The 67,233-nt window shown below is 51.1% G+C and overlaps 3 protein-coding genes and 1 pseudogene across 3 annotated transcripts; 3 read left to right on the top strand and 1 right to left on the bottom strand.

Annotated features, from left to right (window-relative positions):
* The first annotated feature begins 14,085 nt into the window (after positions 1-14,085).
* On the top strand, positions 14,086-15,018 carry LOC135441412 (olfactory receptor 14J1-like). The gene has a single exon (XM_064700958.1). The coding sequence runs from the start codon at positions 14,086-14,088 to the stop codon at positions 15,016-15,018; it is 933 nt and encodes a 310-aa protein (XP_064557028.1).
* Positions 15,019-32,855: 17,837 nt separating this feature from the next.
* Positions 32,856-33,620, bottom strand: LOC135441410 (olfactory receptor 14A16-like; the record flags this gene model as incomplete). Its single annotated transcript, XM_064700957.1, has 1 exon — positions 32,856-33,620. A coding segment is annotated over one exon (765 nt), but the record flags the coding sequence as incomplete, so codon positions are not given.
* Positions 33,621-50,019: 16,399 nt separating this feature from the next.
* On the top strand, positions 50,020-50,788 carry LOC135441409 (olfactory receptor 14J1-like; annotated as a pseudogene).
* Positions 50,789-52,581: 1,793 nt separating this feature from the next.
* On the top strand, positions 52,582-63,773 carry LOC135441408 (olfactory receptor 14J1-like). The gene is made up of 2 exons (XM_064700956.1): positions 52,582-52,678; positions 63,166-63,773. Exons 1-2 carry the CDS (start codon positions 52,582-52,584, stop codon positions 63,771-63,773), a joined length of 705 nt encoding a protein of 234 aa, XP_064557026.1.
* Positions 63,774-67,233: the final 3,460 nt, after the last annotated feature.

Genomic DNA, 67,233 nt, shown 5'->3' with positions numbered 1-67,233 from the left:
AATGAGACCATGCGGCTTCATTCTGTTACCAGCAGTGGCCCAGTGCAGACGTATCTGTACTCATGGAATAAACATCTGGCTACCTTCTAGCAGAATCCATTCCCTTTCTCTCCACCATCGCCAGAAGCTCTCTCCTGAGGAGAACGGAGTCCTGTCTTGTGCCCCGCTGCACTCTGCCGCCAGCCAAGGTATCTCTGCGGTTAAACACCACAGTGCTGCCTGTGGCCCAGCAGCGAAGGTCAGAACTGGCCTGGGCACCATCTAACTGGTTATATTGGGATACATATTCCAATATATTGGCGTCCCTGTGGGTGGCTCGACTCTGCAGCCTGAAAACGGACTCGCAGTTCCTCAGAGAAGCTTCTGCCAGCCGTGCATCCAGCTGAAAGGAGCCTGGCTTCAAGACTCCCAGCTAGAGACTTTGGGAATACTCCCAGAAAAAGTTTCGTGGACTGTTCGGCGCCTTTGGAAAGCCCTGCTTCATTGTAGTGAACAGATTTTCCAGAGGGAGAAAAGGGCAGCCTCTCTTGCACCCAGAGAGAGGTCCTTTTCCGGTGGAGACCTGCCTGCCTGTACCCAGCCTACAGCTTCCATTTCACGTGAGTATCTCTGCTTTCGGTAGAGCAGAAGCTCAAAAACAGACTCTGCCGCGAGTCTGTTCCTTTTTTGCCTTTGCATTTTTGGCTGCGCAGCCCCACAGACGAGAATTCATAGCGTTCTAGTTTAGTTTTCCTGCTGCGTGTTTCACTGTTTTTTAGAATTCGCGCCGGAGCGGGATCGCTCTCTGCCCTTCCCCCCCCGGCTCAGCAGCGTGTTCAGACACGTGTTAGGAGATTTTCTTTCTCTTTCTCTTTGCGGGAGAGGGGGGGGCTCTCTTTCCACGTGGCCGGGGGACCTGCGGAATCGGGCGTGCTCTGCACACGCGGCGGGGGGGGGGGGGGGGGGGCGTCCCGGTTTCGGCCGCCACGTGGAGTGGCTGCTGTCTCTGCTCCGCGGGGGTGTTGCATTCCACCGCGGGGGAGGCTTTGTGTCTGCCTCTGTTCGGCAGGGCGTGCCCTGCTGCTGCTGCCCGGGAATTTTAAAAGCAGTATATACAGCTGCATTGTGAAGCTTTTGTCTGCTCGTTATCGCTTTCTATCTGTGGTTTTTTTTAGAAATTGGTAGCTGAATTTAGCTTTGTTTTTGGTCAGGCGGGATTAAGTACTTTGCTTTTTAACATGGGTTCCAAACTTAGCATTGTACAAAGGGGAGTGTATTATCATATTGTTAGCATTTTAATCAAGAGTAATGTGAAATTCTCTAAAGGAAAATTGAAACAGTTTATAAGATGGCTTTTTCTGCAGTTCCCAAACATTTCCCCTGAAGAAATCCACAATATTCAATTCTGGGATAAAGTTGGGAATGAATTGATAACCTTAGGACAATCTGGCAAATCACCCTCAGCTAAATTTGTGTTCTGGAGTTTGCAAATTCGAACAGCATTACTCAAACAAAAGGAAATGGAGAAAAAGCCAAATGTAAAGCCATGTGCCTCTGCTCTCCCTGTTCCTCCCTCTCCCTCTAAAACCCCTAAACCTCTTTCCCCAAAAAAATCCCGAGCACGTGTTAGCTTTTCGGAGAGCAGTGATGTCCAAAATGGCCCCCAGTCCCTAGGGGGTGCACAAGATGGTGGGTGCCACGTGGCATCTTCCCAAACCTGGTCTTCTTCTTCCCAAAATCCTCTTAAGCATCCCAAAATTCCTGCCCCATCCCCCTCTCCTCCTGTTCCTCGTGACACCTTCCCCCCTCCCCCCGCCTTTCCTGCAGTACCCTCAGCTCCGCCCCTCTACTCCTGCCAGGGGGCGGCTGCTGACGTGATGTCACCAGGTGACCCCGCCCCCTGTTCCCACGGTATCCCCGCCCCCTGCCAGCCCCTTGACCCCGCCCCTTGTTCCCACGGTTTCCCCGCCCCTTGCCGGCTCCCTGTCCCCGCCCCCTCCCCGGGTTCCCACGGTGGGGACACACCCACTGCCTGTCCCCAAACCTGTAGCTGTGATCCCAATGCTTCTGATTCAAGGGATACAGAGCAGGGGACAGCAGACCCAATGCATGGTGCCATGTTGTCACTGGCCCCTGTTACGTTTCAGCCTGCAGCTCAAGCTGGAGCAGCCCCAACTGCTAATTGGAGTTCTTTTGGACGACAATTGATTAAAGAGATCTGTAAATCTCATAAAGAATATGGTCCACACAGTCCATATTTCCGTGGCCTTTTAAATTCTGAATTAAGTAGGACTATTGTGGTTCCACATGATTTAAAACAATTGTTTTCATGTCTCATGACATCCACGGAATTCAAATTATGGGAATCAGCATTGAAACAACTGCTAAAAGATGCTCTCCCAAGCTTACAGGCTGATCCAAACACAGCAAAAGACAACAATGGTAACCTTATTACTATTGACCACCTCTGTGGTGAGGGTCAATGGTCCTCTCCCTCAGTCCAAGCTGCTGCAATTCCTGCAGAAACACTTGAGAAAGTAAAGGAAGCAGCTGAAAAGGCATTCTTTTCCCTCCAACCTGAGGGGCCTTTTGAGCCCTATAGTAAAATCAAACAACTACCATCAGAGCCTTTTGTGAAATTTGTAGAAAGGCTAACTAGAGCCATTGAAATACAGGTTAAAAAAGAAAATGCAAGGGAAGCAATTTTAGAAGAAATAGCGTTCACAAATGCAAATGAACAGTGTCGAGCAGCAATCCTGAGCCTTCCTATGGAACCTTCCCCTACACTAAAAGATATGCTTCTAGTCTGTAACAGGAAAGTGTCTCTGATGAGTGTTGCTGAAGACTCCAGACCAAGGCTGCTGCCAAGACCACCTCAGCGTGTTGCTGTTGCCAGCCCTGCACCTTCTCTTTCAGCACAGCAGTACCCTGGGCAGCAGCGGAGACCGGCAATGGTTGAGCCCACTAAACCATGCCTGCTTTGTAATAAGCTAGGGCACTGGAGTAACCAGTGCCCCCTGAAAAGGGAATTTGATGAATTTAAAAATAGCAGGGGAGGAGAACTGCAAGCCCTCCCTGGGGGTCAACAACAAAAAAAACGAAGAATAAAGCGCCAGCCTGCCAGGCGTGCAGACATAAAAGGAGCAGGCCAAGAGAATAAGGGTAGCAAAACAAATCAAGCGCGCGATAATATTAACATTTGTGTAAGTGAAGCAGGTGCTTCAAAGACCAAGTCCGCTAGTCCACTGTTAAATGTGAAACAAAATAACCTTTGTTATGATTTAAGTGATTCTGTATTAACCGCATCTTCTGTCAATGAGCCTTACAGGTTGCAGCTGACAGAGTCACTCCACCTGAAGGACACTGACTGGCATATTGTCTCTGTAAATCCTGAACAGAAAGGTACTTGGAACCAAATTCGTTGTAAGTACATCATCACTGGGGACAAAAACACACCACAAGAGATCGAAATTGCTCCGGGACTGACAACATCAGATCCCAAGCAATTTGTTCTCAGCCTGCACTGTTTCCACCCACCCCTGTTTCTTCCTAAGGGACAAATTGTTGCTCAAGCTATCCCTGTGCCATCTTTACCTGAAAATGTCGATAAACAAGGGCCCACAGTCGCCCGGGTCCAAGTTATTGGGACAGATAAACCCAAATTGTGGTGCAATGTCAGTGGGGGTGGGGAGTCTAAACGCATTGAAATGCTTGTAGACACAGGTGCAGACTGCACAGTGATTCCAGTACAAGACTGGCCAGCACACTGGCCTTTACAAAATGTTGCTGGTCACCTTCGAGGTGTAGGAGGTCTGCAATTGGCAAGGCAATCCAAAAGCATTATTCAATTCGAGGGTCCAAACGGACAATTGGCAAATATCCGTCCATTTGTGTTAGATTATTCAGAACCTTTGTTAGGGAGAGATTTAATGGCCCAGTGGGGTGTCACAATTAATATTCCAGACTCTCCACAGCATTTTTGTGCAGCAGTCATTAAACAACAGCGCCCCACTCAAAAACTTAAGTGGAAAACAGACGAACCAGTTGATGTGAAACAGTGGCCACTCAGTAAACAAAAAATAAAAGTGCTTGAAGAACTAGTACAAGAGCAACTAAGAAAGGGCCACATTGTGGAGACCATGTCCCCATGGAACTCTCCAGTGTTTGTCATCCAAAAAGCTGACAAAAAGAGGTGGCGACTTCTCTGTGACCTTCGACAAATTAATAATGTAATTGAAGATATGGGTTCTCCCCAGCCTGGTATGCCATCCCCAACAATGCTTCCTCAAGATTGGAAATTAGCTGTTATTGATATTAAAGATTGTTTTTTCCAAATCCCATTGCACCCTGACGATGCACCGCGTTTGGCATTCTCTGTCCCTTCTATCAATTCAGAAGCTCCTATGAAAAGGTACCATTGGACCGTTCTTCCTCAGGGCCTAAAGGTATCTCCAGCTATCTGCCAGTGGTATGTCTCTTCCCTGCTTTCCCCAGTTCGTGCAGCCGCAGAGAAGGCCATCATCTACCATTATATGGATGATATCCTTGTGTGTGCCCCCAGTGATGATTTACTAACACATGCGCCTGACCTAACGATCGATGCATTGATTGTTGCAGGGTTCGAGCTCCAGGAACAGAAAATTCAAAAGATGCCACCTTGGAAGTATTTGGGCTTAGAAATTGGAAATAGGACCATTGTTCCTCAAAAACTAGAAATCAATCCAAAGATCAAGACCCTTGCGGATGTCCACAAGTTGTGTGGGTCTTTGAATTGGGTAAGACCATGGCTTGGTCTGACTAATGAAGACCTTGCCCCTCTTTTCAATTTACTGAAAGGGGGAGAGGACCCAGGTGCTCCTAGGTCTATTACCCCAGAGGCACGGAAAGCTCTAGAAAAGGTTCAGATTGCAATGTCCGCAAGACAGGCCCACCGATGCCGGCCTGATCTGCCATTCAAATTTATCATCCTAGGTAAGTTGCCACACCTCCATGGAATTATTTTCCAGTGGGAGGAAAAACAAACACCTAAGGCAAAGGACACACCAAAAAAGGACCGGGACCAGAGGGACTCTCTCTTGATCATAGAATGGGTTTTCCTCAGTCACAAAAGGTCCAAGAGGCTGACAAAGCCTCAGGAGCTGATAGCAGAACTGATCCGGAAAGCAAGGACCCGGATCAGGGAGTTAGCAGGATGTGATTTTAAGTGCATTCACATTCCAGTTGAGTTAAAATCAGGTCAAAATACTATGAAAATACTGGAACAATTGTTTCAAGAAAATGAAGTGTTGCAGTTTGCTCTGGATTCCTACTCAGGACAATTTTCGGTAGCACGGCCCGCTTGCAAATTGTTTGAACAAGATGTTCAATTTACTTTAAAATTAAGAACTGCTCTAAGTAGGAGACCTTTAAAAAGGGCTCTGACTGTCTTTACAGATGCGTCCGGGAGGTCCCACAAGTCTGTTATGACTTGGAAAGATCCTCAAACCCAGCAGTGGGAGACGGACATTGCTGAGGTGGAAGGTTCACCTCAGGTTGCTGAATTGGCTGCAGTTGTTAGGGCTTTTGAAAGGTTCTCAGAACCATTTAATCTGATTACAGACTCTGCATACGTGGCAGGAGTAGTATCCAGAGCAGATCAAGCAATACTGCAAGATGTATCTAACATTGCACTTTTTGAATTGCTCTCAAAACTGGTAAAGTTAGTCACTCACCGAGAGCAACCCTTTTATGTGATGCATGTCAGGTCACACACTGACTTGCCAGGGTTTATCGCTGAAGGCAACAGAAGGGCAGATGCTCTTGCTGCACCTGCAGTGATGGCCACTCTCCCAAATGTTTTTGAACAGGCAAAAATCAGCCACCAGCTTTTCCACCAAAATGCACCTGGCCTGGTTCGCCAGTTTAACATCACTCGAGAACAGGCCAAAGCGATTGTGGCCACGTGCCCAAATTGCCAACAACATGCACTCCCTACAGTGAGTACGGGAGCAAACCCAAGGGGACTGAACAGTTGTGAACTGTGGCAAACAGATGTAACACACATACAGGCTTTTGGACGGCAGAAATATGTTCATGTTAGTGTAGATACCTTTTCTGGAGCGGTCTATGCTTCTGCCCACACAGGAGAATCATCTATTGATGCTATTAAGCACCTCTTACAGGCTTTTTCTTTCATGGGCATCCCCAAGGAGCTGAAAACTGATAATGGGCCTGCTTATAGATCCAAGGAATTCGGGAGCTTCCTGCAGCAATGGGGAGTAGAGCACAAAACTGGCATCCCCTACTCCCCTACAGGTCAAGCCATTGTAGAAAGAACTCACCGTGATATTAAAAGGGTCCTGGACCAGCAACAACAGGTTCTGAAGGTAGAACCTCCCCACATCCGGTTATCCAGGGCGCTATTCACAATAAATTTTCTGAATTGTTCTTTTGACAGCCTGAACCCTCCCATCCTACGCCACTTTGGGGGGAACAGTCACAGGTTGATGAAAGAAAAACCTCCAGTTTTAGTAAAGGACCCTGAGACTTGGAAAATGGTGGGACCTTACAAATTGGTTACTTGGGGACGTGGATACGCCTGTGTGTCCACCCCCTCTGGTTTAAGGTGGGTTCCTTCCAAATGGGTAAAGCCCTATGTTCCCAAAGTCTCAGAGAAATCTGCAGAAGCACCCCAGGTTGCTCACGCTGCCTGGAGAAGAAAACGCCGCGCACGTTCTCTGGAGGAAATTCCATTTAAGCCTCCTATCTGGAATAGTTTGTAATATATGTTTGTCTCAAGTTTTTGTACCAGTTTAGATCCCACTGTTTGTGTGTAGCCTCGAGACGTCATGAGACCGAGCCTGCTTCTCGTCCTACTCGTGATCATCCCACCTGCAATCTCCTACATAGTACCGCAGCCCAAACCACATATGGACTACCTTGACAAAGGTTCTCAGACATCAACAGAGAAACTGACAACGAGCTGAATGGACTTTTCAATGGCTGGGGACTCTCGGGCTGGTTGGGATCTATTCTGAAAACTGTAATTTTAGTGCTGTTTATTTTAGTTGTAGTTATTGTAGTTTTTAGCATTGTTTTTGGAGTAATCAGACGCATGGTTCTCAAGTTAATCTCAAACTCATCTCCCCCTCCTGAAGTCTACCATTTGGAAGCCCTCAGTGCTCCAGTGGATGACCTGGAAGCCTCAGTAGAATCATTCTGCACCATAAACACAGCCCTCTTCTTTTTAAACAAAACTAGGGGGAGAAATCCTGTTGTGGTGTGTTGCAATATCCTGTTTTACCTTCTCCCTTCCCCCTCGCCCCTCGCTGAGTGTGCCCTGTCAATCAGGCTAACATACCAGCAAGGCGTCGTGTGATAGGTGTCCCTAGTACCTTGAGACCCTGCCCCTTCACCTGGTTGGTGACTCACCTGTCCCCTCCCCTTCCCCTGTCCTGAGCTTAAAATGTGAATGAGACCATGCGGCTTCATTCTGTTACCAGCAGTGGCCCAGTGCAGACGTATCTGTACTCATGGAATAAACATCTGGCTACCTTCTAGCAGAATCCATTCCCTTTCTCTCCACCATCGCCAGAAGCTCTCTCCTGAGGAGAACGGAGTCCTGTCTTGTGCCCCGCTGCACTCTGCCGCCAGCCAAGGTATCTCTGCGGTTAAACACCACAGTGCTGCCTGTGGCCCAGCAGCGAAGGTCAGAACTGGCCTGGGCACCATCTAACTGGTTATATTGGGATACATATTCCAATAAAATCCCAAAGAAAGGATTTCTATGAAGAAATGTCTGCGACAAGGGTGAGGCTGTAGAGCACTTGCAGTGCATTGAGGACATCATTGTGTGAGGGAACACAGCAATGGAAGTGTTTGAGAAAGGAGATAAAATCATCCAGATTCTACTGGAAGCTGGCTTCACCATCAAGAAAGCAATATCACAGGACCTTCCGAAAAAGATCCAGTACCTGGGTGTAAAGTGGCAAGACAGATAGCATCAGATTCCCACTGAGGTCATCAACAGGAACACCACAAAATCTCCACCAACAAACAAGAAGGAAACACAAGCTTTCCTGGGTGCCATAGGTTTTTGGAGAATGCGCATTCCCAAGCACATCCAGATTGTGAACCCTCTATACCTGGTGACCTGCAAGAAGAACAGTTTCCACTGGGGCCCTGAGCAGCAACAAGCCTTTGCCCAGATCAAGCAGAGATCGCTCATGCAGTAGCCCTTGGCCAAGTCAGGACAGGACCAGAGGTGAAGAACGTGCTCTACTCTGCAGCTGGGAACCATGGTCTGTCCTGGAGCCTTTGGCAAAGGTGTCCTGGGTGACTGAGGTTTGAATGGATTTCAAGCCAAGCTACAGAGGTGAAGCCATCTACACTTCACCAGAGAAGGAAAGTTTCCACCATGGAAGCCTGAGCGAAAGTTTCAGCAACAAGTGAACAGGCCTGCAGCAGTGGACGGACCGAGTGGAACTGCCACTACGCAGACTGGCTCTCCTGGCAGCCTTTGGCAATCCTGGTGCTAGCCGTCTGGCGAGATTATCAAGATAACAAACACCCCGAAAGAGATTCTGCCTCCTACTGCAACCAAGGCCTCAGACTGTGACTGACATGAAGCACACTCCTCCTGGCACCTGAATACGTGCTGGTGGATGTTTAAAGGAACGGTTCCCACTACCACATGCCACTGACCCCACATGGGCAAATGGATTGCCTATCACACAGCCACCTGTATTGGGAACCTGAATCACCCTGGGATTTTGGAGATAATTACAAACTGGCTGAAGTGAAAACTTTGGTCTCACTGATGAAGAGAACCAGAGAAGTGACAAGGCTAAAGAAGCCCCACTACAACACTATCAGCAGAGAAGCACACCATGCTCTTTTCACTGACAGGTTCCTGTCGCATCGTAGGGATGAACTGGAAGTGGAAAGCAGCTGTATGGAGCCCCCATGACAGGTTGCACAACTACTGAGGGAGAAGGTGGATCAAGTCAACTTGATGAACTCAAGGCTGTTCAGCTGTCCCTGGACATTGCTGAAAGAGAGAAGTGGCCAAAGCTCTACCTTTATACTGATTTGTGGATGGTTGCCTGTGCTCTGTCAGGTTGGCTGGAAAGGTGGAAAGAGGCTAACTGGCAGCATAGAGGAAAACCAATCTGGGCTGCTGGTGAGTGGAAAGACATTGCCTCTTGGGTAGAAAATCTATCTGTGAATGTCCGCCATGTAGATGCCCATGTCCCCAAGAGTAGGGCCAATGAGGAGCACCAAAACAATGAGCAGGTAGGTCAGGCTGCAAAGATAATGGTGTCAAAGATAGACTTAGATTGGCAGCATAAAGGAGAGTTATTCCTAGCTCAATGGGCCCATGATGCCTCAGGCCATCAGGGCAGGGATGCCACCTATAAGTGGGCACGAGACCGAGGGGTGGATCTAACCATGAACAGTATTTCTCAGGTTATCCATGACTGTGAGACGTGTGCTGCCATCAAGCAGGCCAAGTGAGTGAAGCCCCTCTGGTACGGTGGGCGGTGGTCCAAGTACAAGTATGGGGAGGCCTGGCAGATTGACTCCATCACACTGCCCCAGACACTCCAAGGCAAGCGCTATGTGCTGACCATGGTGGAGGCCACCACTGGATGGCTGGAGACCCACCCTGTGTCTCATGCTACGGCCCGGAACACCATCCTGGGCCTGGAAAAGCAAATCCTGTGGAGACATGGTGTGGGAGGTTTGTCGTCCATTTGTCCCAGGTGTCCACAGGGTTGGTCTTCTTACCTACGTAAGGCAGTCATTTGGTGACAGGGGACTTCCACCAGGATGTTAGAGCAGATGTCATCACACTTCCCATGGCCATGCAAAGATTGTCTGGCTTTAATGACTTCACCAAAGTGACCCAGATGTTTTGTTTTGGCTGAGGGATGATCCAGCCGGTGGTCACTTGGATACGGATGAGGGCGCTGATAAAGACGATGGCAACGGTGGCACTGGTACTGCTGCAGGGTGCCCTGGAGGGTTCGAGGAAGAATCATACTTCTTCTTTCCAGACTGGGTAGTTTTCACTTGTGGATGGTAAAAGCACACATTAGTTGACTTATTTTAAGACATCATTAAATATTCTTAAGTTCCCCCTATAGTTCTTACCAACTCCTCCTAATAACTCCCTTCTCTTTTTTGAGGGAAGTTTGAGGGAGGGAAAAAGGAGTAGTTTCAAGAGGGGAAAGAGGAAGGGGGTAGGGATAAAGGTTCACTGGTAGAGGGATGGAAAAGGGAGGGGTGTGTCTGCATTTGAGATTGACATGGACGTTATCAGTGGGATATATCTACGTGTGATGAGTGTCCTTGCCACAGTGTTTGGATATGTGAATTTCTTTTTTCTTCACCTCCAAGAGAAAGCTGCTTCTGTGGCATGGTGGGAGAGGGAGCTGACTTTGTGTTCATTCGAGGGGTCGTCTTCAGATCTGTGGTCTACGTAGGGACTGACAAATCTTCTGGGAATCCACCGGGGTCCTGTATCTGTAGAAACACAAGCATATTCTGTCACCCACATAATGAGAGGCTATGGCCCTTCAACAATTTTAGATTCAGGATTCCGGTCAAGTATTGGAGGTCTTTCTTTGAGGTGTGTGTACATGTTGTTATGAAAGTGCCTTAAGACAGGGGGGTTTGGTTCTTTTTGAGAGGAATTCGTGAAATATATATGACATTAGAATTAATGAAATTCGAATAACATAAAGTACTTTGCACAGTCTCTCCTGTATAGAGACAGCCAGGGGCTATGCATAAATCACAAACGGGAAAGGCACTGCTGTGGAACGTGCCTTGAGCTGTTTTAATTTTCAGCATCAGTCCCATTACATGGTTGTGACAATGCGAAGATGCCAGCAGCTCACATCCCAAGCAGCAGACCAAGAACTTAATAGTACAACTTACTTTATAAGTTTTTTCACCAATCCCACAAAGCAAAAGCATATTGACAGCAGTTCTATCCAACCGCTATAAGCCCATGTACCTTTGGTAAAAGCAATGCTTGCATATTTTGAATACAATACCTGCTTGTAAGCTTTAAAACACAATGCACAGAGCTCCATTATTAAGCTTCAAACTTCCTAATATCTTGCCAGAAAAACTTTTCTGTATCTTAGGGAGTTATTCTAGACAAGCGTTTAGACACAGACCGTTGTTCTATTTCTCCTTGCTTTTCTACTTTTTAAATAATTTTTCTGCTGACCTATCTCATGGCTGCTGCTTAGCTCTAATCACAGTTCTGCTGTCTCTGAGGCCTGCCTTTTGCAGCTTCCCGAAAACCCTCTGATTTTGTGGATTCCCACACTGAACACAAGTTCAGCTATTTTAAATCAAATGCTCACTGATTTAGATAGTATTAGACATGGCACACTGCAAAATAGAGCTGCTATCGACTTTTTGCTGTTAGCACATGGGCACAGGTGTGAGAATTTTGAAGGAATGTGTTTTATGAACTTACTCTCTTCCATTCACAGGAAACTCAAACAACTAGAAGACAACATGAAGAAATTAACTGTGAATGATTTGGGCTTGGATGAATGGTTTGAGGGATGGGGAATAACTGGATGATTGAAAGATACCTTAAAGGGAGCTTTGTTATTACTAGTAGTCATTATTATATTGCTTTGTATTATTCCATGCATAGTGAAATTGGTGACCCACTTGGTAGAAAATACAGTGAAAAGGGTTTGGCTGGTGCAAGAAGAACAAGGGGGAATTGTAGCAATGTATCTGAACAACTTGGGCCACACTGTGCATGAGCCATGTTGCTTGTAGTTGTTCTTATCAGAGCCCTCTAGAAATCACCAAGGTTACTAAGACATAAACTGTGCTTAATGAAGAAAGAAAAGACTGAGAAACAGAATACCAAGACCGCAAGAACTCGATAACAGAGGGCTGTGAACCACCTGAACTGTAACCAATCACATACTCTGAGAAGTGAGTGGAGAACACAAGGACAAGAGAGAGGCTCCAATGAAGAAGAGTGTGATCAGCGCATGCAGTAGGGTTAGAATGTATAAATAAGTGCATAATGTAAACAATTAATGGCTTCTGTTTAATCATACTGGTTAGTCGTATGGGAGACCTGTTTTCCCACAATGGGTGCCTGGGAAGGAGGGAGGATTCTTTTCCATAAAAAGGAAAGCACTGAGGCAGGAGCAGGAGACAAGTGACCCTTGCAGGCCTGGGGCCTCATTACCTCCTTGTCCCTGCTCAGCAGCCTGGCAGGGGCCGCCCCATGCTCCTGCCCTTGCCATTGCACATCCCCACATGCCAGTGCCCATCCAGCAAGAGCCCTGAGCAAGGAGGGAGGGACAGCATCTGCCTGGCCAGGGGCTGGGGCTCAGGCCTTGGCCCTTTGCATTCCTCAAACACATCCAGCTTTGCTCAGCACCAGAGACACCTTTGCCTTGTTTGTCCCCAGCTGTCATCACTGCCTCCAGTGTTCTGCTCTAACTGGAACCTGGGGACACATTCTCAGCGAGACTTATTAAACTTTTAGAAACTTTGGAGTTTCAATTTAATTTTGTGTTCTTGAGAAGTTTTTTGAACACTCTCTCAGAGACTGAGTCTGATGTAAACAACACCAAATCCCCAAGAGGCTCATTAAAGGCCTTGTGCTGTGTCTGTGCTGCTGAGCTTTAAAGGAACAGCTCTTCCCAGGGCCAGCTCCTCTCCCAGCCCAGCAGGGCTGAGGGCTCTGCCTGCAGGCACTGAGGGGACAGGAGCCAGGCAGAGACAGGCTGAAGGCAATCAGGATTGGGAAGACATTGAGCTGAGACTTCACTTGGGGAAAGATCTTCACAGCCCTGTGCATGGTGAGTGTGTGGGTGCAGGGCAATGTCCCCTGTGCTCCTGGAGGGATCTCCTGAAGCCAGCACACCCCACAGCCTGGGGGATGTATCAGGAGGACTCTCCCAGTTTCTCTGGGGCACAGGAGGAGGGGGAGGAGGAGGATGTGCTGCAGAGCGGGGCTGCCCTGGGCACGGTCAGAGGGACAGGGCAGGACGGCTCCTGCTGCCAGGGACGGCTGCAGGGGGTGAAGCTGGGGCTGCAGCCAGGGCTGCCCAGGGCTGTCCTCCAGAGCAGCTCCTGCAGCCCTCAAGGCTCTTGGCCAGCCCAGGCCATGTGCCACCTGCCAGGGGCAGCTCTCAGCCTGCCTGGCAGCTCCCCATGGACGCTGCAGGGGAGAAGTTGGAGGTGGAAGGAGCCACCCCCATCAGGGCAGATTCCTCCTGCTCTGGAGATGGTGCAGCATGGCCAGGGCTGCTCTCAGCTTTCTCCCAAAGGGAAGGGAAAGGGGCTGTCAGATTTGGCTGTGTCACTGACACTCCTGCACTGTCAGCCTGGGCATCAGCAGATGGACCTCAGATCTCCCTCAGAAAGCGCCTCCTCAGCCTCCTTTTCCCTACAGACAGCAGCAGCAGCACCTTGGCTTGCAGCATCTCTGTTTGTCTGGCCTGCCCTTAAGGTTTTGCTGCCAGGGAGATGCCCCTGGGCAGGTCCCTCTGCTGGGAGGGGTCTGCAGGGCAGAGCTGAGCCCCCAGGGCTGGGTTGGGCTCGGGCAGCACTGGCAGGGACAAGGCTTGGATAGAGAGAAACAGCTCCCAATAGGCACAACTCCAGGATGCAGAGAGCCAGACCGACCCTTGGTATCCCTCCCTGTCCAGCTCCAGAAGGAAAGAGAAAAATTTAGAGATGTTGACGTAGAAACTGGAACCTTCAAATGTCCACTTTATTTTCAAGGATGTTTGAAGTGCAATCATGCTGAACTAGAGGGAGGTATACTGATCAAAGGGCACCTGTGTGACACCAGCAGGTCTGACTGCACTGGGGCACCGGGAACCCTGTTTTCCCTCTGGGCTCCAGTGTGTTCAGGATGAGAGTAATGCTGAAGATCAGGCAATAACTCAGAAGCACAAACCCAAACTTAGAAAAAAACCCCCCAAAACTAAGTGAAATTTCCCCAAAGAAAGAAAAGTAATTTTTAGTGAATGTGCAACAAAATACAAAAGAATTGACTGAAGGAAATTTGTCATGGCTTGTGAATGTCTTGTTTCAGCAGTCCACCATGGCCAGAGTGAAGGAATGTCCAACAGCAGCTCCATCAGGCACTTCCTCCTGCTGGCACTGGCAGACACGCGGCAGCTGCAGCTCCTGCACTTCTGCCTCTTGCTGGGCATCTCCCTGGCTGCCCTCCTGGGCAACGGCCTCATCATCAGCGCCATAGCCTGCGGCCACCACCTGCACACGCCCATGTTCTTCTTCCTGCTCAACCTGGCCCTCAGCGACCTGGGCTCCATCTGCACCACTGTCCCCAAAGCCATGCACAATTCCCTCTGGCACACCAGGGACATCTCCTATTCAGGATGTGCTGCACAGCTTTTCTTTTTTCTTTTTTTTATGTCAGCAGAGTTTTCCCTCCTGACCATCATGTGCTACGACCGCTACGTGTCCATCTGCAAACCCCTGCACTACAGGACCCTCCTGGGCAGCAGAGCTTGTGCCCACATGGCAGCAGCTGCCTGGGCCAGTGGCTTTCTCAATGCTCTGCTGCAAATGGCCAATACATTTTCCCTGCCCCTGTGCCATGGCAATGTCCTGGGCCAGTTCTTCTGTGAGGTGCCCCAGATCCTCAAGTTCTCCTGCTCACACTCCACCATCAGAAATATGTGGATTTCATTGGTTGCTGCCTCTTTAGCTTTAGGCTGTTTTGTGTTCATTGTTTTCTCCTATGTGCAGATCTTCAGGGCTGTGCTGAGGATCCCCTCTGAGCAGGGAAGGCACAAAGCCTTTTCCACCTGCCTCCCTCACCTGGCCGTGGTCTCCCTGTTTCTCAGCACTGGCACATTTTCCTACCTGAAGCCCTCCTCCATCTCCTCCCCATCTCTGGATCTGGCCCTGTCAGTTCTGTACTCGGTAGTGCCTCCAGCCCTGAACCCCCTCATCTACAGCCTGAGGAACCAGGAGCTCAAGGCTGCAGTGTGGACACTGATGAATAGACAGTTACAGAAACTTTAAACTTCTGGCCAATTTCTGCAAATCTCATGTAATAAAAGTCATCTTTGATAGTACTTGGGTTTGGTTATTGATATGTTCTTGTCTTTCGTTTTAGCATTTTATTATTTACAACAAAGTAAGGTAAGTGTTTGTGCCATTTCTCATTTTGTTTCTCTCAACCATCACGGTGGCCTCAGACTGTGTCAATGAGGAGCTGCACTCTCAGTGGCTTCAGACAGAATAAAGGCTCTCCGAGCACAGTTTTCACCAGAGATGCCCCTTTTGTTGCCTTCTCTGGAGCTGCAGCAGCAATGTCTGTGTGCAGAGCTGGGGGCAGATCAGGGCTGGCACAGCAGCTGTGCCCAGCAGCAGCAGCAGCAGCACTTGGTGTTGCCAGTGCTGCTGCCGTGGCCCTGCCCCGCTGCCCTGATGGCCCTGGTGTTGCTGCAGGGCCTGAGTGCTCTCGGGGCCGGGCACAGCCCTGGGGGTGGCAGTGCCGGGGCTGCAGCAGGGACAGGCCATGGGCACTGCTGGGGCAGTGCTGACGCCTCAGCCCGGGGCCTGGGGGCTCCGGGCTCCTTACCCAGGCTCTCTCAAGAACACACCCAGGCCCATGCTCAGCACAGAAAAGCCCCATGAGCAGCCCCAGGCTGGCCGTGGGCAGGCTGGGGGCAAACAGCATGGCTGGGGCTATGCAAGGGTCCTGGGGCAGACGGGAAGGAGCAGCAGAGCAGGGGCTGATCCATCCCCAGTGCGCTGCACAGCCCAGGGCAGCGTCCCAGAGCGTCCTCATGGAGCTGCCAACAACATCCCCCCTCTGCAGCCCTGGCCTCTCCCCCAGCTCACACAGGTGCCCCATCCTTGCAGGCACAGACACGGCAGCACTGGCTCGGGAGCCCCTGTTTGCATTGCACAGAGCAGGGGGAGCACCCCCATGCTGTTGGTGTGGGGACATGAACCTGAGGGAGCACAAATGCCATCAGCCCCTGGGGCCAGAGAGGGCTGGGGGACACCAGGGAAACCACTCAGGTTTGTCATGGCCTCTGCAGTCAGCCAGAAAGTTTGTTCCCATGAGCTGGGAGTTTCCTGTCCCACTGCAGACGCTGTTACTCAGAGCCAGGGCTGCCTGGCAGCCACCCCCAAACAGCCCGAAGCATTTCCTTGGCTTTTTCCTTTGCCTTCTTTCCTGATCTAGATTTCTTCCCATTGCCCATCCCTTCCTCCTCCTCTGAATCAGCCCATCCCTGTTTGCCCTTTCCTCTCTGGCCCCACTCCCCATTGCAGTTTCTGGCTTGGCACTGACTGCCCAAGCTATAAAAACCCGTGTGACCCCTCAATAAATGCCATTTGCTGTCCACCACGTTTGTGTCAGGAGCATATGGACCGAGTGACCCTGGGGTTTGGGCCACCGTGCCGGACTAAGAACCAGGTCACCACACCTTGAGAAGGCAACAGCAAAGAAAAGTCAAATGTTTTGACACTGAGAGAATAAAAAACTCTCCACTAAAACCAATGAGCTCTTCTGTCAGAGAAAAGCATAACCAGGAGGCAAGGCTGGGTGAGTCTACAGTCCGCCTAAAAACAGCCACTCCAATTACTGGGTACAGCTCAGCAGTTGTAGAGTTTAGGGGAATGCCTCATACCAGACTCCTGGGAATGCTCTTACTGATCAAACTTGTTAACAACACGCTGGGAAGTCAGAAGAGCCCATGTGCTAAATGTTACTACCCCCTTTACAGAGGGGAAGAAACAAGTTCTTTAATACAAGTACATACAAATTTAAACTTAAACTGTGCACACCTCTCTCTGTTAGCAACCTGTCAAGGGGAAGGGAAGACTTACTGGATTTCACAAAATATAGCCACTTACCAGCAAGGACTGCCTGGGGAGTGTCCTATAGGAGATGCTTGGCTTTGCTTTGAACAAAAGTCCAATCAAAAAGGCACAGCAGACGTAATAAAAGAGAAAGAAGTAACAACATCAGTAAATGAGAAAGAAGACCTAGAAACATCATGTGGGAAAAACTTGTTCATAGATTTAGTGGAAAAGATCAGTAAAGAGTTGAATGTAACTAATTGCTGGATCTGTGGAAATACACAAATGGCCAAAGTCTGGCCTTGGGAAGGGGTCAGCTTAAGACCAATAGATATCTTAAAATGGACACAAACAAGACAAAAAGTACCAGCTATTGGACAAAGAGGAAAAGAATGGTGGGAATTAACGTCTAAAATAATTGGAGAAGAGTAGTGTATATCTAGGAAAGGGAAAATGTATAAAACCCCAGTAGGAGATATGTCCTGTAAAAGATAATTAAAAGCAAAACATCCAGTAGCTAGACAGATCTCTAGAGAGCCCACTGAATACTGGTCCATTGGGAAGAAAGAAATGGGGTGTATCTGCCGAGAAGGAGATAAATTCCATGAGTGTACTGGAAAAGGAATAAACCCATTCTGGGGAGTGAGAGAAATATCCACATACTGGGAATTTCCAATGACTATTAATGATGCTTCTTGGAAAGCTCCAGAAAACCTGGTTTGGATATGTGTGAATGTGGCTTACACTAAATTACCCGGGGAGTGGAGCAGCACTTGCACTATGGGAATTAATAAACTGTCATTTTTCTTACTCCCAAAAGAGCGTGGATCGAACCTAGGGGTCCCAGTATATGATGATTTGAACAAATCTAGCTGACCAAAAAGAAACTTAATTGAAATTGGAGGAACCCAGACACAGAAAAACACAGCATGGACTCCCCAGGAAATAATTTGCACTTTTGGACCGGCGACCTGGGCTCAAGATGGATCCTGGAGACACCGGACCCCAATTTATACGGGGTTAAATCGGATTCTGAGATTACAAGCACTACTCGAGATGGTATCGAACCAAGCCTCTCTGGCTTTAGACCACATAAATGACCAACTATCCCAGACTAGAACTGTGGTGTATCACATCAGACTAGCAGTAGATTATTTACTAGCCCACGAAGAAAGCACATGTGGAAAATTTAACTCCTCAAGTGCTGCTTAGATATGGATGACCGCAGTGAAGTCATTAGAAATATCTCAAAGGAAATCTGGAAGTTAGTTTATGTTGGAACACAGGAGTGGACCCCTACATTTGATAACAGCTGGTAGGAAAACTTCTGGTCATTAAAAGGAAACTAGTAGAAAAACCCAGCCTTTTTCATCTTGTGTGAAACTGCTGGTTTGATCCACCTACCTTGCATGCTCCCCTGTATAATCCTGTATAATCCTGTATAATTACTCCCCTGTATAATCCTGTATAATTACTTCTTGTAACATCTGCTGTGCAAGCAAGTGTAATGATACCAAAAGAGCTTAATAAGAAAGAAGTAAAAGTATTCATGATAATGAATGATCAAGAATGTGAAGATGCCAAGCAAATTTACAATCAATATTAAAAATTGTGAGAAAATTGTTCTTTCAAGAAAAAGTAATTGCTAATTGAAGCAGACTTAATCCTAATGAAGAATTAGAGCAGGAAATTGTAGAGAATTGATTGTTAAAGGAGTTGATATAAAGTTCATTGTTAAAGGAGTTAATATAAAGTTCCAATGTTAGTCATAGATTGTTGTTGAATGTTTTATAGTTATGCCAAGTTCCAATGCCAGTTAAAGGATTTATAATTATGTAAATGCCCTCACTGTCAGGTGTTCCCCCCACTGCTCCTGTCAGCGTTCAGAAGCACATAATCACGAGAACGATTCTATGAAGGTGCTGTTATTGAAGAGCTCCGGGTGTCAGGGCTACAAACCCAAATCTGTCTCCAACATGCATTTGAGATGAACATGTTTTTATATTCTATCGTTATATAACTTTCATGTTAATTATTAAAATTATATTGTTTTATTGTATACATAGATTTCAGCCAAGCATGGGTTCCTTGTGACCCCTCCCAAACTTCTAACATAGTTTCTCATGATTCTTCTTATGATTATACAATAATTATATTTAATTACTAAACAATCATCACATCTAACAATTATATAATTTATCATTTACTACTTACACAGGTGCAATTTCACATGATCTGGCAAACACAAAGCCTAACATTTTCAGAGTCCATTTTAAACATTTTTCCAGGGCCCTACTGAGTCTAGCTTCGTTCTAATTCCCTGAATTTTATGATTTTAAAACCTTTTTCTATCGCTCCCACTCTCATCTAAGATGGCGAACCACCCAACACCATAATGAAGAGGATTATTTCACCCAATAACCAAATATGAAAATCCCATAAGACCTAACAGAAAAGAATGACCTAACAAAAACCCCTAGAACAACAAGCCACCATGCAAATGAAGAATTAAAATAACACCTCTAACCACAGAAAACATAAGACAACATCAGAACCATGGTCAGAGCTTTTTGCCTTCGTCACCCTAATCTGAGCAGGCCAGGAGCAGCACAGGGACCATGGACCTGAAACCAACAGTGCCCACCCAGAGACTCTTGAAAGGAGAGAAAACCCAGCTCTGCCAGGCCTTGCTCAGCATTGCAGTTCCCTGCTCAGAGCCTTGGGCTCCCTGCAATCCTGCCCTCAAGGATCTGCTCTCACCAGGCCCTGGGCAGCCTTTGGCACTCCCTGCCCTCCCTGGGGCCCAGCCATGCTCCAAGGCACTTGGAGTTTTGCTGCTGTGTTCTTGAGCAGCTTCTCCATCCTTCTCTGCGAGCCTGAGGCTCCTGGAGCCAGCCCCAAATCCAGCTTGGGGCTGATTAAAATACAGAAAGCCCTCAGGAGCTCTTTGTCTCCCTTCCATTGTCTGTGGGTCTCCAGGGCTTGTGCAGGGATTGGAGTCAGTTTGGAGTTCTCTTCAGGAGGGAGATTCCAAAGTGCACCTCATGATTTTTGGTTTTAGTCAAGAGAATATATTTCTCTTTACATTTCAGAGAAGAGGGGACAGAAGCACTCCCCAAGTGATCTGGATGTTGAATGTCTCCTTAGGAGGTCTGGGCACAGAGAAGAATGAGCCCCTTGCAGGCTGAGCCTGTTTGGCCAAGCTGCTCCTCACCCCCAGCCTCACCATGTCTGACATCGCCCACCTGGGACTGACATCCCAAAACATTTAAAAAAATTCTGCATTTCACTTGAAAAATCAGAATATAATAATTACTAAAATTATAGAAATATTTATCTTATTTATAATATTATTATTCAATATTTTCAATACCCACTTTCTAAAGTAATATGAAAAATCAATGCATTTTTACCAACCAAAAATATTATTCCTCATTCGTTCTAAGTAACAAAATTCCCTTCATTAATTGACAACTATCAGCTATTGATTTCTCCTTCTTTATTCAAATAATTTAACATTCTTGTCATCTTTTGCCTTATTTTCTCACACAGTGTCAAAGGGGCCACTTCGAGATCCCTGGAGATGTTTCTGGGGCACATTTGGGGCAGTTTTGGGTCTGGGGAGGGAATTCAGAGAGAACTTGAGGGTCTGGAGGACACTTGGGGAAGGCAGGTGGGCACTTGGAGGGGCACTCAGGGATTCTGAGGGACAGTTCGGGGTCCGGGGCAGCACTTGGGGGTCCAGGGGGGCCCTGGGATTTCAGGGAGGGGAATTTGGGGCCCTTCGGGATCTGGGCGGGCCCTTGTGGGGCACGAACGGGGCTCTCTGGGGCGCGGGGGGAGTTGTAGGCGCGGGTATCCTGCAGTTTAACGGGGCCACGGAGCATCACGGGAGTTCTCGGCTCGGCTGCAATGGCTCTCGGTGGGGCGCGGGGCATGACGGGAGATGAAGTCCCGGCTGGAATAGTGCTGGACGGGCGCCGCGGAGCATGATGGGAGCTGTAGTCCCGGAAGTTGTTCGAACGCGATTTCGGGGATGCTCTTGAGGGACACTTTTGCGTCCGAGCCGAGACTTGAGGCCCTCTCAGGGGAACTTAAACAGCTCGGGAGCCGTTGGTCGGAGCTCGGGGAGCTCCAACGGGGATCTTTGGGGCGCGGGTCGCGGCAGGAGTTTTAGGCGCGGGACTGTGTTCTGAGGGGCTCTGGGGCCGGGGGAATGAAAGGAGATGAATTCTCAGAAGTGGCTGTACCGGGCATCTGGGGGTTGGGAACACTCAGGGGTTCGAGGACGCTTTGGGGGTCCCGAATGGGCACTGAGGGAGCACGGACGGATCCTGGAGGGTCTGGGGGACACTTAGGGGACAGACGGGGGCGGATGCCGGGGTTCTGTGGAGCGCGGGCTTTGAGTCGGGTATTTTATCCCGGCTCCAATGGGGCTATATCCGGCCGCGGGGCATGACGGGAGTTGTAGGCAAAAATAAAAGATGTCGCAAATCCAGGCACCGCCCCCAGACCCGGATCCCTGGCGCTGATAGGCTACAACTTGTGATGGGCGGGAGACTCGAAAAATGGGATGCGGTGGAGGTGGGAACAGCTAAATCACCCTCCTCCAGTCCCTCCCACTACAACCCAGTTCATTCCCAGTACTGACCAGTATAACCTCAGTAAAGCCCAGTTCATCCCAAGTAGTACCCCAATGCCCGTCCCACTTTCTCCCAGTACAGCCCAGTCCATCCCAATACACCTGAGTTCATTCCCAGTCATTCCCAGTTCCTCCCAATGTCGTCCACGGGATGCCTGAGTATTCTCACACGTCCCCAGTATCCTCTGCAATATCCCCAGTGTCCCCAGATTGTCCCAGTCCTCCCCAGTGTCACTCCCAGTATGTCCCAGTGTCTCCCACAGCGTTCCCAGTGTTCCCCAGTTTCTCCCAGTCCTCCCCAGTGTTTCCAAGGACAGTTTCATTTCTCTCGGTGGCTGTGGCAGCCAAACCCAGAGGTGGGGTCAGTGCAGTGCCCATGGCCACAGCCCCTTGCAGGGGCCCAGTGCAGCTTGGGCTGATGATCCACCCTCACAGCTGGCCCAGGGCAGCTCTGCAGTGGCTTTGGTGGCACCTGGGGCTGGCACACACCTGAGCATGTCTGTTTGCAGTGGGGAAGCTCAGGAGATTCAGATTGATTCAAAAAACTCCAAAAAGTGAAAACCCCTCTTAGGCTGAGTGCAGCCAGCTCTGCAAGCACAGCAGGGCCCAGGGGAGTGAGGACAGACAGGATGGGGCTGAGCAATGTGGAGCAAGGTTGTCCACACTGGGTCAGAGCTCCAGGCACAGCTTCTGTGAGCAGGCCAGAGCTGCTGAGGAGAGACCATGGGTCAATATCAATCACAGAATGCTGCAATCACCTCTGCTGTAAAGAGAAATAAAATGAAATACATCCTTTAAAATAGGAATGTGTATTTCTAACAAGGTCCTTGAAATCTTTCTCCATAACTGGACCAGCAAAACTTTAATGACCCTCTCAGGGCTTTGGTGTGGTTTACATCAGAGTCAGTCCCTGAGAGTGTCTTCAAAAAAATTCTCAAGTACTCAAACGTAAATTTAGACTCCAAAGTTCCTTGAAGTTTTAATGGGTCCCACTGAGGAACACGACTGAGAAAGTGTCCCCAGGTTCCAGTTCGAGCAGAACACTGGAGACAGTGATGACAGCTGGGGACAAACAAGGCAAAGGCGTCTCTGATGCTGAGCAAAGCTGGATGTGTTTGAGGAATGCCAAGAGCCAAGGCCTGAGCCCCAGCCCCTGGCCAGGCAGATCCTGTCCCTCCCTCCTTGCTCAGGGCTCTTGCCGGGATGGGCACTGGCACGTGGGGATGTGCAATGGCAAGGGCAGGAGCATGGGGCGGCCCCTGCCAGGCTGCTGAGCAGGGACAAGGAGGCAATGAGGCCCCAGGCCTGCAAGGGTCACTTGTCTCCTGCTCCTGCCTCAGGCCCAGGCCCAGCAGCCATGGCCACAGTGCTGCCCAGGTTGGCTCTGGCAGGGCTATCTTGCAGCTGCTGCACATGCCTGTGCCCTGTGCAGCCCAGGCTGTGCTACGGTGTCCCTGCCCTGCGCCTCTGTCCCTGCAGGCTGTCGGCATCCCCCGGCTGCCCCACCTGGCTGGGCCCTTCCTTTGCTGACAGCTCTGCCTCCTGCCTGCCTCCTGCCTGCCCACACAAAGCCTGGGGCTGATACCAAAAGGGTTCATTCCATTTTTCCCCTGCATGTGAACTTTCAGCACAGGAACAAGGCATGCAGGGGCTGCTTTCCCAGCAAGGATGGGTGGAAGAGAAGAAGACATCTGGCTCAAGGGTGCAGGGATGGAGAAAACAAGGAGTGAATCTGAGAACTTGGGGTGGGTTTTATGGAAGTGGGGAAATTGTAATGCACATTTCGGGACTGTATAAAAGTAACACACTGGTAGAAACTCATGTCCACAAAGAGTTAGGAGTTATCCCATGCTGGACCTCAGGCCTAAATAATTGATACCCTCTGAAAGAGCAAATGAGTTTTCAGGAGCCTTATTCTGATATTTCAGAGATTTGGTGACAGTGGTTCCTCACAGAACCAAGGAGTCAGCTGTGACACTGTGCAAACTCATGGAACAAAGTGTCCATGGTGACACAGCAGAACCCCATGGAACCAAAATCCATTTTAGCACCTTGGGGCCACATTGAACCAATGGTCCATTATGATGCTGCGGATCCAAGGAGATCATTTTGACCCTAAGAAACCTCTTGGAACCAAGGGGCCATTGTGACACAGCAAGGCCTGGTGGAACCATGGGTGCATTGTGACACTGCAGAACCGCACGGAACCAAGGTGACCGTGTTCTACTGCAGAACCTCAAGGAACAAAGAGTCCATGGTGACACTGCAGAAATAAGGAGACTGCTGCTGGCAGTGTGAGAGCTCATGGAACCACAAGTCCATTGTGACACAGCAAGGCGTGATGGAACCAAGGGTCCCTTGTTAAACTGCGTGGCCTCATGGAACCATGAGCCATTGTGACACAGCATGGCCACACGGAGCCAAGGGGCCACTGTGACACTGCGGATCCAAGAAGACCATTGGGACTGAGGAACCTCATGGAACCAAGAGTCCATTGTTCCACTGTGGGGCCCTGTGGAGCCAAGGGGAGCACAGTGACATTGCGGCGCCTCAGGGAACAATGGAGACTGTTCTGACACTTTGGGACCCACTGGAACCAAGGAGCCATTAGAGCATGGCAGGGCCTGGTGGAATCAAGAGGACTGCAGTGAACACTGTGGGTGTGCATGGGATGAAAGGTCCATTCTGACACCCTGGGACCAAGGATATCACTGTGACAGTCTGGGGCATCATGGAACCAACGGTCCATTGTGACACAGCAGGGCCTCATGGAACCATGGAGGCCATTTATAGACTCTGAGGCCTTGTGAAACCAAAGGGCCATTGTGGCACTTCAGAGCGTTTTGGAGCCAAGGGAACCATAGTGACACTGTGGGGCTCCATGAAACCAATGGTCTGTTGTGACACTGCAAGGCCTTATGGGATCATGGAGACCATTGTGACACTACACGACCTAATGGAAGCAAGGAATTATTGTGACACTCTGCAGTCCTGGCAGGCCAAGGGGCAGTTGTGACACTGCAGCACCAAGGAGACCCCTGTGACACTGCCAGGCCTCATGGATGCAAGGGACCATTGTGACACTGTGGAGCCCCATGGAAACAAGAGGCCAGTGTGACACATCTGGGCCTCATGGAACCAAGGATCCAATATGACACCACCACTGTGATACTTTAGGGCTCCATGGATCCCAGGGAACAGGTCTGGTTGGCTTGGCCTGACTGGTGCAACTGCCCTTGGCATGTCGAGGGTCTCTTCTCATGTACCCCTGAAACCCTGGGGCTCTGGGCTTTTCTTCAAATGGAAAAGAACTGCCCTTCTCATTCAAGCATCCATGGCCAAAATGGGATTCCCCCTCCAATCTTCCCAATATACAGGGATTGTTCCCAGACAAAAGCTGCCATTACCAACAAGTCCAGCTGCCCTTGTCTTCCTGAGAGCTGGGTCTGACCTGCTTTCAAACACTGGGGCCCTGTGCTTTCCTTCCTATGGAAAAGAAACATCCTTCTCAAGGTGCCCATGGCTGAAATTGCGATTCCACCTCCAAAAGTCCTATATGTAATGACTGCTCCTTCACAAAATCTGCCATTACAGACAGGTCTGGCTGGCCTTGGCCTCCTGAGGGCCGGCTCTCACCTGTCTTCCAAACACAGGGGCTCCACACTTTCCTTTCTGTGGAAAAGTACTGGCTTTGTCCTCCAAGCACAAATAGCTGAAATTGGGATTCAGCATTCAAAATTGTGAATATCCAAGGGTTGCTCCCAGACAAAGCTGCCAGGACAGTCAGGTGTGTCTGTCCAGAGGCCTTTGTCTCTGGTTGCTGCAGTTCATCAGCCCCTGAAAGGCTCGGGTACCATGGTTTCCTTTCCGTGGAGACAATGGTGAACCTTTGGGGCCCTGTGGAACCAAGAGACTACTGTGACATTGTGGGTATCATCAATACCAGAGACCATTGTGACACTGTGGGACCCTGTGGCACAAAGGCCATCGCTGTGGCTCTGCTGGGCCGCATGGTCCCAAAGGCCCAGTGTGAAGCAGCAGGGCTTTGTGGAACCAAGAGGGCATTGCTGCATTTCAGGGCCTCGTGGAACCAAAGGGCTGTTGTGATCCTGCAGGACACCGTGGATCCATGGAGAGCATTGTGGAATTGCAAGGCCCCATGGAATCATGGAGACCATTGTGACACTGTGGGGCCCCACGGAACCAAAAGGCCCCTGCGACCCTGCAGGAGGTGGACCCTCATGGAAGCCCGGGGCCATTGTGACACTGCAGAAGCAAGGAGAACATTGTGACACTGCAGGGCCTCGTGGAACCATGGGGACATGGAACAGGTCTGGCTGGTTTGGCCTCTCAAGGGGCTGCCTGACAGGTCCAGGTGATCTTGAAATGGTGAGGGCTGCCTCTCATCAGTTCTTGAAGAAGTGGGGCTCTGTGCTTTCCTTCCTATGGAAAAGAACCATCCGTCTTTCCAGGTGCCCACAGCTAAAACTGATACTCCCTCTGAAAAATTCCCTGTCTGCAAGGGTTCTCCCAGACAAAAGCTGCCAGGACAGAGAGTTCTGGCTGGCCTTGGCCTCTGCTGGTCACCTCTCATCTCAAGGAAGCTCTGAGAAAGTATTTGAACAGCTTTGACTACTGAAACATGAATGAGTCTGTCCTCCTCTGAAAAACTAAGATGCTCTTGTGATCATATGTGCCTTTTTAATTTCATCATGTATTATGCATGAAATATTATTTTCAGTTAGGCAATATTATTCTTCTCACTCTACCAGTGTTATCTGACACAAATCACCTCCTCTACATATGGATCCTGGTCATGTGTACAAGCTAACACAAGAAAGAATGCAGCAGGAATGATTTGTCCCTGCTCCCATCTGTCCCATCTCCTCTGGAGCTGGAGGTGCAGCCCCAGCACTTGGCAGGGCTCAAGGGCTCCCAAGCTCAGCTCCCACCCAGAGAACTTGCAGACCCTGGGCTGCTCTTCTTGGCCCCTGCACGCTCAGCCAGGCTGAGATGGACACTGATGGTTTCTGGGCCAGGCTCTCTGAGCCCAGCCCAGCTCCCTGCAAGCTCTGCCAGCTGCCCTGAGCTCTGGGCAGCACCAAGGGCCTCTCCCCAGCCCAGCCCAGCCGGCTCTGGCCCCACAGCTCTGCTCAGGCCAGGCTGCTCTGGGCACTGCCCCACGGCCTCAGCCCCTGGCAAGGGCACAGCAGCAGCTGCAGCTGCCACAGGACTCAGCCCCAGCATGGGGGAAGGTGCCTGGCCAAGGGAAAGGAGGTTCCCTGGGTGCCCTGTTCTCCTGTGCAGGAGATGCTGAGAGCTCTGCAGCCCCTGCTGCCATCCCATCTGCCCAGGGCAGCACAAGAGCCCCGGCCTTGGGGCCCTCAAGAGCTGCTCCTGCTCCAGGCCCAGGGCCCATCCCAAAGCTGGGGCAGCCACAAAGCTGTGCCCATTTCTGTTCATTCCTGCTCTGATCAGGATGGATCCTCAGCACCTTGGAGGTTGGTGATGAATTTTTCTTTTCCAGAGGCCTCTTCTTTCTTGAGCTTCTCATTTGAGAAATTCAGTGAAAAAGGCTCATAAACATTTGTTCAAAACAGCCAAACAAGATAAGCCCATGGGAATAATTCAAATCTTCGGTTCTTCTGTGGTTAATTAGACAAATTTCAGAAGTGTATTCAAAGTGAATCTAATATATTGAAAACAAGGAAGAGAAAAATGGTTTTTCCTCTTTAATTTTCTCTCTGTGTTTATAGATTAGTATCAGCGATCCCCACTTGATATTCATCCCCAGCCCCTCTCATGCAGTCTGAACAAATATGAAAATCAAGACCCTTCATGGCTGACAATCAATCACACTTTGTCCCTACCCCCTCCCCACCATTTCCCTCATCCAGCCCCTGGCACTGAGGGCAGCTGAGGAATGGAGTCACATCCAGCCGTGTCCCCAGGGCTCAGGATTGGGGTCAGGTCAGTGAAATCTCTTTATTGATGATGTGGATGATATCGCCAGCTGGGGACTATGTACAAATCACAAATGGGATGAGACTGCTGTGGAACGTGCCTTGAGCTGTTGTATTTTTCAGCATCATTCTCATTACATGGTTGTGACAATGGGAAGATGCCAGCAGCTCACATCCTAAGCAGCAGACCAACAACTTAATGTTACAACTTACTTTATAAGTTTTTTGACCAATCCCACAAAGCAAAAGCACATTGACAGTAGTTCTATCCAACAACTATAAGCACATGTACCTTTGGTTAAAACAATGCTTGCTTATTTCGAATAAAATACATGCTTGTAAGCCTTAAAACACAATGCACAGAGCTCCATTATTAAGCTTCAAACTTCCTAATATCTCGCTAGATATACTTTTCTTTAGCTTAGGAAGTTATTCTAGACAAGCGTTAATAAACAGACTATTGTTCTATTTGTCCTTGTTTTTCTACTTTTTAAATAATTTTTCTGATGAACCTATCTCACAGCTGCTGCTTAGCTCTAATCACATTTTCACTGTCTCTTGAGGCCTGCCTTTTGCAGCTTTCCCAAAACCCTCTGATTTTCTGGATTCCCACAGATGAGGCCATCGAGGGCACCCTCAGTCAGTTCCCAGGTGAGCCCAAGCTGGGTGGCAGTGTGGCTGTGCTGGAGGGCAGGAAGCTCTGCAGAGGGATCTGGCCAGGCTGGAGCCATGGGCCCAGGACAATGGGATGAGGTTCACCAAGGCCAAGGGCCACGTCCTGCCCTGGGCTCACAACCACCCCAAATCCCTGGCTGTGCCCTGCCCCTGATCCCCAAAGCCTGTCCTGTTTCCTTCATCCCTGCATTGCCAGGGACTCTCTGGGACAAGGGAGCTCTGCTCTGGGGATGGAGGGAGGTGCAGGTGCCACCACTGGAGTGGGAACCAGAACTCATCAGGTTTGTGTCGTTTGGGGGCCAGGAACTGGTGGGACTCAGAGGCACAGGAAGTTTCCCTTCATGCCCAACCGACCATGGTTGAACAGGACACAATTCAGTAACAATCACGCTCTTCCCTGAGCTTTGTGCAATGTCCCAGCAGTGTCTGACATGTCCACCATCCACAAGTGATTTCCATACTAAAATTATTTTTAAAAAATATAGTTCTGTGATAGACATAAACACAGTAATGTTCTTGTCTCAAGATGCCCATCCTGGAGTGGTGATAAAGCAGCCTGAACAATTCCTGATTTCCAAAGTTGTCAGTGGTGGATGGAGAAGCGGGTCAGGCTGCTTTGAGTGTTGAGGAAATGCTGAAACCAGCCTGACTCATTTCAACTCCTCCTGTCCTGGCTGATCTCTCCTCTTTCCCCTTCCACCCATTGGCTTTTGTCTCTCCCCATGCCCCCCGGTGAAGAGCCTGGCTCTGTGTTCTCCATCCCCTCCTTGCTGGCACTGCCAGGCTGGGATGAGGAGCCCCTCAGCCTTCCCTGCTCTGGCCTGGACAAGCCCAGCTCCCTCAGCCTCTGCTCACAGCCCAAGGGCTCCAGCCCCACCTTGGAGGCCCTTCCCAGGCCCTGCTCCAGCTGCCAGACATCTTTCCTGCCCTGGGAAAGATGCCTTTCCTGCCCTGCACTGGTGGTCCCTGGTGCTCGTGGACCCCAAACCAGGCCCCGGTGACCTGGATAATCCACGTCCTTGATGTCCTGGTCACACAGCCCAGCCCCTTGTGCCTGTGTCAGGTTATGGGGTTGATCTTGATGGGGAACATCCTTGGGGAAGGCTGTGGCTCCAGGTGGGCCAGGGGGATACCAGGCGACAGGGACCCTGCTGTGCATGAACAGGTTTGGACTGTTGGACTGTGAGGGGGGCTGAGGCAGAGTGACCAACCCAGTGACCTCACACAGCTCTCCTGTGATGTCACAGCCTGCTCTGTGATGTAATAATTTATTCTCTGATATCGCTAAGCTGGTCTTTGATGCCACAACCCATTCTGTGTAGTCACACAGCTACTCCCCCCATGATGTCACAGCCTACTCTCTGATGTCATACTCTGCTCTGTGATGTCACACTGCCATCCCCGTGATGTCACAGCCTGCTCTGTGATGTCACAACTCATTATCAATGTCACACAGATGGTCTCTGATGTCACAGCCAACTCTGTGTTGTCATTATCTCCTCTATGATGTCAGACCTCTGCCCTGTGATTTCAGAGCCGGCTCTGTGATGTCACCGAGACAGTCTATGATGTCACAGCTGCTTGATGACCTCACATAACCCACTCTGTGACATCATAGCCCACTCTGTGACCTCATGTTATCAGATGATAAATTGTCTACACCAGGTGAGCACACACGGTGCTGGTTCTCCAAAACCCCAGGCCTATGGAAACCACACAATGCCCATTGTGTGAGAAGGGGAACTGAAATTCACCAGCCTCAGTGTCCTGCCAGCTCAGCCAGGCCCACTGGAACATTGGGGTCCACGAGCACCAGGGACCACCAGAGAGACCCCCAGGACAGGAGAATGCATGGGTAAAGGGGAGGGGAAATGTGTTAATGATTTCGGGGAAATGATTATCATATGTATGTTTAGCCCAGGACAATCAATGAATAAGTATGCAAAATACAGAATATAAACAGAAACCTTCCAGCACTCAGCATGCACAGCTTTGGGAGGAGCTATCCCCCCATGCATCTGGCTAAATAACGAATGCTGCTTCTTACTGCTACATTGGGATTATGGATTTTTCCATTTTACTGAATTTTTGGTAACAGTCCCATTCCCAAGGAAAGCTCAGTCTCCTGCTGGTCACAAACAGAGAAGGGCTGGTGGGAGATGTGGTGGTTGGAGGCTGCCTGGGGCACAGTGGCCATGAAATAACCGAGTTTTCAACATCCTGGGAAAGAAGGAGTGGCATCAACAAAATGTCTACACTGGAATGAGAGAGGGCAGACCTTGGCCTACTTGGGATGCAGATTTGGAGAGTACTCAGTCAGGTACTGATTTTTAAAGAGAAAACAGCCTTTAAAAACAAAGGTGTCCAGGAAAGATGGACACACTTAAAGAAACTAATTACTAAGGGGAAGGAGCAGCCTGTCCCTCTGTGCCAAAAGATGAGCAAGCCAGGAAAATGACTGTCCTGGCTGGGCATGGAGCTTTCATGGGAACTCAGCAGAAAAAAGAGGGTGCATCACCTTTGGAGAGGAGGTCTGGCAACTCAGGGTGTGTTTTAAAATGTTGTTAGGCCAGGCAGAAAGAAAAGCAGAAGTGTGAAACGTCAATTAGAGGTTAACCTGAACACTTTGGTGAAAAATAATAAAAAATATTTGTATAAATGAATTAATACCAAAAGGAAGTGTAAGGAGAACCTCTATTCATTGTTGGATGCAGTGGGGAATAGACTAACTAAAGATAAGGGAAAGGCTCTGGTACTTGAACCCCTTCTTAGCCTCAATTTTCAACAAAAAGTGAAGTTCTCCTCATGACAAGTGTTCTCTGAGCTGGTGGAAGGGCACAGGGAGCAGAACAGCCCCCCTGGAATCCAGGAGGAAGCAGCTGGGGACCTGCTGAGCCACTCAGATGCTCACCGGTGTTTCTGGGAGCAGATGGGATCCATCCCAGGGGGATGAGGGAGCTGTGGATGAGCTCCCCAAGCTGCTCTCCATCATTGACCATCAGTGCTGGCTCAGCAGGGAGGTCCCAGAGGACTGGAGGTGCCAATGTGAGCCCATACCCATGAAGGGCTGGAAGGAGGAGCTGGGCAACTCCAGGCCTGTCCGCCTGACCTGGGTGCCCAGCAAGGTTAAGGAACAGATCACCTTGAGTGCCACCACAGGGCACCCACAAGATGGCCGAGGGATCAGAGCCAGCCAGTGTGGATTTTATTGTCTGCACGGATGATCTGCATGAGGGGACTGAGTCCAGCATCAGCAGATTTGCAGATGACATCAAGCTGGGTGTGAGTGTGGATCTGCTGGAGGGTAGGAGGGCTCTGCAGAGGGACCTGGACAGGCTGGATCCAGGGCCCAAATCCAACAAGGTGAGGTTGAACAAGACCAAGTGCCGGGTCCTGCACTTTGGCCACAACAACCCCTGCAGTGCTACAGGCTGGGGACAGAGTGGCTGGACAGCGGCCAGGCAGAAAGGGACCTGGGGGCACTGATGGACAGCAGGCTGGACATGAGGCAGCAGTGTGCCCAGGTGGGCAAGAAGGCCAATGGCTCCTGGCCTAGATTAGGAATGGTGTGGCCAGCAGGAGCAGGGGAGTGAGTCTTCCCCTGTGCTGGGCACTGGTGAGGCCACACCGCGAGTGCTGTGTCCAGTTTTGGGCCCCCAATCTAGGAAGGCCATGGAGGGGCTGGAGCGTATCCAGAGAAGGGCAACAAGGCTGGTGAGGGGTCTGGAACAGGTCCTGTGAGGAGAGGCTGAGGGAGCTGGGGTTGTTTATCCTGGAGAAGGGAAGGCTCAGGTATACAAGGCGGTGTCAGGGCACAGGTTGGACTTGATGACCTCCAAGGTCTTTTCCAACCTTGCTGATTTTCTGATTCTCTGCAACTACCCTTGGAGCAGTTGCAACAGCATCTGCAGGGGAAGGACAGGAAACTCCCAGCTCATGGGAACAAACTTTCTGGCTGACTGCAGAGGCCACGACAAACCTGAGCGGTTTCCCTACTGTCGTCCACCCCTTGCTGGCCCCAGGGGCTGATGTCATTTGTTCTCCCTCAGGTTCATGTCCCCACACCCAACAGCATGGGGGTGCTCCCCCTGCTCTGTGCAATGCAAACAGGGGCTGCTGAGCCAGTTCTGCCGTGTCTGTGCCTGCAAGGATGGGGCACCTGTGTGAGCTGGGGGAGAGGCCAGGGCTGCAGAGGGGGGATGTTGTTGGCAGCTCCATGAGGACGCTCTGGGACGCTGCCCTGGGCTGTGCAGCGCACTGGGGATGGATCAGCCCCTGCTCTGCTGCTCCTTCCTGTCTGCCCCAGGGCCCTTGCAGAGCCCCAGCCATGCTGTTTGCCCCCAGCCTACCCACGGCCAACCTGGGGCTGCTCACGGGGCATTTCTGTGCTGAGCATTGGCCTGGACGCGTTCTTGAGAGAGCCTGGGCAAGGAGCCTGGAGCCCCCAGGCCCTGGGCTGAGGCGTCAGCGCTGTCCCAGCAGTGCCCATGGCCTGTCCCTGCTGCAGCCCCGGCACTGCCACCCCCAGGGCTGTGCCCGGCCCCGAGAGCACTCAGGCCCTGCAGCAAGACCAGGGCCACCAGGGCCGCGGGGCAGGGCCACTGCAGCAGCACTGGCAACACCAAGTTGGCACAAACAATGATATCACTTTGTAGAAAATATTTAAAATATAAAACAAAGATAAAGAATCTCCAAAATGAAACTAACAAGAAGTATTGAAGATTACTTTTATTACTAGTGATTGGCAGAAACTGGCCAGCAGCTTAATGCTTCTGAAACCATCCAGTAATCAGTCTCCCCACTGCAGCCTTGAGCTCCTGGTTCCTCAGGCTGTAGATGAGAGGGTTCAGAGCTGGAGGCACCACCGAATACAGAACTGACAGGGCCAGATCCAAGGATGGGGAGGATATGGAGGAGGGCTTCAGGTAGGCAACAAAGCCAGTGCTGAGGAACAGGGAGAGCACGGCCAGATGAGGGAGGCAGGTGGATACGGCTTTGTGCCGTCCCTTCTCAGAGGGGATCCTCAAAACGGCCCTGAAGATCTGCACATAGGAGAAAACAATGAACACAAAACAACTAAAAACTAAACCAACACTAGCAATAAGAAACCCAAATTCAATTAGGTAGGATTTGGAGCAGGAGAGCTTGAGGAGCTGTGGGATTTCACAGAAGAACTGGCCCAAGGCATTGCCATGGCACAGGGGCAGGGAAAATGTATTGGCTGTGTGCAGCAGAGCATTGAGAAAGGCACTGGCCCAGGCAGCTGCTGCCATGTGGGCACAAGCTCTGCTGCCCAGGAGGGTCCCGTAGTGCAGGGGTTTGCAGATGGACACGTAGCGGTCGTAGCACATCACAGTGAGAATGGAAAGCTCTGCTGAGATGAAGAACATAAAGAAAAAGAGCTGAGCAGCACATCCTGAGTAGGAGATGTCCCTGGTGTCCCAGAGGGAATTGTGCATGGCTTTGGGGACAGTGGTGCAGATGGAGCCCAGGTCAGTGAGGGCCAGGTTGAGCAGGAAGAAGAACATGGGCGTGTGCAGGTGGTGGCCGCAGGCTACGGCGCTGATGATGAGGCCGTTGCCCAGGAGGGCAGCCAGGGAGATGCCCAGCAAGAGGCAGAAGTGCAGAAGCTGCAGCTGCCGCGTGTCTGCCAATGCCAGCAGGAGGAAGTGCCTGATGGAGCTGCTGTTGGACATTTGCTGCCTCAGGTGATGGGACTCTGTAAAACAAGTAATAATGCAAAAGTTAGGTTTGTGCAGAATTTCAAATATCCCAGGGTAGCTTGGGGGCACTTGCCTCCTACTGCCTACCCAGGGCTCTGCTGCCCGGAACTGTCCCTGCCAGCAGCTGCTCCCTGTGCCCAGCTCTGGGGGCTCAGGTCTGACCTGCAGACCCCTCCCAGCTCTGGCATTGCTGAGGGGCAGCTCTGCTTTTGCATGCCCTGATCAGATTCAATGTGGGAATCTACAAAATCAGGGTTTTGGGAAAGCTGTAAAAGTCAGCCCTTAGAGCCAATAGAACTGTGATTAGAGCTAAGTGTCAGCCATTAGATAGGTCAGCAGAAAATTTATTTAAAAAGTAGAAAAGCAAGTACAAATAGAAAAATGATCTGTGTATTAACCCTTGTCTAGAATAACTCTGTAAGCTACAGAAAAGTTTATCTAGCAAGATATTAAGAAGGTTGAAACTTAATAATGGAGCTCTGTGCATTGTGTTTAAAGGCTCACAAGCAGGTATTGTATTCAAAATAAGCAAGCACTGTTTTAATCAAAGGTACATGTGCTTATAGTGATTATATAGAACTACTGTCAATATGCTTTTTCTTTGTGTGATTGGTCAAAAAACTTATAAAATAAGTTGTAACATTAAGTTCTTAGCCTGCTGCCCTAAACTGTTAGCTGCTGGCATCTTTCCATGTCATAACCATGTAATGAGACTGATGCTGAAAAAAAAACCAGGTCAAGGTACGTTCCACAGGAGCCCAGTCCCGTTCATGATTTGTACATAGTCCCCAGATGGGGCAAAGCAACATCAGAGCAACCCTGAAGAGCCTGGAAAAATGATGCTGATGCTGCCTGTAAGGGACCATGTGCTGATTTCTGTCACTGCCTGGTGTATTCAGATCTGAGAGAATTTTTAAAATTATTTTTCTCAACCTGAATAGAGAAATTAATATCTATGGGCAGTTTCCCATCCAGACAACCCAGAGCAATAGACTAATAAAGTAAGATTCCTCTCTTTTATATAGCTGCTGCTGTGCTTTGCTCATTCTATAATCCTCTAAGAAAACCCTGGAGGTAAATGTCATGCTGGGAGCAGTCCTGAACAATGCAGCATCCTCACCACACAACAAGAACACTTCCAAGCCTAACCAGCTGTCTCCTCCCACCCAGATCTTGTCCCCCAGTGCTGGGAGCAGCTGCCAGGGCTGCCTGAGAGCTGTCCCTGGCAGGCAGCAGAGTCCCTGCCCCAAGCACCCTGGGCTGCAGGACCCTGCTCTGCAGGACAGTCCTGGGCACCTCTGGCTGCTCTGCACAAGAGACAATCAGAGAATGTACTCACAGAGTCTGTAAGCATTGGGATGTTCCAGCTTTAGGAGATGGCTCCAGGAGCTGCAGCTGCCTTGTCCTGCAGCCAGAGGTTCCTGTGCCAAGGGCTGGCAGTGATTCTGCCCCAGGCACTTCTCAGCATCTTCCCAGCCCTGACCAATTGAAGCTCTCTGTGCCTCTGTGCGGTGCCTAGGGTGGCTGCAGGCAGTGCCCCAGCCCTGCTGGGCTGGTAGAGGAGCTGCTCCTCAGCAGAAATGTCTTTATGAAGCTTTCCTTGGTTGCCAGGAGCTGCCTCTTGCCAGGTGCCCACCCAGTCATCAGCACAGACACAGCACAAGGACTTTAATAGCCTCTTGGGATTTGGTGTTGTTTATATCAACTCAGTCCTGAGAGTGTCTTCAAAACTTCTCACAACTCAACTTAGATTTAATCTAACTCCCAAATTCTTGAGTTTTAATGGGTCCACTGAGGGACACGACTGAAAATGTCCAGGTTCAGTTAGAGCAGAACACTGGAGCAGTGATGACAGCTGGCACAACAAGGCAAAGTGTCTCTGGTGCTGAGCAAAGCTGGATGTGTTGAGGAATGCAAAGGCCAGCCTGAGCCCGCCGCCAGGCAGATGCTGTCCCTCCTCCTGCTCAGGCTCTTGCCGGGATGGGCACTGGCATGTGGGGATGTGCAATGGCAAGGGCAGGAGCATGGGGCGGCCCCTGCCAGGCTGCTGAGCAGGGACAAGGAGGCAATGAGGCCCCAGGCCTGCAAGGGTCACTTGTCTCCTGCTCCTGCCTTAGGCCCAGGCCCAGCAGCCATGGCCAAAGTGCTGCCCAGGTTGGCCCTTGCAGCTGCTGCACATGCCTGTGCCCTGTGCAGCTCAGGCTGTGCTACGGTGTCCCTGCCCTGCGCCTCTGTCCCTGCAGGCTGTCGGCATCCCCCGGGTGCCGCACCTGGCTGGCCCCTTCCTTTGCTGCCAGCTCTGCCTCCTGCCTGCCTCTGCCTGCCCACACAAAGCCTGGCAATGACCCAGACTCCTTCTGGGGGACGTGCTGCACCACAGCCCTGCCCTGGGAGAGAAATTCCTGTCTCCTTGGGTCTAGTCTGGGCCTCCCCAGCTGCCCTTGGCATTAATCCTTTTGTTTCTCTCTGGCTGTTCTCTACTTTGTCAGAAGGATCCACCATCTCTGAAAGCGCCCACCAGTCCCTCCCAGGGCTCTCCTCTGCTGTCTTCAGTCTCCACCCCACTGGGCACAGAGCTCCCCTGTCCCTGTACAGTGCTCATGTGCTTGAGACCATGGGTGCCTGGACAAGAAGGACGGTTCTTTTCTACAGGAAAGAACACATAGAGCCCCAGGGTTTTGAAGGCAGATCAGAGACAGTCACCAGAGGTCAAGGCCAGCCAGACCTGTCCTTGAAGCTTTTGTCTGAAAGCTACCTTTAAATATTTGTGGAGTTTTGGAGATGGAATTCCATTTCAGTCATGGGTGCCTGGACCAGAATGACAGTTTTCTCCACAGGAAGGAAAGGGCAGAGCCCCAGTGTTTCAAAGGCTGATTAGAGGCAGCCCCAAGGAGGCCAAGGCCAGCCAGACCAGTTTGTCTTGGCAGCTTTTGTCTGGAGCAATCCTTGGGTAGACGGAGTTTGGGAGGCCAAATCTCAGTTTTCTCCATGGGTGTTGCGGTGTGTTGCAATGTCCTGTTTTAAACTTCCGGGTCCCTTCCCAGGTGTGCCTATACCTCTCTCCCTTCCCCCTCGCCCCCTTGCTGAGTGAGCCCTGTCAATCAGGCTTAACTTCCAGGAAGGTCGTCGTGTGGTTGGTCAAGTTCAAAAGATGCCCCTATGCCCAGAGGTCATTGGCCTGTCTAAGTGTCATTCTAGTCCCTTGAGACCCTGCCCCTTTCACCTGGTTGGTAGCTCACCTGTCCCCTCCCCTTCCCCTGTCCCTGGGCTTAAAAGGTTAATCAGACCATGCAGCCGGGATTCTGTTGGAGCAGTTGCCCCGGTTCAGACCTCTGTAACCATGGAATAAACATCTGGACCTTAAACCCTCCAGCAGAATCCTCACCTTTCTCCCTTCACCATCGCCAGAAGCTCTCTCTCCTGAGGTAAACGGAGTTCCTGACAAGCCTGGACTTGTTCAGTGCCCTGCTGCAATCTCCAGCAGCCAAGGTATCTCTGGGGTGATCTACACCACAGTGCCGCCTTTGGCCCAGCAGCAAGGGTCACACTGGCCCAGGCAAAATCTAACTGGTAATATTGGGATTCATATTCCAATATATTGGCATCCCTGGGTGGGCTGAGCGACTCTGCAGCCCGAGAACGGACTCGCAGTACCTCAGAGAAGCTTTTGGCAGCCGTGCATCCAGCTGGAAGGGCTTTGGTTGCATCGCCCTCACCTAGAGACTTTGGGAATATTCCCAGAAGAAGTTTCGTGGACTGTTCGGCGCCTCTGGAAAGCCCAGCTCCATTGTAGTGAGCAGATTTTCCAGAGGAAGAAGAGGGTAGCCTCTCCTGCCCAGAGAGAGGTCCTTTTCTGGTGAGGAGACCTGCCTGTACCCAGCCACGTACAGCTTTTCACGTGAGTATCTCTGCTTTCGGTAGAGCAGAAGCTCAAAAACAGACTCTGCCGTGAGTTCTGTTCCTTTTTACCTTTGCATTTTTGGCTGCGCAGCCCCACAGACGGGAGCGTTCTAGCTTTAGCTTTCTGCCGCGTGTTTCACTGTCTTTTGGAATTCGCGCCGTAACGGGATCGCTCTCTGCCCTTCCCCTCCGGATCAGCAGCGTGCTCAGCTCTCTACACGTAGTCGGGAGACTCTCTCTTTCTCTGTGCGGGGGAGGGGGGGCTCTCGGCTCTCTGCTCCGCAGAGGACTCTCTTTCTCTCTCTGTGCGGGGGAGGGGGGGCTCTCTTTCCACGTGGCTGGGGGAATCTCTCTCGGTGCGGGGTGGTGAGTGCTCTTTGCACACGCGGTGCGGGGGCCCCGGTTTCGGCTGCCACGTGGAGTGGCTGCTCTCTCTGCTCCGCGGGGAGGCTGCATTCCACCGCGGGAGAGGCTTTGTTCCTGCCTCGGTTCGGCAGGGCGTGCCCTGCTGCTGCTGCCCGGGAATTTTAAAAGCAGTATATACAGCTGCATTGTGAAGCTTTTGTCTGCTCGTTATCGCTTTCTATCTGTGGTTTTTTTAGAAATTGGTAGCTGATTTTAGCTTTGTTTTTGGTCAGGCGGGATTAAGTACTTTGCTTTTTACATCTAACATGGGTTCCAAACTCAGCATTGTACAAAGGGGAGTGTATTATAATATTGTTAGCATTTTAGTCAAGAGTAATGTGAAATTCTCTAAAGGAAAATTGAAACAGTTTATAAGATGGCTTTTTCTGCAGTTCCCAAACATTTCCCCTGAAGAAATCCACAATATTCAATTCTGGGATAAAGTTGGGAATGAATTGATAACCTTAGGACAATCTGGCAAATCGCCCTTAGCTAAATTTGTGTTTTGGAGTTTAGAAATCCGAACAGCATTGCTCAAACAAAAGGAAATGGAGAAAAAGCCAAATGCAAAGCCATGTACCTCTGCTCCCCCTGTTTCTCCCTCTCCTAGCTCTGAAACCCCTAAACCTGTTTCCCCAAAACTTGGTATTTTAAAGAGAGCACACTCATTGGGAAGTAGGCTCCCAGAGTGTGCAAGAATACCTGAGTTGTTTTGTTCACAAAGCCCTGGCCAGGCTGCATGGCTTTCCAAATCCCCTGTATCCCCTGCTCTGAAACCCAGAGGACGTGTTAGCTTTCCGGAGAGCAGTGATGTCCAAAATGGTCCCCAGTCCCTAGGGGGTCCACAAGATGGTGGATGCCATGTGGCATCTTCCCAAACCTGGTCTTCTTCTTCCCAAAATCCTCTTAATCATTCCAAAATTCCATCCCCATCCCCCTCTCCTCCTGTTCCTCGTAAAACCTTCTCCCCTCCCCCCACCTTTCCTGCAGTACCCTCGGCTCCACCCCTCTACTCCTCCCAGGGGCGTTTCCTGATGTGATGTCACCAGGCATCCCCGCCCCCTGCCAGCCCCTTGACCCCACCCCTTGTTCCCACGGTTTCCCCGCCCCTTGCCAGCTCCTTGACCCCGCCCATTGGTCCCATGGTTTCCCCGCCCCTTGCCGGCTCCCTGTCCCCGCCCCCTCCCCGGGTTCCCACGGTGGGGACACACCCACTGCCAAACCTGTAGCTGTGATCCCAATGCTTCTGATTCCAGGGATACAGAGCAAGGGATGGCAGACCCAATGCACAGTCCCATGTTGTCACTAGCTCCTGTTACGTTTCAGCCTGCAGCTCAAGCCGGGGCAGCTGCCACTGCTAATTGGAGTTCTTTTGGACGACAATTGATTAAGGAGATCTGTAAATCTCATAAGGAATATGGTCCATACAGTCCATATTTCCGTGGCCTTTTAAATTCTGAATTGAGTAGGACTGTGGTAACCCCACATGATTTAAAACAGCTTTTTTCCTGCCTCATGACCTCCAAGGAATTCAGATTATGTGAATTGGCATGGAAACAACTGCCAGAAGATGCTCTCCCAGGCTTTCATGCTGATCCAATCACAGCGAAAAATAACAGTGGTAACCCTATCACCATTGAGCACCTCTGTGGTGCGGGTCAATGGTCTTTGCCCTCAATCCAAGCTACTGCAATTCCTGCAGAAACACTTGAGAAGGTAAAGAAGCAGCTGAAAAAGCATTCTTTTCTCTCCAACCTGAGGGGCCTTTTTAGCCCTATAGTAAAATTAAACAGTTACCATCAGAGACTTTCTTGAAATTTGTAGAAAGATTAACTAGAGCCATTGAAATACAAGTTAAAAAAGTGAATGCTAGGGAAGAGGTTTTAGAGGAAATAGCATTTACAAATGCAAATGAACAGTGTCGAGTAGCAATCCTGAGCCTTCCTATAGAACCTCCCCTACACTAAAAGATATGCTTCTAGCCTGTAACAGGAAAGTGCCTCTGATGAGTGTGGCCGAAGACACCAGACCAAGGCTGCTGCCAAGACCATCTCAGCGTGTTGCCGTTACCAGCCCTGCACCTTTTCCCTCAGCACAGCGGTACCCTGGGCAGCAGCGGAGACCACCAATGGTTGAGCCCACAAAACCATGCCTCCTTTGTAACAACCTTGGGCACTGGAGTAACCAGTGGCCCCTGAAAAGGGAATTTGATGAATTTAGAAATGGCAGAGGAGGAGAACTACAAGCCCTCCCTGGTGGTCAACAACAACAAAAAAACTGAAAAAGGAACACCCGCCTGCCAGGCGTGCAGATACAAAAAGAGCAGGCCAAGAGAATAAGGGTAGCAAAACAAATCAAGCGTGTGATAATATTAATATTTGTGTAAGTGAAGCAAGTGCTTCAAATATTAAGTCTGCTGGTCCACTGTTGAAAGTGAAACAAAATAACCTTTGTTATGATTTAGGTGATCCTGTGTTAACCACGTCTTCTGCCAATGAGCCTTACAGGTTGCAGCTGACAGAGTCACTCCACCTGAAGGACTCTGACTGGCATTTTGTCTCTGTAAATCCTGAACAGAAGGGTACTTGGAACCGAATTAGTTGTAAGTACTTCGTCATTGGGGACACCAAACACACACCACAAGAGATCGGGATTGCTCCGGGAATGACAACATCAGATCCTGAGCAATTCGTTCTCGGCCTGCACTGTTTCCACCCACCCCTGTTTCTTCCCAAGGGACAAATTGTTGCACAAGCTATCCCTGTACCATCTTTACCTGAAAGTACTGAAAAACAAGGGCCCACAGTCGCCTGGGTCCAAGTTATTGGGAAAGACAAACCTAAATTATGGTGTAACCTCAGTGGGGGTGGGGAGTCAAAATGCATTGAGATGCTTGTAGACACAGGTGCAGACTGCACAGTGATTCCAGTACAAGATTGGCCAGCACATTGGCCTTTGCAAAATGTTGCCGGTCACCTTCGAGGTGTAGGAGGTCTGCAATTGGCAAGACAATCCAAGAGCACTATTCAAATCGAGGGACCAAACGGACAATTGGCAAATATCCGTCCATTTGTGTTAGATTATTCGGAACCTTTGTTAGGGAGAGATTTAATGGCCCAGTGGGGTGTCACAATTGATATTCCAGATTCTCCATAGCATTTTTGTGCAGCAGACATTAAACAACAGCGCCCCATCCAAAAACTGAAGTGGAAAACAGACAAACCAATTGACGTGAAACCATGGCCGCTCAGTAAACAAAAAATAAAGGTGCATGAGGAACTAGTGGAAGACCAACTAAAAAAGGGCCACATTGTGGAGACCATGTCCCCATGGAGCTCCCCAGTGTTTGTCATCCAAAAAGCTGACAAATAGAGATGGCGACTTCTTCACGACCTCCGACAAATTATTAATGTAATTGAAGATATGGGTTCTCCCCAGCCTGGTATGCCATCCCCAACAATGCTTCCCCAAGATTGGAAATTAGCTGTTATTGATATTAAAGATTGTTTTTTCCAAATCCCCTTGCACCCTGACGATGCACCGCGTTTTGCATTCTCCGTCCCTTCCACCAACATGGAATCCCCTATGAAAAGGTACCATTGGACCGTTCTTCCTCAGGGATTAAAGGTATCGCCAGCTACCTGCCAGTGGTATGTCTCTTCCCTGCTTTCCCCAGTACGTGCAGCCGCAGAGAAGGCCATCATCTATCATTATATGGATGATATCCTTGTGTGTGCCCCCAATGATGATTTACACACACATGCGCTTGACCTAACGATCGATGCATTGATTGTTGCAGGGTTTGAGCTCCAGGAACAGAAAATTCAAAAGATGCCACCTTGGAAGTATTTGGGCTTAGAAATTGGAAATAGGACCATTGTTCCTCAAAAACTAGAAATCAATCCAAGGATCAAGACCCTTGCGGATGTCCACAAGTTGTGTGGGTCTTTGAATTGGGTAAGGCCATGGCTCGGTTTGACTAACCAAGACCTTGCCCCTCTCTTCAATTTATTGAAAGGGGGAGAGGACCCAGGTGCTCCTAGGTCTATTACCCCAGAGGCATGGAAAGCTCTAGAAAAGGTTCAGATTGCAATGTCCACAAGACAGGCCAACCGATGCTGGCCTGACCTGCCATTCAAATTTATCATTCTAGGGAAGTTGCCACACCTCCATGGAATTATTTTCCAGTGGGAGGAAAAACAAACACCTAAGGCAAAGAACACACCAAAAAAGGACCGGGACCAGAGGGACTCTCTCTTGATCATAGAATGGGTTTTCCTCAGTCACAAAACATCCAAGAGACTGACAAAGCCTCAGGAGCTGTTAGCGGAACTGATCTGGGAAGAAAGGACCCGGATCAGGGAGTTAGCAGGATGTGATTTTAAGTGCATTCACATTCCAGTTGAGTTAAAATCAGGTCAAAATACTATGAAAATACTGGAAATATTGTTTCAAGAGAATGAAGTGTTGCAGTTTGCTCTGGATTCCTACTCAGGACAAATTTCGGTAGCGCGGCCCACTCACAAATTGTTCGAACAAGATGTTCAATTTACTTTAAAATTGAGAAGTGCTCTAAGTAGGAGACCTTTAAAAAGGGCTCTGACTGTCTTTACAGATGCGTCCGGGAGGTCCCACAAGTCTGTTATGACTTGGAAGGATCCTCAAACCCAGCAGTGGGAGACAGACGTTGCTGAGGTGGAAGGTTCACCTCAGGTTGCTGAATTGGCTGTGGTTGTTAGGGCTTTTGAAAGGTTCTCAGAACCATTTAATCTGATTACAGACTCTGCATACGTGGCAGGAGTAGTATCCAGAGCAGATCAAGCAATACTGCAAGATGTATCTAACATCGCACTTTTTGAATTGCTCTCAAAACTGGTAAAGTTAGTCACTCACCGAGAGCAACCCTTTTATGTGATGCATGTCAGGTGACAAACTGACTTGCCAGGGTTTATCGCTGAAGGCAACAGAAGGGCAGATGCTCTTGCTGCACCTGCAGTGATGGCCACTCTCCCAAATGTTTTTGAACAGGCAAAAATCAGCCACCAGCTTTTCCACCAAAATGCACCTGGCCTGGTTCGTCAGATTAACATCACTAGAGAACAGGCCAAAGTGATTGTGGCCACATGCCCAAACTGCCAACAACATGCACTCCCTACAGTGAGTACGGGAGCAAACCCAAGGGGACTGAAAAGTTGTGAATTGTGGCAAACAGATGTAACACACATACAGGCTTTTGGACGGCAGAAATATGTTCACGTTAGTGTAGATACCTTTTCTGGAGCGGTCTATGCTTCTGCCCACACAGGAGAATCATCTATCGAGGCTATTAAGCATCTCTTACAGGCTTTTTCTTTCATGGGCATCCCCAAGGAGCTGAAAACTGATAATGGGCCTGTTTATAAATCCAAGGAATTCGGGAGCTTCCTGCAAGAATGGGGAGTAGAGCACAAAACTGGCATCCCCTACTCCCCTACAGGTCAAGCCATTGTAGAAAGAACTCACCGTGATATTAAAAGGGTCCTGGACCAGCAACAACAGGTTTTGAAGGTGGAACCTCCCCACATCCGGTTATCCAGGGCACTATTCACAATCAATTTTCTGAATTGTTCTTTTGACAGCCTGAACCCACCCATCCTACGCCACTTTGGGAGGAGCAGTCATAGGCTGATGAAAGAAAAACCTCCAGTTTTAGTAAAGGACCCTGAGACTTGGAAAATGGTGGGACCTTACAAACTGGTTACTTGGGAACGTGGATACGCCTCTGTGTCCACTCCCTCTGGTTTAAAGTGGGTTCCTTCCAAATGGGTAAAGCCCTATGTTCCCAAAGTCTCGGAGAAATCTGCAGAAGCACCCCAGGTTGCTCACGCTGCCTGGAGAAGAAAACGCCGCACGCGTTCTCTGGAGGAAATTCCATTTAAGCCTCCTATCTGGAATAGTTTGTAATATATGTTTGTCTCAAGTTTTTGTACCAGTTGAGATCCCACTGTTGGGGTGTAGCCTCGAGATGCCATGAGACCGAGCCTGCTTCTTGTCCTATTCATGATCATCCCACCTGCGATCTCCTGCATAGTCCCTCAGTCCAAACCAGGTACGGACTACCTTGACAAAGCTCTCGGACATCATCAGAGAAACTGACAACGGGCTGAATGTACTGTTCAAGGGCTGGGGACTCTTGGGCTGGTTGGGGTCTATTCTGAAAACTGTGTTTTTAGTGTTGTTTATTTTAGTTATAGTTATTGTAGTTGTTAGCATTGTTTTTGGACTAATCAAATGCATGGTTCTCAAATTAATTTCAAGGTCAGAGGAAGAACCGATTTACCAACCATGGTTTGGCAATCATTCTGCACCACAAACACAGTCCTCTTCTTTTTAAACAAAACTAGGGGGAGATGTTGTAGTGTGTTGTAATGTCCTGTTTTAGACTTCCGGGTCCCTTCCCAGGTGTGCCTATATGCCTCTCCCTTCCCCCTCGTCCCTTGCTGAGTGAGTCCTGTCAATCAGGCTTAACATTCCAGCCAGGCATCGTGTGGTTGGTCAAGTTCAAAAGATGCCCCTATGCCCAGAGGTCATTAGCCTGTCTAGGTCTCAGCCTCCCCTGAGACCCTGTCCCTCTCACCTGGTTGGTGGCTCACCTGTCCCCTTCCTATCCCCTGCCCTGGGAGCTTAAAAAGGTAATCAGACCATGCGGTGGGGATTCTGTTGGAGCTGTTGCAAAGATTCAGACCTCTGTAACCATGGAATAAACCTCTGGATATAACCCTCCAGCAGAATCCATCTCTTTTTTCTCTTCACCATCGCCTGAAGCTTTCCTCCTGAGGTAAACGGAGCCCCTAACACGCCTGGACTTGTTTAGTGCCCAGCTGCAACCACCAGCAAGCTAAAGGTGTCTCTAGGGTGATACACCACAGCTGCCGCCTTTGGTCTAGCAGCGAGGGTCAGACTGGCCCAGGCACAATCTAACTGGTAATATTGGGATTCATATTCAAAAAAATACAGGACCCCATGGAACCAAAGGTCCATTGTGACATTGTGGGGCCTCATGGAATCCTGGAGGCCATGATGACACTTGGAGGCCTCGTTGAATCAAGGGGCTCTGCAGGGCCTCATGGAACCAAGGAGACCCTTCTGACATTGTGAGTCCCCATGGAACCAAGGGTCCATTGTGACACTGCAGCACCAAGGAGAACCCTGTGACACTGCCAGGCCTCATGGAAGCAAGGGACCGTTGTGACGCTCCGGAGCCCCATGGAAATTAGAGACCAGTGTGACACATCTGGGCCTCATGGAGCCAAGGATCCAATATGACACCACCACTGTGACACTGCAGGGCTCCATGGATCCAAGGGAACAGGGAACAGCTCTGGTTGGCTTGGCCTGACTGGTGCAACTGCCCTTGGCATGTCGAGGGTCTCTTCTCTTGTACCCCTGAAACCCTGGGGCTCTGGGCTTTCCTTCAAATGGAAAAGAACTGCTCTTCTCATTCAAGCATCCATGGCCAAAATGGGTTTCCCCCTCCAAAATTCCCAATATCCAGGGATTTCTCCCACATAAAAGGTGCCATTACAACCCGTCTGGCTGACCTTGTCTTCTTGAGAGCTGGGTCTCACCTGCCTTCAAACACTGGGGCTCTGTGGTTTCCTTCCTATGGAAGAAAAGAAATATTTCTCCTGCACAAGCGCCCATGACCAAAACTGGTAGCTGTCCTTCAAAATTCCTACATTCGAGGGTTTTTTTCTCCCAGACAAGATCTCCCAATACAGACAGGTCTGGCTGGCCTTGGCTTCTAGTGGTTGCCTGAATTCTGCCCTGAAACACTGGGGCTCTGCCCTTTCCATCCTAAGGGAAAAGAACCATCCTTCACCAGGTGCCCTTGGTTGAAATTGGCTTTCTACCACCAAAAGTCCTATATCCAATCATTGCCCCTACACAAAAGCTGTCGTTACAGACAGGTCTGGCTGGCCTTGCTCTCTGGTGCCTGCACTTCATCAGCCCCTGAAGCACTGGGATTCTGTGCTTTCCTTCCTATAGAAAAGAATCTTCTTATTCCTCCAGGGCCAGAATTGCTACTCCTCCTAAACTATTCACTATATGAAGCATTTCTCCCAGAAAAAACCTGCCAGCTCTGGCTGGCGCTGTGGGCTCTGATGGCCACCTGTCATCTACTCCTGAAACACTGGGGCTTTCTGCCTTCCATATGATGGAAATAGAACAGTCTCCTCTTCCAGGGGCCATGGCCAAATTTGAGATCTGGCCCCTAAATTTCATATATCCAAGGATAGCTCCCAATCAAAAGCTGCAAGGAGAGACGAGTCTGGCTGGCTTGGCCTTCCAGGGGCTGCTTCTCATCTACCATCAAACCCTGGGGCTCTCTGCTTTCCTTCAGATGGAAAAGAAATGGCCTTTTCATCAAGGGACCAGTGGCCAAAACTTTTATTCTACCTCCCAAATTATGTGCATCCAAGGATTTCTCTCAGACACAAGCTGCAATTCCAGAAACGTCTGGCTCGCCTTGGCCCTTGGTGGCTACTGCTCATCTGCCCCTGAAACACCTGGCCTCAGCTTTCCTTCCAATGGAAGAGAATCGTTGTTCACATCAAAGTGCCCATGGGCAAAACAGAAATTCGGCCTAAAAAATTCCATCTATTCAAGGATTGCTCCAAAGGAAAAGTAGCCTGGAGGCACAGGTCTGACTGGTCTTGTCCTGAGGTGATTTTCTTAGACTATAAGCAGAAAGTTTTCATTTGCCAACACCTTGGAGAGAGCTGGGAGATCTCCCAAGTTGGGGTTTGGAGGCCTCAAGCATATGAGCACTGTACAGGGAGAGAAGAGCTCTGTGCTCAGTGGGGTGGAGACTGAGGACAGCAGAGGAGAGGCCTGGGAGGGATTAAAGGTTGTTTTCAGAGATGGTGGCTCCTTTTGACATAGTAGAGAACAGACAGAGAAAGAAAGAATTAAAGCACAGAGCAGATCGGGAGGGCCAGACAGAACCCAAAGAGAAAGGAATTTCTCATCCAGGGCAGGGCTGTGGTGCAACTCATCCCCCAAAAGGAGCCTGGGTCAGCCCCAGGCTTTGTGTGGGCAGGCAGAGGCAGGTAGGAGGCAGAGCTGTCAGCAAAGGAAGGGGCCAGCCAGGTGGGGCAGCCGGGGGATGCCGACAGCCTGCAGGGACAGAGGCCCAGGGCAGGGACACCGTAGCACAGCCTGGGCTGCACAGGGCACAGGCATGTGCAGCAGCTGCAAGAGAGCCCTGCCAGTGCCAAATTAGGCAGCACTTTGGCCATGGCTGCTGGGCCTGGGCCTGAGGCAGGAGCAGGAGACAAGTGACCCTTGCAGGCCTGGGGCCTCATTGCCTCCTTGTCCCTGCTCAGCAGCCTGGCAGGGGCCGCCCCATGCTCCTGCCCTTGCCATTGCACATCCCCACATGCCAGTGCCCATCCTGGCAAGAGCCCTGAGCAAGGAGGGAGGGACAGGATCAGCCTGGCCAGGGCCTGGGGCTCAGGCCTTGGCCCTTTGCATTCCTCAAACACATCCAGCTTTGCTCAGCACCAGAGACACCTTTGCCTTTTTAGTCCCCAGATGTCATCACTGCCTCCAGTGTTCTGCTCTAACTGGAACCTAGGGACACTTTCTCATTTGTGTCCATCTGTGGGACTGATTAAAACTTCATGAAACTTTAGAGTTTCATTTTAAATTTGAGTTCTTGAGAAGATTTTTGAGCACTCTCTGAGGGACTGAGTCATATGTAAACAACACCAAATCCCCTAGAGGCTCATTAAGGTCCTTGCGCTGTGTCTGTGCTGCTGAGCTTTAAAGGAACAGCTCTTGCCAGGACCAGCTCCTCTCCCAGCCCAGCTGGGCTGAGGGCTCTGCCTGCAGGTACTGAGGGGACAGGAGCCAGGCAGAGACAGGCTGAAGGCAATCAGGATTGGGAAGACATTGAGCTGAGACTTCACTAGGGGAAACATCCTCACAGCCCTGTGCATGGTGAGTGTGTGGGTGCAGGGCAATGTCCGCTGTGCTCCTGGAGGGATCTCCTGAAGCCAGCACACCCCACAGCCTGGGGGATGTGTCAGGAGGACTCTCCCAGTTTCTCTGTGACACAGGAGCAGGAGGAGGAGGATGTGCTGCAGAGCGGGGCTGCCCTGGGCACCGTCAGAGGGATAGGGCAGGACGGCTCCTGCTGCCAGGGACGGCTGCAGGGGGTGAAGCTGGAGCTGCAGCAAGGGCTGCTCAGAGCTTCAGCTCATGCCCAGCTCTATTCTGAGGGGACTTCTCATGAACTCATTCAGAGCTGGGGTTTCCTTCTTGAGTCTCTGCTTTCCTGAATCTGTGCTCCCACTTTTCCCTGGCTCATCTTGGTGGCAATGGAAACTCAGCTATGCACAGCACAGCAAGGGCTGAGTCTCTTAAATCATCACCCTGAGGATTCCTGGGCACCTCTGCCAGTGCCTGTACCTGCCCAGCCTCCAGATCCATGCAGCATCACCTTTCCATGGTGCCCAGGCTCGGGGAGCTGTTCTTTAATCCCTGCAGGGCCCAGCAGCTGCAGGGCAGGGCTGGCCCAGGGGCTGGGCTGGGCTCTGGCAGCTCTGGCAGGGAAGGAGCCCGGGGCCACAGGAGCAGCTGGGGCTGGGACAGCTCCAGCAGCAGAGCCGTGGGCAGGCAGGGAGGGAGGCAGTGCTGAGGGAAGCCCTGCTGCAGGGCAGATGTGGCACCTGCCGGGCCTGCCCTGCAGGGCACACACTGCCCTGAGCAGCACAGCTCTTGTGTCCCCTAACAGCCAGCACAGCCCTCAGCCCGGAGGCTCGGGGCCCTCAGTCCCTCCTGGGCCGGCAGAGCAGCCCCAGAGATGAAGGGCATCTCTGCGGCCATGTGCTCATTCCCTGCTGACCAGGGCCTGAGGACCACTGTCCTGCCCTGCTGCTGCCTGGCAGGGGCTGGGCAGGGCTCTCCTTGCCTTGCCCAGGTGCTGCTGGCATTGCTGAGGAGCTCTCTGCAATGGCAGTTCCAGCTGCAGGGCCAGGCCCAGCCCTTGGGCTCCTCCTGTGCAGGCTGAGAAAGCATTGGGGTGTCCCAGCTCCCTGTGCCCGGGCAGCTCTGGGCAGGGCAGCCTGGGAGGCTGGCAATGAGCCCACTCTCCTGACTCTGGGAAAGGCAGGAGTCACTTTGTGTGCCAGGGATCCCTCTGCTCTCAGCAGGGTCTCCTGGTTGCGCAGGGTAACACTGGAGTGGATTTCAGTAAGGTGCAAGTGCAGGGCAGCTGGAACAGGAGAGAGGGACAGAGCAGCTCCCCTCAGTCTGCACTAAGCCTCAGAAAACCCTCCTGCCTCTCTGGACTCTCTGTTCTCCCCAGGTGCAGCAGAATCTCTCATTCTGCCTTCTGTTATCCCCATCCCTTCACCCAGGCAGTTCTGCAGCCTTACAGGAAGATTCTATATCCAAGCCTGAACACCAGGACTGGGCCCTGCTCTCACTACTCTCCTGCACTGACAGGGGGTCAGGGCTGACTCCCAGGTGTCCTGCTGGCCAAGGTCAAGCTCCTCACACAGCATTGGCCAGCAGCAATCAGAGCTCCAGCAACAATGGTGAAGGAAGGTCACCTAGACATACACAAGGGGGAGGTGCTTAGTGGAAAGAAACAGGCTACGAAAAAGAATTTTGATTTTTCTGTGAGAAATTTCCCCTGCATTGCCGTGTCTTTCCTCCTTCTGTATGCTGAATTGTGCAGACACAGCAAATGTCCAACAGCAGCTCCTTCAGGCACTTCCTGCTGCTGGCATTGGCAGACACGCGACAGCTGCAGCTCCTGCACTTCTGCCTCTTGCTGGGCATCTCCCTGGCTGCCCTCCTGGGCAACAGCCTCATCATCAGCGCCGTAGCCTGCGGCCACCACCTGCACACGCCCATGTTCTTCTTCCTGCTCAACCTGGCCCTCACTGACCTGGGCTCCATCTGCACCACTGTCCCCAAAGCCATGCACAATTCCCTCTGGCAGACCAGGGACATCCTCTACTCAGGATGTGCTGCACAGCTCTTTTTCTTTCTGTTCTTCATTTCAGCAGAGTTTTCCCTCCTAACCATCATGTGCTATGACTGCTACGTGTCCATCTGCACACCCCTGCACTACGGGACCCTCCTGGGCAGCAGAGCATGTGCCCACATGGCAGCAGCTGCCTGGGCCAGGGCCTTTCTCAATGCTCTGCTGCACACAGCCAATACATTTTCCCTGCCCCTGTGCAGGCAATGCCCTGGGCCAGTTCTTCTGTAAGGTGCCCCAGATCCTCAAGCTCTCCTGCTCACACTCCACCATCAGAAAAATTTGGATTTCATTTGTATCTGTCTGTTTAGGTTTTGGCTGTTTTGTGTTCATTGTTTTCTCCTATGTGCAGATCTTCAGGGCCGTGCTGAGGATCCCCTCTGAGCAGGGACGGCACAAAGCCTTTTCCACCTGCCTCCCTCACCTGGCTGTGCTCTCCCTGTTCCTCAGCATTGGCACATTTGCCTACCTGAAGCCCCCCTCCATCTCCTCCCTATCCCTGGATCTGGCAGTGTCAGTTCTGTACTCAGTGGTGCCTCCAGCTCTGAACCCCCTCATCAACAGCCTGAGGAGCCAGGAGCTCAAGGCCGCAGTGTGGAGACTGATGAATAGACTATTTAGGAAGCATTAAACTGCTGGCCAATTTCTGCAAATCACTTGTAATAAAAGTCATCTTTGATAACTCTGTCATTTTTTTCATTTTTTTTTCTTTGTTTTCGCATAGTCTCTAAACCAAGGCCAATGTGTGTTCCACTTGCCATCTTCTTTCTCTCCATTTTCTATTTAGCCCCAGATTGTGTCAATGAGGAGCTGCTGTGTTGGTGGCTTTAAATGAACTAAAGGATCTCTGAGCAGAGTTTTCAACTGAGATCACCCTTTTGCTCACTTCTCTGGAGCTGCAGCTGCAATGTATGCGTGCAGAGCTGGGAGCAGATCAGGGCTGGCACAGCAGCTGTGCCCAGCAGCAGCAGCACTTGGTGTTGCCAGTGCTGCTGCCGTGGCCCTGCTCCGCTGCCCTGGTGGCCCTGGTGTTGGTGCAGGGCCTGAGTGCTCTCGGGGCCGGGCACAGCCCTGGGAGTGGCAGTGCCGGGGCTGCAGCAGGGACAGGCCATGGGCACTGCTGGGGCAGCGCTGACGCCTCAGCCCAGGGCCTGGGGGCTCCAGGCTCCTTGCCCAGGCTCTCTCAAGAACGCGTCCAGGCCAATGCTCAGCACAGAAAAGCCCCGTGAGCAGCCCCTGGCTGGCCGTGGGCAGGCTGGGGGCAAAGAGCATGGCTGCGGCTCTGCAAGGGCCCTGGGGCAGATGGGAATGAGCAGCAGAGCAGGGGCTGATCCATCCCCAGTGCGCTGCACAGCCCAGGGCAGCGTCCCAGAGCGTCCTCATGGAGCTGCCAACAACATCCCCCCTCTGCAGCCCTGGTCTCTCCCCCAGCTCACACAGGTGCCCCATCCTTGCAGGCAAAGCCACGGCAGCACTGGCTCAGCAGCCCCTGTATGCATTGCACAGAGCAGGGGGAGCACGCCCATGCTGTTGGTGTGGGGACATGAACCTGAGGGAGCACAAATGCCATCAGCCCCTGGGGCCAGCAAGGGTTGGGGGATGGCAAGGAAACCACTCAGGTTTGTCGTGGCCTCTGCAGTCAGCCAGAAATTTTGTTCGCATGAGCTGGGAGTTTGCTGTCCCACTGCAGATGCTGTTTCCACTGCTCCAAGGATAGTTTCAGAGAGCCACAGAATCCATAAGGTTGGAAAAGATCTTGGAGGTCATCAAGTCCAACCTGTGCCCTGACACTGCCTTGTTACCCTGAGCCTCCTCTTGTCCAGGATAAACAACCCCAGTTCCCTCAGCCTCTCCTCACAGGACTTGTGTTCCAGACCCTTCACCAGCCCTGTTGCCCTTCTCTGGACACGCTCCAGCCCCTCCATGGCCTTCCTAAATTGGGGGCTCAGAACTGGACACAGCACTCGGGGTGTGGCCTCACCAGTGCTGAGTGCAGGGGAAGAATCACTGCCCTGCTCCTGCTGGCGACACCATTCCTGATCCAGGCTAGGATCCATTGGCCTTCTTGCCCACCTGGGCACACCGCTGGCTCATGTCCAGCCTGCTGTCCATCGGTGCCTCCCTTTCTGCCTGACCGCTGTCCAGCCATTCTGTCCCCAGCCTGTAGCACTGCAGGGGTTTTTGTGGCCAAAGTGCAGGACTTGTTCAACCTCACCTTGTTGCATTTGGGCCCTGGATCCAGCCTGTCCAGGTCCCTCTGCAGAGCCCTCCTACCCTCCATCAGATGCACACTCACACCCAGCTTGGTGTCATCTTCAAATTTCCTGATGCTGGACTCAGTCCCCTCATGCAGATCATCAATGCAGATATTCAAATCCACGCTGGCTTCCTCTGATCCCTCGGCCATCCTGTGGGTGCCCTGTGATGGCACTCAAGGTGATCTGTTCCATCACCTTGCCGGGCACCCAGGTCAGGCTGACAGGCCTGGAGTTGCCCAGCTCCTCCTTCCAGCCCTTCTTGGGTATGGGCTCACATTGGCACCTCCAGTCCTCTCAGACGTCCCTGCTGAGCCAGCACTGATGGTAAATGATGGAGGGCAGCTTGGGGAGCTCATCCACAGCTCCCTCATCCCCCTGGGATGGATCCCATCTGCTCCCAGAGACACCTGTGAGCATCTGAGTGGCTCAGCAGGTCCCCAGCTGCTTCCTCCTGGATTACAGGGGGCTGTTCTGCTCCCTGTGCCCATCCACCATCTCAGGAGAGCACTTGTCCTGAGGACAACTTCACTTATTGTTGAAAATTGAGGCAAAGAAGGTGTTAAGCAGCTCGGCTTTTCCTTATCTTACTTATTGTATTCTCCACGGCCTCCAACAAAGAGTAGATGTTCTACTTATCCCTCCTTTTGCTATTACGTTCATTTTAAAACATTTTTTTAGTATTTTTCACAGAAGTGGCTGGGTTATGTTTTTATTGACCTTTTACCACTCTACTTTTCTTTCTGCATAACCTAACAACATCCTGAAACACTTCCTGAGATGTCTGATCTTCTTTCCGAAGGTGATGCACCCTCTTTTTTCCTCAGTTCCCACAAAAGCTCCATGCCCAGCCAGGACAAAAATTAGCTGGCTCAACTTTAGCACAGAGGCACAGGCTGCTCCTTCTCCCTCAAGTTTTCTTTCTTGAGCTGTGTCCATCATTCCTGGACACCTTTGTTTTTAAGGACTGTTTCCCTTAAAATGTCAGTATCTGATTTGGTACTCTCCAAATCTGCACCCTGAATAAGCCAAAGTCTGCCCTCCGTAATTCCAGTGATGAAGTTTTGTTGCAGCCCCTGTTTCTTTCATAGAATATTGGAAACTCTGTTATTTCATGGTGACTTTGCCTCAGGCAGCCTTCAACCACCAAATCTCCCACCAGCCCTTCTCTGTTTGTGAACAGCAGCAGACAGAGCTTTCCTTGGGAGTGGGAGTGTTACCAAAAATTTGGCAAAATAACAAAACTCTTTAACCCCAATGTGGCATTAACAAGCAGCATTCTTTTTTTGGCCAGTTGCACGGGGGGATAGCTCCTCCCACAGCTGTGCACGCTCAGTACAGGAAAGTTTCTGTTTATATTCTGTATTTTGCATACATATTCCTTGATTGTCCTGGACTAAACACATATAGGATAATCATTTCCCCACAATCATTGAAACTTTTCTCCTCCCCTTGACCTATGCATTCTCCTGTCCTGGGGGTCTCTCTGGTGGTCCCTGGTGCTCGTGGACCTCAATGTTCCAGTGGGCCTGGCTGAGCTGGCACGACACTGAGGCTGGTGAATTTCAGTTCCTCTTCTCACACAATGGGCATTGCGTGGTTTCCATAGGCCTGGGGTTCTGGAGAACCAGCATTGTGTGTGCTCACCTGGTGTAAACAATTTATCATCTGGTAACATGAGGTCACAGAGTGGGCTATGACATCACACAGTGGATTATGTGACGTCATCGAGCAGCTGCAACATCACAGACGGCCTCTGTGAAATCACAGATACAGGTGTGACATCACAGGGCAGAGGACTGACATCACAGAGCAGACTATGACATCACAGTGATGGCTTTGACATCGGAGACCAGCTGTGTGACATTATAGAAGAGGCTATGACATCACAGAGCAAACTGCGACATCACAGGAGGTCTGTGTGAGGTCACGGGGTTGGTCACTCTGCCCCAGCCTCTCCTCACAGTTTCCCCCCAACAGTCCAAAGCTATTCATGCCCAGCAGGGTCCCCTATCCCCTGGTATGCCCATGGCCCACCTGGAGCCACAGCCTCCCCCAAGGATATTCCACAAGATCAACCCCAAAAGCTGTCACAGGGACAAGGGGCTGGGCTGTGTGACCAGGACATGAAGGACGTGGATTATCCAGGTCCCTGTGGCCTGGGTTGGGTTCCCCAGGGGAGGAAAGATGTCTGGCATCTGGAGCAGGGCCTGGGAAGGGCCTCCAAGGTGGGGCTGGAGCCCTTGGGCTATGAGCAGAGGCTGAGGAGCTGGGCTGGTCCAGCCTGGAGCAGGGAAGGCTGAGGGGCTCCTCATCCCAGCCTGGCAGTGCCAGCCAGGAGGGGATGGGGAACACAGAGCCAGGCTCTTCACCGGGGGGCCTGGGGGGAGACAAAAGCCAATAGGTGGTATTGAAGTTGGAGGGAGATGACCCACCTTGCATTGGTCAGCATCGACTCTGATTTATTAATCAATCAGGCACCTTTTATAACAGTGTTAATCAAGTTCATGCATATTGCAAAATCTGAGCTCACAATAGGTCAGAGATAACATACCAACCCCTCCTTATGTTTCCAATACCAAGATTTGGGTTCTCAAAATTATTCTTGCTTTCCCAAAACAGCCAAAGATAGAACATCTACTTGTTATGAGAAAGCTGCCTGAGAACTCTGATGTGCAAGGCTGTCAAGGCCTTCATGCTTGTCACCTTTACCTGTAATAAAAAATAACCTGAGAACCTCTGCGGTCAACAGAAACAGGCTGTGAGAATCTGCTCCTCACAGCTGCCTTCTAGGCCTTCCCTGAAAAAATCTCCAACAGGGTGGAAGGGGAAAGAGGGGAGATCAGCAAGGACAGGAGGAGATGAAATGAATCAGGCTGGTTTCAGCATTTCCTTAACACCAAAAGCAGCCTGACCCCATTCTCCATCCATCACTGACAGCTTTGCAAATCAGGAATTGTTCAGGCTGCTTTGCCCCCATTCCAAGATGGGCATCCTGATACAAGAACTGCACTGTGTTTATCACAGAACCATATTTTTCTAAAAATAATTTTATTATGGAAATCACTTGTGGATGGTGGACATGTCAGACGCTGCTGGGACGTTGCACATAGCTCAGGGGAGAGCGTGATTTTTATTGAATTGTGTCCTCTTCAACCATGGTTGGAGCCGGCTGAGCTGGGCTGGGGGGAGGCCCTTGGTGCTGCCCAGAGCTCAGGGCAGCTGGCAGAGCTTGCAGGGAGCTGGGCCGGGCTCAGAGAGCCTGACCCAGAAACCATCAGTGTCCATCTCAGCCTGGCTGAGTGTGCGGGGGCCAAGAAGAGCAGCCCAGGGTCTGCAAGTTCTCTGGGTGGGAGCTGAGCTTGGGAGCCCTTGAGCCCTGACAAGTGCTGGGGCTGCACCTCCAGCTCCAGAGGAGATGGGAAAGATGGAAGCACAGACAAATCATTCCTGCTGCATTCTTTCTTGTGTCTGCTTATACAGGTGACCTGAATCCATACATAGAGAAGGTGTTTTGTGTCAGATAACACTGGTAGAGTGTTAGGTTGAGTGAGAAGAATAATAATATTTAGCTGAAAATAATGTTTCATGCTAAATACACAATGAGAAAAAAAGACACATATGATCAGAAGATCATCTGAGTTTTTCAGAGGAGGAGAGATCCATTTATGTTCCCGTAGTCAAAGCTGTTCAAGTTCTTTCCTCAGGACTTCCTTGAGATGAGAGGTGATCACCAGAGGCCAAGGCAAACCAGAGCCCTCTGTCCTGGCAGCTTTTGCCTGGGAGAACCCTTGCATATTGGGGAATTTTTCAGAGGGAGTATCGGTTTTCTCCATGGACACCTGGAAAGACAGATGGTTCTTTTCCATAGGAAGAGAAGCACAGAGCCCCAGTTCTCCAGGAGCTGATAAGAGGCAGCCCTCAGCACTCCAAGAGCAGCTGGAGCTGTCCAGTAGCCCTTGAGAGGCCAAACCAGCCAGATCTCTTCCATCTCCCCTTGGTTCCACGAGGCCCTGCAGTGTCACAATGTTCTCCTGGCTTCTGCAGTGTCACAATGGCCCTGTGCTTCCATGAGGCCCTGCAGGGTCACAGTGGCCCTTTGGTCCCGTGGGGCCCCACAGTGTCACAAGGCTCTCCATGATTCCATGGGGCCATGGAATTCCACACTGCTCTCCATGGATCCACGGTGCCCTTCAGGATCACAACAGCCCTTTTGGTTCCACAAAGCCCTGCTGCTTCACACAGGGCTCTTGGGACCTGTCCTGGGGTGACGTTATGATGCTTGTATATCCCCATTCATCTGTTCTGTGCCTTTAAGACCGGCACTGAAGAGTGGAAGTTTTGTTTGGGTTTCTCTTATCAGGACACAGAGACAAGCAGTAGACAGAGCTGGTTTTTTTTTACTTCCAGCTTTGGGCTTGCTGCTTTTGCTTGCTGCTTTTGCTTGCTCTCTTTTTCTGCTCTTGCTTCTGCTCTGCTTTCTGCCTCTGCTTATTAGCTAGTTCTAGCTAAACAGTCCACATTCCTTCCTGGACTGTTTCTCCTCTCCTGTTCCTGTGACCATCTCGAACCTGCTCCGGACTGGGACCCGGGAACACCAAGGGTTCGGCTGCAGCGGCTGGCCCAGCGCCGGAGGGACTGAGAACAGAGCAACCACCCCCGAAAGAGACTTTCTGATTTTGCCATCTTTCTCAGAGCGGTGTCATCGGGTATTGTTCATTTTGTGTGCCATGGGGGTGCGGGGCCAGTCAAATAAACAGGTTCTTTCCACCTCTCTCCGAGGAATTTTTTCCCGAACCGGTTGGGGGGAGGGGCCGTGTGGGTTTCGCTTTCTGGAGGGGCCCTCCTTTGCAGATTCTTTAACAAATTTGCCCTAAACCAGTACAGGACCATGCGGCCCAGCAGAGCCACAGCGATGGCCTTGGTGCCACAGGGTCCCACAGTGTCACAATGGTCTCTGGTATTGATGATACCCACAATGTCACAGTAGTCCCTTGGTTCCACAGGGCCCCAAAGTGTCACCATTGGCTCCATGGAAAGGAAACCGTGGTACCCAAGCCTTTCAGAGGCTCATGAACTTCAGTGACTAGAGACAAAGGCCTCTGGACAGACACACCTGCCCGTCCTGGCATCTTTGTCTGGGAGCAACCCTTGGATATTCACAATTTTGAATGCTGAATCCCAATTTCAGCTATTTGTGCTTGGAGGACAAAGCCAGTTCTTTTCCTGAGAAAGGAAAGCACAGAGCCCCTGTGTTTGGAAGACAGGTGAAAGCTGGTCCTAAGGAGGCCAAGGCCAGCCAGATCTGTCTGTAATGGCCGCTTTTGTGAAGGAGCAATCATTGGATATAGAACTTTTGGAGGTGGATTCCCAATTTCAGCCATGGGCACTTTGAGATGGATGTTTCTTTTCCACAGGAAGGAAAGCACTGAGCCCCAGTGTTTGAAGGCAGGTCAGACCCTGCTCTCAAGAAGACAAGGGCAGCCAGAGTTGTTGGTAATGGCAGCTTTTGTCTGACAGCAATCCCTGCATATTGGGAAGGTTGGAGGGGGAATCCCATTTTGGCCATGGATGCTTGAATGAGTAGGGCAGTTCTTTTCCATTTGAAGTAAAGCCCAGAGTCCCAGGGTTTCAGGGATACATTAGAAGGGCATGCCAAGGGCAATTGGAGCAGTCAAGCTAAGCCAACCAGAGCTGCGCCCTGTTCCCTTGGATCCATGGAGCCCTGCAGTGCCACAGTGGTGGTGTCACATTGGATCCTTGGCTCCATGAGGCCCAGATGTGTCACACTGGCCTCTAATTTCCATGGGGCTCCGGAGCGTCACAACGGTCCCTTGCTTCCATGAGGCCTGGCAGTGTCACAGGGGTGTCCTTGGTGCTGTAGTCTCACAATGGACCCTTGGTTCCATGGAGACTCACAATGTCAGAAGGGTCTCCTTGGTTCCATGAGGTCCTGCAGAGCCCCTTGATTCAATGAGGCCTCCAAGTGTTATCATGGACTTCAGGAATCGATAAGGCCCCTCAATGTCCCAATGGACCTTTGATTCCATGGGGTCCAGCACTGTTCCATGAATCCTTAGTTCCATGGGGCCCTGGAGTGTCACAATGGACTCCTTGGTTCCATGGTGCCACACAATGTGACAACTGCCCTTTGGCCTGCCGGGACTGCAGAGTGTCACAATGGTTCCTTGTTTCCATGACACCTGGAGTGTCACAATGGTCTCCATGATCCCATAAGGCCTTGCAGTGTCACAACAGACCATTGGTTTCATGGAGCCCCATAGTGTCACTATGGTCCCCTTGGCTCCACAAGGCCCTGAAGTGCCACGATGGCCCTTTGGTTCCACAAGGCCTCTAAGTCTAAAAATGGCCTCCAGGTTCTATGAGGCCCTGCTGTGTCACAGTGGACCTTGGCTGCCATGATGTCCCAGAGTGTCACAATGGTATCCTTGGTTCCACGGTGTCAGAATGGACCCTTCATGCCATGAACACCCACAGTGTTCATGGCAGTGCCATTGATTCCACCAGGCCCTGCCTAATGGCCCCCTGGTTCCAGTGAAGTCCCAGTGGTCCAGTGTTCCCCTTAGTTCCAGTGTCAAGAGCCTCCCTTGTTCCATGAGGCCCCACAATGTCTCTGTGCTCCGCTTGGTTTCACACGGCCCCACAGTGGAACAATGGACTCTTGGTTCCATGAGGTTCCTCAGTCCCAATGATCTCCCTGGATCCACAGTGTCACAGTGGCACGTTGGCTCCACTTGGCCAAGCTGTGTCACAAGGGCTCATGGTTCCATGAGGCCAAACAGTTTAATAAGTGACCCTTGGTTCCACAAGGCCTTGCTGTGTCACTTCTTGGACTTCTGGTTCCATGAGCTCTCACACTGCCAGCAGCAGTCTCCTTGGTTCTGCAGTGTCACCATGGACCCTTTGTTCCATGAGGTTCCGCCGTAGAACACGGTCACCTTGGTTCTGTGAGATTCTGCAGTGTCACAATGGACCCATGGTTCCACCAGGCCTTGCTGTGTCACAATGGCCCCTTGGTTCCAAGACGTTTCTCAGGGTCACAATGGTGTCCTCGGATCTGCAGTATCACAATGGACCATTGGTTCAATGTGGCCCCATGGTGCCAAAATGGATTTTGGTTCCATGGAGTTCTGCTGTGTCACCATGGACCCTTTGTTCCATGAGTTTGCAAAGTGTCACAGCTGACTCCTTGGGTCTGTGAGGCTCTGCTGTCACCAAATCTCTGAAATATCAGAATAAGGCTCCTGAACACTAATTTGCTATTTCAGAGGGTATGATTTATTCAGGTATAAGGTCCAACATGGGTTAACTCCTAAAAATGTGGACATGGAATTCTACCAGTGTGTTGCTTATATACAGTCCCAAAATGTGAATTACATTTTACCCATTTCCATAAAACCCCCCGGAAATTCCCAGATTCAGTCCTTGTTTTCTCTATTCCTGCAGCCTTGAGCCAGATGTCTTCTTCTTATCTTCCAACCATCCTTGCTGGAAAAGCAGCCCCTGAATGCCTTGTTCCTTTGCTGAAAGTTCACAGGCAGGGTAAACATGGAATGAACCCTTTTGGTATTAGCCCCAGGCTTTGTGTGGGCAGGCAGAGGCAGGCAGGAGGCAGAGCTGTCAGCAAAGGAAGGGGCCAGCCAGGTGGGGCAGCCGGGGGATGCCGACAGCCTGCAGGGACAGAGGCGCAGGGCAGGGACACCGTAGCACAGCCTGGGCTGCACAGGGCACAGGCATGTGCAGCAGCTGCAAGACAGCCCTGCCAGAGCCAACTTGGGCAGCACTTTGGCCATGGCTGCTGGGCCTGGGCCTGAGCCAGGAGCAGGAGACAAGTGACCCTTGCAGGCCTGGGGCCTCATTGCCTCCTTGTTCCTGCTCAGCAGCCTGGCAGGGGCCGCCCCATGCTCCTGCCCTTGCCATTGCACATCCCCACATGCCTGTGCCCATCCCGGCAAGAGCCCTGAGCAAGGAGGGAGAGACAGCATCTGCCTGGCCAGGGGCTGGGGCTCAGGCCTTGGCCCTTGGCATTCCTCAAACACATCCAGCTTTGCTCAGCACCAGAGACATCTTGGCCTTGTTTGTCCCCAGCTGTCATCAATGCCTCCAGTGTTCTGCTCTAACTGCAACCTGGGGACACTTTCTGAGTTGAGTTCCTCAGTGGGACCCATAAAAACTTCAAGAAACTTCAGAGTTTCAATTTAGCATTGAGTTCTTGAGAAGTTTTTTGAACACTCTCTCAGGGACTGAGTCTGATGTAAACAACACCAAAGCCCTGAGAGGGTCATTAAAGTCCTTGTGCTGTGTCTGTGCTCCTGAGTTGGACTGGGCTCCAGGCACAGAGGCAGCTCCTTGCAAACTAAGAAGAGCTTCATAAAGACATTTCTCCTGAGGAGCAGCTCTTCTTCCAGCCCAGCAGGGCTGGGGCACTGCCTGCAGCCGCCCTGGGCACAGCACAGAGGCACAGACAGCTTCAATCAGTCAGGGCTGGGAAGGTGCTGAGAAGTGCCGGGGCACAATCACTGCCAGCCCTTGGCACAGGAACCTCTGGCTGCAGGACAATGCAGCTGCAACTCCTGGAGCCATCTCCTAAACCTGGAACATCCCAATGCCTACAGACTTTGTGAGTAAAACTCTGAACATTTCTGGTGCGGGGAAGGTGAAATGCTCATGAAGCTTTGACATGCTGAGGAATGCTGGTCAGTCATAAAATATTTCCAATACAAGGATTTAATTAAAATTAGGACATTTCCAAAGACTTTATATTTAGTTTGCTAGTATTGGAGAATGGCAGGGAGCCGGGAGATTAATATTAAAGATTGGTTATGAATTATTAATTATGAAATTTTACAAGTGTCTGAGACATTGGAACTGTTATTTTTGTATTCCGTAAATTCACAGGAGATCCCTAATGTGTTTTCAGCCTCTCTGCCCATGGACAGCACCAGTATTCCCTTTGCTGGACCCATCAGGCTCAGTCTGAGCTGTCCTTTGTCCCACCTGCAAACAGAACCTGCCCCAGCCAGGGCCCTGCAAACAGGCAGGGTTCTGTAGGGCCAAGGAGAGGGCACAGAGATTTGGGGTCTGTGAGTGCTGGCAGGGAGAGATCAGGCACAGGGAAACACCTGCAGGAGGGAAATAGCCTGGAAGCAGAGAAAAGATTGGGCAATTGGGAGAGAAAACAAACCCCAGCAATGCTGTGGCAGGGAGAGTTTAGAGATGCCCACAGGTCCCCTCCAGTGCAGCCCCTCCCTCTGAACAAGCCCCCTCCCTCCTGTGCCCCAGCCCAGCCTCTGCCCTCAGGGCCGGGGCTCCAAGGCGTGCAGCCCCTCCTGTGCAGGCAGAGCTGCAGCAGAGCCGTGGGGCAGCTCTGCAGCCCCGGGCCCAGTTCCCTCTGCAGAGCACAGGGCTGGGAGCAGCTGCCCGGCCCTGGGGGCTCTGGAGGGGGCACAGCTGGCTCAGGGTGACGCTGTCCCCAGTGCCCGGCTCTGGGCAATGCTGTCAGGGCAGCCAGGGAAGGAGCTGCACCTCCCTCAATCCATTGCCATCATAAGGACACCTGGAATCTCCCTGAGATTTCAGTCCAAGCTTTGAGCTTCCCTCCAGGATACAAACCTGTCCTGTAGCATCTCTGTGTTATCTAAAAGCCCCACTGTGAGACACAGAAGGTCTATGATGAGAAAATGCTGTTGGGTTGGTGAAATGAGCTCTGTCTGTCCCTGGGTACAAACGTGGGGCTGAGACCTTGAGAAGGGGATGGACATTTGGTGGTCTGTGGGGATCCATCTGCTCTCAGCAATGTCAGGATGGTTTTTAAAGGAAACATGGGAGGGTGATCATCCTCTGTCTGGGAAAGGTGAAAGCCTAGAGAATACTGGAACAGGACAGGGTGATGGACATCCTTCCCTCCCTCTCCACTCACCACCTTGCCTCAGAGAACTCAATGTTCTCTCAGAGGGCAGCAGAAATGCAGAGATTTTCTGACATCCAAAAATAATCAGCAGGGGAGATGAAGAAAAGCTGTAAATAACACTAGTACATTTAAACAGACTATATCATTCCTGTTCTCTGGCAGTGGGAGGGCAGATGCTGACAGGGCTTTCTGTGTTAACAGAGATTCAAAGTGGAACACAAAGACAGGTCCCTGTTCCCCTCCTATGTCTGCACAGCAAGGCTGAACTATAAAAACCTCTGTGTGTACCTGCCCTGAACCTGAAGTCCCACTCAGGCAGCACCAGCCAGGGCTCCACACTTGGACCTGAAGAAAAATGTGCAGGAAATTGAAAAGGGTGTCACAGTGTTACAGGAGAAGGGTCTGTGGGAAACGGCTTTGATTTTGTTGGAAGAAGTTTCTCCCAACCGGTCACTGACTTTTCTCCATGAACAGCTTCCAATGGCCAGAGACAGCAAATGTCCAACAGCAGCTCCATCAGGCACTTCCTCCTGCTGGCATTGGCAGACACGCGGCAGCTGCAGCTCCTGCACTTCTGCCTCTTGCTGGGCATCTCCCTGGCTGCCCTCCTGGGCAACGGCCTCATCATCAGCGCCGTAGCCTGCGGCCACCACCTGCACACGCCCATGTTCTTCTTCCTGCTCAACCTGGCCCTCAGCGACCTGGGCATGATCTGCACCACTGTCCCCAAAGCCATGCACAATTCCCTCTGGGACACCAGGGATATCTCCTACTCAGGATGTGCTGCACAGCTCTTTTTTTTTGTGTTTTTCATGTCATTAGAGGTTTCCCTCCTGACAGTCATGTGCTATGACCGCTACGTGTCCATCTGCAAACCCCTGCACTACGGGACCCTCCTAGGCAGCAGAGCTTGTGCCCACATGGCAGCAGCTGCCTGGGCCAGTGCCTTTCTCTATTCACTGCTACACACAGCCAATACATTTTCCCTACCCCTGTGCCATGGCAATGCCCTGGGACAGTTCTTCTGTGAAATCCCACAGATCCTCAAGCTCTCCTGCTCCAGATCCTACCTCAGGGAACTTGGACTCATTGTGGTTGGTGCATCTTTAGGTTTTGGTTGTTTTGTGTTCATTGTTTTCTCCTATGTGCAGATCTTCAGGGCTGTGCTGAGGATCCCCTCTGAGCAGGGACGACACAAAGCCTTTTCCACCTGCCTCCCTCACCTGGCTGTGGTCTCCCTGTTCCTCAGCACTGGCACATTTGCCTACCTGAAGCCCTCCTCCATCTCCTCCCCATCCCTGGATCTGGCCCTGTCAGTTCTGTACTCGGTGGTGCCTCCAGCCCTGAACCCCCTCATCTACAGCCTGAGGAACCAAGAGCTCAAGGCTGCAGTGTGGAGACTGATGAGTGGACCATTTAGGAAACATTAATCTGGTTGCCAATTTCTGCATATCTCTTGAAATAAAAGTAATCTTTGATATTTATTTTTGGATTTTTTTTTTTAATTCTGTTTTGATTTTTTATTATTCTCCCTAAACCAAGGCCATTTTTCTGAAATTTCTCATTTTGTGTCTCCTAACTTCACTGTGGCCTCAGACTGTGTCAATGAGGAGCTGGCCTCTTGGTGGCTTTAAAGGAACTAAAGGATCTCCCAGCAGAATTTTCACTGGAGTTCCCCATTTTGTTCCGTTCTCTGGAGCTGCAGCAGCAATGTCTGTGTGCAGAGCTGGGGCAGATCAGGGCTGGCACAGCAGCTGTGCCCAGCAGCAGCAGCAGCACTTGGTGTTGCCAGTGCTGCTGCCGTGGCCCTGCCCCGCTGCCCTGGTGGCCCTGGTGTTGCTGCAGGGCCTGAGTGCTCTCGGGGCCGGGCACAGCCCTGGGGGTGGCAGTGCCAGGGCTGCAGCAGGGACAGGCCATGGGCACTGCTGGGGCAGCGCTGACGCCTCAGCCCAGGGCCTGGGGGCTCCAGGCTCCTTGCCCAGGCTCTCTCAAGAACACGGCCAGGCCAATGCTCAGCACAGAAAAGCCCCATGAACAGCCCCAGGCTGGCCGTGGGTAGGCTGGGGGCAAACAGCATGGCTGGGGCTCTGCAAGGGCCCTGGGGCAGACGGGAAGGAGCAGCAGAGCAGGGGCTGATCCATCCCCAGTGCAATGCACAGCCCAGGGCAGCGTCCCAGAGCGTCCTCATGGAGCTGCCAAAAACATCCCCCCTCTGCAGCCCTGCCCTCTGCCCCAGCTCACACAGGTGCCCCATCCTTGCAGGCACAGACACGGCAGCACTGGCTCAGGAGCCCCTGTTTGCATTGCACAGAGCAGGGGGAGCACCCCCATGCTGTTGGGTGTGGGGACATGGACCTGAGGGAGCACAGATGCCATCAGCCCCTGGGGCCAGCAAGGGCTGGGGGACACCAGGGAAACCACTCAGCTTTGTTGTGGCCTCCGCAGTCAGCCAGAACGTTTGTTCCCATGAGCTGGGGGTTTCCTGTCCCACTGCAGATGCTGTTGCTCAGACCCATGGCCAGTGCCATCAGACACTCCCAAACTGCCCCAAGCATTTCCTTTGCTTCACGTTTGCTTTCTTTCCTCTTTCTTGTTCCAGATTTCCTCCTATTGCCCATCCCTTTTCTCTCCCCTGCAAACAGCCCATCCCTTCTTGCCCTTTCCTCTCTGGCCCCACTCCCCATTGCAGTTTCTGACTTGGCCCCATGGGAACGTCCCTTGGGCAGCAGGATCATCCTACAAGTGCTGCAGGAATTGTCTGCAGGCTCCTGCAGTGCCTCCTGCTGCTCCCTTGCCAGAGGCACCCCAGGCCAGGGGGCACATCTGGGCTGCTGTGTCTGCCTCTGGGGCTCCCTGTCCTGGGCAGTGAGGAGGGGCTGCAGAGGCTTTGCAGGACTGACAGGATGGGCTTTGGGGCTGGCAGGACAAGCTGAGGGACCTGGGCTGCTGGAGCTTCTGAAGAGGAGGCCCAGGGCTCCTCCTGCAACAGCTTCAACGGTTGTTCCAGAGAATCACAGAATCAGCAAGGTTGGAAAAGACTTTGGAAATCATCAAGTCTGACCTGTGCCTTCGCATCGCCTTGTCTCCCTGAGGCTCCTCTTCTCCATGATAAACAACCCCAGCTCCCTCAGCTGCTCCTTACAGGACTTGTGTTCCAGACCCGTCATCAACCTGGCTACCCTTCTCTGGACACGCTCCAGCCCCTCCATGGCCTTCCTAAATTGGGGGCCCAGAGCTGGACCCAGCACTCGAGGTGTGGCCTCACCAGTGCTGAGTGCAGGGGAAGAATCACTGCCCTGCTCCTGCTGGCCACACCATTCCTGATCCAGGCCAGGAGCCATTGGCCTTCTTGCCCACCTGGGCACACTGCTGCCTCATGTCCAGCCTGCTGTCCATCAGTGCCCCCAGGTCCCTTTCTGCCTGGCTGCTGTCCAGCCACTCTGTCCCCAACCTGTAGCACTGCAGGTGTTGTTGTGGCCAAAGTGCAGGACCCGGCATTTGGTCTTGTTCAACCTCACCTTGTTGGATTTGGGCCCTGGATCCAGCCTGTCCAGGGCCCTCTGCAGAGCCCTCCTGCCCTCCAGCAGATCCACACTCACACCCAGCTTGGTGTCATCTGTAAATTTCCTGATGCTGGACTCAGTCCCCTCATGCAGATCATCCGTGCAGATATTGAAATCCACGCTGGCTGGCTCTGACCCTCGGCCATCCTGTGGGTGCCCTGTGATGGCCCTCAGGGTGATCTGTTCCATCACCTTGCCGGGCACCCAGGTCAGGCTGACAGGCCTGGAGTTGCCCAGCTCCTCCTTCCAGCCCTTCTTGGGGATGGGCTCACATTGGCACCTCCAGTCCTCTGGCACCTCCCTGCTGAGCCAGCACTGATGGTAAATGATGAAGAGCAGCTTGGGGAGCTCATCCACAGCTCCCTCATCCCCCTGGGATGGATCCCATCTGCTCCCAGAGACACCGGTGAGCATCTGAGTGGCTCAGCAGGTCCCCAGCTGCTTCCTCCTGGATTCCAGGGGCCTGTTCTGCTCCCTGTGCCCTTCCAGCAGCTCAGAGAAAACTTTTCCTGAGGACAACTTCACTTTTTGTTGAAAATTGAGGCTAAGAAGGGGTTCAAGTACCAGAGCCTTTCCCTTATCTTTAATTACTCTATTCCCCACTGCATCCAACAATGAATAGAGGTTCTCCTTACACTTCCTTTTGGTATTAATTCATTTATACAAATATTTTTTATTATTTTTCACCAAAGTGTTCAGGTTAACCTCTAACTGACGTTTCACATCTCTGCTTTTCTTTCTGCCTGGCCTAACGACATTTTAAAACACACCCTGAGTTGCCAGACCTCCTCTCCAAAGGTGATGCACCCTCTTTTTTCTGCTGAGTTCCCATGAAAGCTCCATGCCCAGCCAGGACAGTCATTTTCCTCGCTTGCTCATCTTTTGGCACCGAGGGACAGGCTGCTCCTTCCCCCTAATAATTAGTTTCTTTAAGTGTGTCCATCTTTCCTGGACACCTTTGTTTTTAAAGGCTGTTTTCTCTTTAAAAATCAGTACCTGACTGAGTACTCTCCAAATCTGCATCCCAAGTAGGCCAAGGTCTGTCCTCTCTCATTCCAGTGTAGACATTTTGTTGATTCCACTCCTTCTTTTACAGGATGGTAAAAACTCCATTATTTCATGGCCACTGTGCCCCAGGCAGCCTCCAACCACCACCTCTCCTACCAGCCCTTCTCTGTTTGTGACCAGCAGGAGACAGAGTTTTCCTTGGGAGTGGGACTGTCACCAAAAACTCAGTAAAATAGAAAAATCCATAATGCCAATGTAGCATCAAGAAGCAGCATTCTTTATTTGTCCAGATGCACGGGGGGGGATAGCTCCTCCCAAA

This window comes from Zonotrichia leucophrys, unplaced genomic scaffold (genome assembly GCF_028769735.1).
Source record: "Zonotrichia leucophrys gambelii isolate GWCS_2022_RI unplaced genomic scaffold, RI_Zleu_2.0 Scaffold_282_67233, whole genome shotgun sequence".
Taxonomy (NCBI): domain Eukaryota; kingdom Metazoa; phylum Chordata; class Aves; order Passeriformes; family Passerellidae; genus Zonotrichia; species Zonotrichia leucophrys.
Note: the sequence above shows the minus strand (reverse complement) of the source record. Positions and strands in the feature narration are given on the sequence as shown.

Coding starts and splice junctions, on each gene's coding strand:
- LOC135441412 (XM_064700958.1), top strand. CDS start 14,086: ATGTCCAACAGCAGCTCCATCAGGCACTTCCTCCTGCTGGCACTGGCA.
- LOC135441408 (XM_064700956.1), top strand. CDS start 52,582: ATGGCACTCAAGGTGATCTGTTCCATCACCTTGCCGGGCACCCAGGTC. Junction 52,679..63,165: donor CTCCTTCCAGCCCTTCTTGG/GTATGGGCTCAC, acceptor TCATGTCATTAG/AGGTTTCCCTCCTGACAGTC.